The 55,584-nt window shown below is 41.1% G+C and overlaps 1 protein-coding gene across 1 annotated transcript; it reads right to left on the bottom strand.

The window, feature by feature from the left end:
- Positions 1–5,564: 5,564 nt before the first annotated feature.
- Positions 5,565–41,892, bottom strand: TAF4 (TATA-box binding protein associated factor 4; the record flags this gene model as incomplete). The annotated part of the gene is made up of 16 exons (XM_082292708.1): positions 5,565–7,111; positions 10,507–10,626; positions 10,708–10,764; positions 12,170–12,295; positions 12,940–13,070; positions 13,679–13,848; positions 14,458–14,572; positions 15,082–15,226; positions 15,429–15,683; positions 16,719–16,808; positions 17,495–17,617; positions 18,363–18,482; positions 20,114–20,233; positions 20,993–21,159; positions 38,538–39,626; positions 41,577–41,892. The coding sequence occupies 16 exons, from the start codon at positions 41,890–41,892 to the stop codon at positions 6,944–6,946; spliced, it is 3,312 nt and encodes a 1,103-aa protein (XP_082148834.1). The 3' UTR covers positions 5,565–6,943.
- Between the last annotated feature and the right edge of the window lie 13,692 nt (positions 41,893–55,584).

Here is a 55,584-nt window from a genome sequence, read left to right as displayed (position 1 = left end):
GGAGCGGGGACGGAGCGGGGAATGGAGCGCTCGGGAGCGGCGTAGCCGGGCTCAGAGCACCCTCTGCCGCCTGGCGAGGCGAGCCGCCCGCCCGTGCGGGCTCCCAGCCTTTCCCTGCGCCGGGAGAAACGGATACGGCTCCTTCCTAATCAAATAACAGCAATTACAGAGCGTTTCCCAGCTCAGGGTTTCCATGCCCTCCCTCAGCGGGAATTCAGCTGAGGCAGGGATGGGATGCAGTCGGTGTTAATCCCCTCTGACAGGTGAAGGCACGGGAAAACAAGGACCAGCTGCCTCCACGATTCTCACCTCTTTATATAACTTTTCCCAGGAGTCATTATTGCTTTCTCCCTCACCTCCAGGGCACGCAGAGCCCAGCGCTGACCTCTTTCCTCCCCCCACCCGGCTCCACACTGCCCCGGCTCTCTGCCATTAAAATCCTGCCGAGTTTAATGAACTACTTTGTCAACACTTTGATTCCTTTCTTTCTCTCAGCTTCTCACACTTTCTCACCCCACTCCCTTTCCAAATCCAGACACAAAATACAACCAGAGTGTTCACTGAATATAAGGGGGGAAAGACCCAGGAGCTTTCCTTGAAATTTTTCCTTAGCATCCCCATCCTCAGAGGGAGCATCTCCCTGCAGTTTCCATGTACAGGATGAAACATCCAAGAGGCTCCTTGCTGGACAACTGCAAAATGACTCCCTTTTACACCTTTAAGCAGCTTTGAGTGACACCCATACTCCCCAGTTCTGCAAAATCAGCTTTTGTCAGGATCGGGGATACAGGAGAGCTGGTGGGTCACAGAGTCAGCCCCACTGTGTACATCAAAAACGTGCATCTTTTATACATATAAAGCAGACTTCTATAAATAGCTATGTGTGCACATAGTTATACACAAATACATATAAAATATATATACAGACACATATTACCTGTGTATATATATATATATATATATATCTGCCCATAAGTTAGGTGGGCTGGGAGCAAGGGCAGCCCATGCCAGGAGGAGCCCAGGGGATCCCACACCTCCTGACCTTCCACTACACTTGCAAAGCAACTTCATAAACTCACAGAAGAATCCATCCAAGCCTACAAACCCTCCAAGACAGCAGATCCCATCTCAGGAGTGTGATGTTGGCACTGGGAGGATGAGCCCTCGCCTCCTCCAGGGCCACTGCTGACCACACTCACCCACCACACTCAACCTTCCCTGCTCCCTGCCTGCTTCCGTTGCCAAGGAGATGGGGGATGCTCACACAGACCTGCTTTGTGTTGTGTAGGTACCAGGTTTAGCTATTTTTAGGGTTTGTTGTTTTTTTTTTTTTAATTTATGGGCAGCCCCAGGCACATTCCCACAGGATGAGTGTGCTCAGAGCTTCCAGCTCACCCACCCTGCACTGCTTCACACCTCGGCTGTCCAGGTCTCTCATTCCCTCCTTCCCAGCCATCAGCTCCTGCCCTCACACTGCCCACGTGAGCTCCTGGGCATTTTTCCATCAGGGAACTTAGTTCTGGGGAGTTTTTCAGGGATCAAGCTGCAGGGACAAGAGGGACAGGCCCCCCCTGAGTTTTGGGAGGAGAGAGCTGGATGGGAATGGTGCCCATCTCCACTGGCACACTCAGCTCCACCAGCACAGCTCATTTAAGGCTGTGCTCTAAATTGAGACCTTGAAATGTCTGTATCAAGAATAAGCAAATACACACAAAATATATTCCCACCACTTGAGTAGGAGTAAGTAGGAAAAGTAGGAATTTGCACCACACAAGTAGAATAAAAAGGACAAACAAAAGCTACTATATGAAGGAAACCGCCCCCCCCCCCCCCGAACTTCAAATCGCACACCACTGCTGCGGATCAGCATGGAAAGTGAGAATATATATATATTTTTTTTAAGGAACTTAACTCTTATTTCTCAAATATAAATGATCAATCCCATCAATTCCACCTCAAGGTGAAGGGCCTTACCTACAACTTACCCAGATTTTACTCTTGTCCCTCTCAAAGTGGAGCAAAGGAGCTGAACAGTGGCACACTCAACATGACATGAGGATTTTCATTTTCACTGAAAGAGGCTGTGCCTAAACATCAGCATGTTGCTCTCCTGGGAAGTGAGATATATTGTTCTTCATATTCCAGTTTGCCATAGATGGGCAACACTCCAGCGTGTTTGCTCAAAATCAGAGCACCAAATGCATCACAGCAAACTAGAAAGCACTTGCAACTTTTTTTTTTTTTTCTGGCAACTTGATTTTGTTATTGGATTGAAAAAGTACCTAAGTTCTCAAGTTAAACCATGCAGTACTTTTACAGAGCAGTAAAAGCCAGATTTGTTATGCATTTATTCAGCACTTTCACAGCAGTGTGGTTACATATCACAGCCCAAACGCTGCTCGTGATGTTTGTACAAGTCCTCTGTTGACTTCGAACAGGGAAACTCCCAGGAGGAAACCAAACAGGGTGCAATCCAGCTGCTTCCAGAGAATAACAGTAAATAAGCTGAGCAGGAAAACAAAGGGAAAATAAACTGTTTCACAGGAAAGTTATTTCTGAAGGGGCTGAACAAAGTAAAATCAGGTAGTGGCTAACAAGGCCTCCCTGCAATGTGCCCAGATCTCCTGCTCGCCTGCCCACATCTGCAGCAGCATTGGGCAAGTTTCTCTCAGCTGACACAAGAAAACACGACTGAATTCCTAAAAGCAAGTTTCAAAGAATGTATTCCCTTTCTGTCACAGCTCTATGGCATCTAGTACCACCACCACAAAAAATGAAGGAGCTCTGGCTTGTCCCTGCTGGTCTCTGGTACAACCATTCCCAGGACTCCTGTGGGAGAGGGGAGAGTGCAGGGTTTGGCCACAGATTTGCAGGGGGAGGACAGATCTGAGCTATTAAAATGCAGTTTTAATCCCCCCAGTTTTCATCCTGTGGGATATCCTAACTCAGGGAGCTTTTGTGTTGGGCAAATAAAAGGCAGGTCAGCATGGCAGAGCAGCCCTTAACGTGCTGCCCTCCCTATTCATCCCTCCAACAAACATCTCCCAAATTCATCAGCCTGGCAACTTCCATAGACAGGGAAACATCACTTGCTAAAAAGCCTCCCCAAATACTGAGGAGCAAGCCTTACACATGGCACTTTTGCATGACATACCCAAAAACCTAAAGATTAGGATCAACCCACACTGCCTAAACCTTCTCCTCCTGGCACTTTACACCACATTTTAAGACATCACATTGGCCTGTCCTTGCCTAAAGCCCTGCTGTGCAAAAATCCTGGCACAAGCACACCCAAGCACAGGGCTCTGCACTCACCTGCGGAGGTGGATCCACAGTCCCACACTGCAGGGAAATGTCACCGCTGAAAGTGCCACTGCCCCAGCCCAGATGATACCCCTCCTCACTTACCCCAAAGGTCAAGACTCCTCTCTGCAGATGGACAAACAGCTGTAAAGCTAAGAAAATGGTTAAAATTATCACTGGAGTTGTTGTATCATTATTTGTAATTTAGACAATCTCAGAAATGTGGGGAAACTTCTTGGATCACAGGGAAGCCTCCAATAAAATCTTAATTACTGTGAAATTGGTGGTATTTATCACGCATGCCTCTCTCACTATGTATTAAAAGGTTTCCTGAAAACACATCTACTTAATTATAAACCTGTGAAATAAGAAAACCAAGCTGAATTCAGAGTGCCTTACTACATCCTACTTGTTCTGTTCAATTTTTCTGCTGGAAAAAGAATGGCATCAACAGTTCACGAACATTACAGCTATGCACTACCCAATCAGAGGTGTTAAAAAAAACAGAGACCTCAAGACTTCTGTAAAGCAGGGTAGAGAGCTCACTATGTCACAGACTTAAACACAAGAGAGAAGGAACCTGTCCCTGACATGGAGCTGAAGAAGTGTGACAAAATAAAAGTGCAGTAACCCCTCACCAGCTCGCACATAGAACGTCCCAGCTGCAGCAAACTTCAATTCTGGGGGTGCTTACAACAAAGGTGCATCAGTCTTGGTACAGAGACCCAAGGAAACGGGCAGTAAATTCTCTTCCATGCTCACCCTCACTCTGGTTGGGCTGCACAAGCCCTGGGGCCAGGAAAGAATCATAATTTCTCCCTCTACAGGTCACTAACACACAAGAGGAGTGGTGGTGTACGAGTGTATTGCGGTGTAAATGCCACCCCTCTTCAGCTGTGATTTTGCAATGTCAAATTTCTGAGCAGCATCAAAAAGTTACTGGTTTTATCATAAAAAAACCCACACCAACAACAAATGAACAAAAGTCTGCAACTGCTTCATCATGAGAACTCCTCACAAGTGCCAGTGTACTGACAATAATGTGCCCATTTCCCAGTCCAAAACTCCATGAATTTGAACTACTGGAGGGAGATGGGTGCTACCAGCTTTTCTGACTAACAGAACCAGAACATTTAAAAGCTGAGACAAATTACATGGAGTGAAGGGCTGCCTGTGCACTTAAAACCAACGTTACTTAAAACAAAACCAAGAGCTCTCCTCTTACAGGAGATCTCTCCCTCCTCCCTTGGCCTCTCTAGAATATTTCTAAGCCACTACTGAGCACAGAGAGCAAAGTACAGCACACAATGTAGTAACTTTAATTTTTCACACAGTTTCTTCCCCACTTACCTGCCACAGCTTTGCAGACACTGTGCCCAGTCACTGCCCATGGTGATTAACAATTACAACCAGCTCTCGCTACAATTAAAGGCATGCTCTGACAGTGTTTTGGCCAAAAGACCAAGATGTTTCTTGCCACTTAATAACATGACACAATTTAAAGACTCTTTGGAGTTTACAGACAATGAAAGTCTCGGGTCAGTGTCACACAGGGTGTCAGGTGAGTGCATCCCTTTAGGAGCTAATCCTCTTTTTCCAGAGACACTGATCTCCCACGGGCCTGCTGCCAGTGCCTGCTCCACAGCAGGGGCTTGGAGCAGCAGCCTGGGGACAGATTTGTCTGTATGCAAGGAATCATCATCAAATTAATGTATTAGCAGGATTAGGCCCTCAAAATTATTAGTTTAAGTGGCCCATGAGAGGAGGAATTAAAAGAAATACAACCCAAAAGCTAAATATTCAGTACAGAACATCAGAAATGCTTCTCAGATTTTCACACTGATAATCAAGTGTTCCTGATTATTTTCTTTTATAATTGTGCTCCAAATTGTGGTTTATGTCCTACCTTCTTCTGCAAACCATTGTAGTTGTATTTGAGGGATCAGGCTGCCCTCAAGGAAAGAGTGTTTTATTAAACCTTCACTAGACAAACACAAAATATTTCAGGTGTTTCAGACACCTTTCCTTGCTTAAAAACCAACCAAACCCACTGTCCACTGACGTCACTCCAAGACCCCTAAGACAACAATCAAATGTCAAGATACATGAAGTCACATACCTCCAAAATACTGACAAAACAAAACAAAATATAAAAACATCCCAAAGTGCATCTTTAGCAAACAGCATCCCCTCAGGTAGACTCAACTTTTACTGTACCAAGAAAAATAAATCCAAGTGGAGAAAAGATTCAGAGAGAAAAATACATTAGCAAATACAGATAAATTTGTTTTTAATAAAGGAGTTAATTTTCTTTCAATCCTATATAAAACAATAGCAATTAAAAACTTCATTTTTGAAAGTAAAATATTTACATATGAACAAGTAACTGTGCAAAATTTACATGAAAAAAAAAATGGAAAGACAGGATTTCCTAAAAGACAAAATAAAAGGGGTGTAACAGTTGTCAGGTGTTGATAAAAATACTGATCAGCATTCAGTTTACACGCAAGAGAGTTAAATTCTACCATGAGAGTTCACACAAAGAAAGCCAAAGTATTTACAGTCATAAAAGTACTATCAATAGACAATTTAATACAATAACCTCTGAAAATATAAAGAACCAATTAGTATATTTGTAATAAAAAAATAGGTACAAAGAAGGGACTTTGCTCTGGACATCTTTAAAGTAGGCCCACAGCTTGCATACAGTCTTTTAGCAAAATAATTATAGTTTACATAGCCATTTTTATGTTATGTGCCAAAAATTATGTACAATTACCGACAAAATACACCAACCATTTTTCAACACTTGATTCACACTGAGAAACAGTCTTTTGATGATTCCTCTCAACTTCTGATTTTATTTAATCTAAGCTTTCACTTTAGCTAAAAAACACAGTGCAAGTAAAATATATTTATGCTGAAAAGGTTTCTCTTTTTTTCCTTTTTTTCCTTTTTTAACTTTACAGCTTTACAAACTATAGCAAATAAAATGCATTTTTACAGATGCTGCTAAAACATTCAGAAGTAACCCTCCTTTATGGGATTTCAGGGCCTCTAATAAGCAATAATGTGATTAAAATTGAGGTTATGTTTAAAATTAACTGTATATCCCTCTAGATTTTGAGCATTTGGGGGAAAGATAAATATTCTTTAAAAATCAGTTTGCTTTGCTAACTGACTGTTTAACAAAAAAAAGCTAAATGAAATGAGGTCATCTGCTGTAGACATATGCCTATATAATGGATTTAGTTGAATAAAACTGAACTAAAATGAACAATTAATGTCGAAACTGCTACAGGGCTGACAAAGGGTAGCTAGTTATTTGCTAAACGATTCCATCAGTCTTTATATATGGCTTGTTTGGCAAGAAGGCCACTCAATCAAGAGATGAGTTAAAATTTAATTGTCCTTTTATAGTATCCACAGGCCTTGTAAGTATCCTCACTGTTACAGAAATGCATTTCTCTTATACTGAAGAGTTTATTTATAAACAGGAATATAAAACTGTTCCATGTAAAGAGGTGGTTGTTTTTCAAACAATATCCCATTCGCTTGTTACAAAAAGGCGTAATTTGCAAATATATTAAAAAATGTCCTCAGGCGTCTCTCCGTCAAAAATACCTTGATCTTTTCCATTTTACTTAAGGAATGCTTTGTATAGCAATAGTGAATGGCTTGTCTCTCGCTCATTTTCTAAACAAAATATGAGGTCCCTGAGGTTCACCCGCGTTATCCTTTGTCGCGTAAACTGTCTGGTTGTTCCAACTCCAGAGCTGCCTGGGACTGCTGCACTCGAACCAGATCCCTGGAAAGCAGAAGAACAGGTCAATCAGTCCAAGCCCAAAAGCATTTCAAAACTTTTCAGAGAAAACATGTGACCTAAAAACTGTACAGAGTCAGGAAGCTGTATGCTACCAGATTAGAGATTTCCTTTTCAATTCTTATTTATTAACAACAGTTGAACAATCAGAAGTTTTCATTGACATTCAATATAGACAAAAAAGCCCCAAAGCACTGCTTGTATTTTTAGGAAGGCACTAAGGACAGGCAATCCCAACAACCAAACCAAACAGAAGGGCCAGGATTCTTCACAATGGCAGGGATGCCGAGGGCAGCCCTGGAGCGGTGGATGACCTGGGGAGCAGTCCTGTTCCCGGGACTGTGAGGCCTTGAATCATGTCCTAGATCCCCCTGATTTCCATGGCAGGGTGCTCTCCCTGTGGTGACAACAGCTGTAACCAAGCTCAGCACTATATTTAGGAGAAGCTTTCTTAGACACAGTTACGCATTCTCTAATGACCTCGGAATACTTCTCCATCTCTCAGCATCACTCACTGGCAGTTTCCCGAAGTGGCACGATAAAGAAGCAGCATATTACTATATATGTCACTTAAAAAAAGAAGAAAAACGCCAAAACCAGAAGGAAACAAATGAGCGGCACGGAAGGGCGGGCGGGGAAGCAGCGGGACGAGGCCAGGGAGCAGCTGCAGCTCCGCGCAGTCCCCGGCAGATGGCGCGCGCAGACCGGAATCCAGGCTGCTCCCTCCGTTTTCAGCCGGGAATCTTTTGGGCAGCCCTCTGCTGCCGACAGGTTATTTACCTAATAATAAATTCTTTTGGGAACGGGTCATCTTTCTGTGGCTCAGCTACGGATTCACTCTCCCCTCCAATTTAATTTGCTAGAATAATGTTCTCCTTTCTTCTTTAAATGGAGCTTTGATACTTCATGACACCAAACACGCTCCAGTAGTGACAAAAGACTTACCCGCCTGTGAGTTTGGAGAATTTTCAAATATTTTTCTTAATAAAAACACTCCAGGACTTGAAAAAAGCCAAAATTTAGAGTGGTGTATGAGCCATGTGAATAAGCTGCTGAGGCTCCCACTAACATGCGTGAAAATAATGTATTTCATCAGTGAACATTACTGATGATCAAACCAACCTAAACTTGCACTGGAAATGATCACTCTGGGTTAGCAGAACTTTGTTCAGTGCAGATGAACTTGCTTCACCCACAGTGCTACCAGTGAAGTCAGATTTTTGATTCTCAAGCATTCTGTTGACCCAGCAAACACCAAATCACCAAAATCCTGTAGTTAGGGGCTGCTTAAAAGGCTGGATTTTCAAAAGGACATTTTAAGGCACTTGCACAATGTAGCCATCTAATTTTAATCAACTTCAGTGGAAATTAGAAGATACAGGAGAGTATTGGATGCTAACTAAATTTTATCATATACATGAATGCTAGAGAACAGAAAGAATGGTTGGAAGGGGGTTTATTCTTGGTTTTAAAATATTCTTTAGTGAAAGCTGAAGCCTGAGCTTTATTATGTAACCCGTAATACTTTTAATGCAAAGGTAAAATATCAGGAGTCCTCAAAGACACAGAATTATGTATGGAGTAAGTTAAGAAGCTTTTGGTAACTTTCAGTAAAATCACATGGACATAAAACTCTCAAACTGACAGCAACCTGTTTTGATGAATTTGGAAACAAAACAGTGCAATTACTACTTAGAAGTGACTTCACATGTAATTAAGAATCAGCATTTGTAGACATCAAAAGCCTCCATTTACAAATCTGTGTCTAAGTAATGACAAACCTTATTTTCCACACTTCTTGTAATATGCCTTAACCACAAACTGCATACAAATGGTGACAAGTGGAGCCCAATTTAAAAATGTCAAGTGACACAGCAGCAAAAGCACAGCTGTGAGTATCAGATCAAAGGCAGCTGGTTCTTAATTAAACAGACAAAAAGATTAGATTTCCAGGGAACCTGTAGTTAATTGGTTAACCAGTGATTAATCCAGGATAACTAAATTAGTCAGATTTAGATGAAATACAAACAAGTGTTCACAGGAGATGCACAATACATCCCATAACCTAAGTGACATTAACAGACCATTAAGGTGGCACAGCTGAGCATGCAGGAGTAAGCAATGCCAACATTAACTCTGCATGAGGTACTTCAGCATATTCCTCTGAGACAACTTCATTTGTGTACACATCTATCTTTGCAAAGTGCCCCATTCTGCAATTTTCATAATTTTAAACCACATCTATAAACCTTTAATAGAGTAATTTGTCAGCTTATATAAAAACAACTCTTATTCTCAGTAGCAGACATTTTAGTAAATTTCAAAACTTAAAATTACTTTAAAAGATCTCAAGAGGCTTGATTTTTTTTTATAAACAAAAATAACATTTACTAGTATTCAGATTTTTCTCTCTCATTTTACATCAAGCACATGTAAATTATTACTTCTAGCAATTCAGTATAAAACAAGGTGAACTCTTTGAGGCTTTTCTACAGTATAAATGCTTTAGCACTGAAAATTCAGAATGCTCAAGGAGTAATAAACAGAATTATTAAACTATTACTATGCTGTCACTTGCTATCAGGCATAAAACCCCACGGGGAAAAATCCTCAAATTATGAAGAGAGCTTTTGGTCCAATAAATGACAATATTCAAGAATATTTTGTTCCTTTTAAACATTAGAGAAATCCTACATTGAATGTCTCATGCAGAAAGCAATTTTATACCATTTCTTGTTTATTTACGTGTTTAAAAATACAGCAGATAGTCATCTGCCAGAATGTAAATTAATATTAAATGAATGAGACACTGAGCATTCTGACACTTCGTCTGCAGGGAAGTTCTTAAAAGACAGAGTCAACAGTAGAATATACAAGGATGCGCAAGAACATCCTGATCAAATGGAACTGGTCAAACTGATCTGCTGCAGAGACATGAAAACTAAGGCCAATCAACTGCTGAAGAAAGAAATTAGGCAAGCTCCTGTAACTTGAGGCTCCTGCTGTCAAATTTAGCAGTGATTCAATTCTACCACCCCACCTACCTCAGCAGCCTTACTCTGCACTCCAAGTTAGATTGGTTACATCCACATAAATCTCCTTCCAAAACTATGGAGGTCCAAAAAGCTGAGGCTTGAGATCAGAGATGGTTTTTCTAACATCTCTCCAGTTCCTCGAGTCAGGGAATGACAACTCAGATTCTATTCCCTATGCCACTACGCAGGTGCTAAAAATTGATCCTGGCCTTGGAGCGAGCAAATACGAACACAAAACACTTCTGGCTGCTCAGGGAGCTTCCACAAACTGGGGAAAAAGCTCTGAGCAGAAAGGTTTGCACAGAGGCTGAGGCAGCAAAACCAAAGGTGACAATTATACTGTACCTCTGTCCCTGATCCAGATCCTGGTGAATCTACTTTCCTTTTCTTTCTGGGACCGATGGCAGCTAACGCAGTCAGGTTGGCGTCCCTCTGTCTCATCTGTGCTAGCTCTTGCTGCTGCATCTGCGTATGCCAGAACAAGGATGGCTCATTATTTCTATTTCAATTTCCAAAATAAAAGTTCATGTTAATGTCAGCACTCACCTCCTTGGCCTTCTGTTTCAACCTAAGCTGTTCTGGATCTTCTTGTCGAGATCGAGACTGTGTTGATTAAGGATGAACATGAGGTGGTTGGAGGAAAAGAAAGAAAAATTAATTCAGTTACAAAAGCAGTTAAAGATTATATATGAAAGCTTTTCTTCAACTTCAGCAGCAAGTGGGGAATACCTACCACTCCCAGAGAGGGCAACAGTGGTAAACAACTTTTAGAAATTAAAATTTTTCCTTCTCTTAGTTTAATGTATCTATTTTTGAAAAGGCATCCCATTTTTCTGCTTTGTTAAAGACAGCAAAGAGTAGCCAGGCAATTATGCCTTTAATGCAACCATTACAAGACACAAATTACACAGACCTGTGAACTGAATTACACACTTTGCATATGAACAAAGGAATCAGACCTGTACTTCTCGGAACAATTCCTCCCCTTGCTGGGTAACCAGGCACCTACTCAGAGCAGATCTTTCTGCTACACCTACACACATAGGTCAGGCTGCAGTGTGAACAAAGTGCACCTGAGTGACCAAAGACCATTTACATCAGCAACTGCCCATTTCACCGGGCACCTGCAATTCCTTGTGCATGTCATACTTTCAGAATCACTAAATCGTTTTGACTAGAAAAGACCTTTAAGAACATCAAGTCCAGCTGTTTCCCCAGCACTGCCAAGACCACCACTAAACCATGTCCCCAAGTGCCATACCTACACAATACTTCCAAGGATGGTGACTCAACCACTGTGCAGGGCAGCCTGTTCCAGGGCTTGACAACCCTTTCAGTGATGAAATTGTTCTCAATATTCAATCTAAACCTCCCCTGATGCAACTTGAGGCCATTTCCTCTTGTCCTATCAAATCCTGAGTGCTGTTAATCCCTCACGTTCTTTAGGCCAACAACAAAATAAATTTGGGTTTTGACATTGTCAACTCATGCTGGATCACAAAACTAACAGAAAACATAGGTTGTCTTGTGAATTATTTCTAGGGTGCCCTTATCTAATCATATTCATTTGATATTCACTGAGTAAAACCACAGTTTAATATTCACATTCATGTTTATATCAACTGCTTCTTACTTATTGTATTCCTCCAATTTGCAAAAATCTTTCTGAATTTTATTTCTAGTTTCCAAAATACCTGTAACCTCTCTATTACATTTAAGAGTACCACCAAGCTACAAAATTCATCTTTTTTTGCCAATGCAAAATGCAAAAACTAAATTTCAAGACTCCCTTTAATTGGGAACATGCAATCAGAGTGGCAAAGAAGCTGTTTCCCATGCTTTACAATGAAAAGCAAAACTGAGCTCTAGTTAAGAACACATTCATCAAGTTCCATCTTTGAAGATTAGTCTTTCCCTTCACTGCAAGTGTTTTAGAATGAAAAGAAACTCTGCAGTTTTGATGTCAAAAATGACACTTTGCAAACACGTGTGAAAGCCAAGCACTTGCCTTTGCTGCGCGCATTAAAATTTCCCTTTCTTGTTCATCTTTACGCTGCTTTTCTATTTGATCAAGTTGTTCAAAGAACTTGAGCTGTGCCCGAACGTCACTTGCTTGTTCATATCTTTCATCATCCTGAAAATACAGCAAATATGTTTCTCATTACTCTCTTAAAAACAAAGCTGTTAACTTGTACTGTACTGGGGAAGAACACATACATTCAAAGCTCCAATGTTAACTTTGTCCTTTACAGACAAATAGCAGGAGTATATTTACACCAGTCAAACCAGCTAGAACTCTTAAAAGCATTTTGTTCTATTCCGTGAATCATCAGATTTTGACTTCTAAACTAGTATCATCACAGCTTTAACCTCTCAAACATATTTCACAGAGCTGCATGGTTTTTTTTAAATACTGCTCAGGCATTTGCATCTATTAGGAACACACATCTGTCAGATAGCAGTCCCTTGGGAATTCAACACAGTGCTTTTATCTGTCTGACTCTACAGTCACTCACACACTAAACATTTGACATAATAAATAAAGGGGAGGGCACAGCTTCTCTGCATTTGTTTTAAAACCATTTTGTATATGCAAGCTGAAAAGTTCTAGTCACCCATGTGTATTAATGTCTTAATGGAAGGTGAATCAGTCAAAGAGAATAAACAACCTGATTTCACAGAACAAAGAACACCTGAACTCCTGCATTACAGTCAACACCACAGCCTGCTGAATTTGTGCAATTTTGCCATTTGATTTGAGCAATTAAATGCAGTTACCTTGTAGGAAATATTCCTTTGTTGAGCAGTCTCTGATAGTTTTTCCACTAGGTTTTGTATTCTTTGTTGTGTAGCATGTGATACGTAGCTAACTACATCAGGATGGATTTCTGTTATTCCGTGCTTTTTACCTATAATCAGGACATAAGTGGGTTGTACAAAAACATTTTACAATACAGCTAAATGTGAGTATAACCTCAGTCGTAGAAATTTAAATGCCTTTTGGTAAATATCACTTTCAGGTTTTTCTCAGACTAGGATTAAACAGGAAATTACATACATACGAAAATTCCTATTAGTTTAACAAAACTGACAATCTATTAATAAATGCTGTGTACTACAGCCTAACAAAGAATTCAAGATTGCTTTTTGTTCCATCCTCAATTCTAAATTACTAAGTAAAGCTGATAAAAGTGCTTCTGGACTTACTTCATTGTTTGTGTCACGCTTGTTACACCTTATCAGTTTATACAGTCAGACTTTCAGCCAGGTTGAGTAGTTTTGATGTTGAATTGCCATCACTTTAGAAGGCAAATCTATGTTTGCTATTCCTTGACACTATTCTACTTTCACAAGACAAATGATTGCCCACAAGCATCTGAATATCCCAGAAAATATCAGAAGGTAATACTCCAGCAACTTTTAATTATTCAAACCAGTTTCCATGGAAAATGCCTCCAATGTAAACCTAAGAGTAGTGAAATTCGTTTTTACTGATGCTCAAGATAGAAGAACATACCTATTTCTAATATCCTTCTTTGTAAAGGTGCTGGGAAAAGGAAGGTTTCATCTTTACAGGACCTTGTTAATGTGCCCACGAGCTCAGAGTTTGTTGCCAATATCCGAGCACTTTCTTCTGACAGGTTGACTCCAGCCATTGATGCAACATCATTAATGTCATCATCATCCCTTAAAGGAAGGAAAATTTATTATAATCATATGATTTAGGGCTTATCTGCACACATTGCTACGATACCACAGCTGCATATAATGAATTCCACCATAAACCTGAATACTTAATTTTACATTTTATTTGCTATTGTGATATGGTAAAATACAACTCATTTGTTTGTAAATGAGACATTACTGCTTTGACTTCAAAGAGCACTAATTTTGTACTTCCTGTTTTTTCAAGATCCTTTCTTATGTAATATTTAAACAGCTTGAGGAACAAGAGACCAGACAAATCACTAACACAAAACAAAAATAATCTGCCCTCACCACTAAGACAGGCTGTACATGCGAGTAACTCAAGCACAGCTGGGAGAAGTGAAGGAATGAATTCCATTTGCTTGTCTGGGCAGGAATTGTTTATGAGGTTTAGTGCCAGCTAAATGCTAAAACCAGTCTGGCGTGAGTATGTCCAGTGCTGTTTGTTTAAGTCTTTAATGAAGAAGTAAACCTGCCCCCAGAAAATCCACCTCTAGGTTATTGTGAGTTTCCCCAGACAGATTCAGCACCAGAAAGGTCTGAGTTCAGCTGCCCAAGCAGCACAAGCACAAACATACAGTTCCTCACCTAAAAGAGCCTCCCCCAGGTTCTTTCAGTTTATTCTTCTGAGCAGCAGCTACTTGTGTCGAAACAGTGGCAATAGCTTTGTTTCCAGGTAATACTGCTGGTTTTACCACAGGTACTGCAAGAAGACAGACAGGATTTGTACTCCATCAATAGGAGTTCACATGTGCAAGCCAGTCACAGGTAGTTATGGCAACAGGTCTGGTACAAAAACTTGACCTCAATAGCTTCTGTCAGCATTTCACCCAGCTAAAAACAGGACCCTCCCACACAATTCCAGCACCCAAACCATTTCTCTGACTGTCAATGCTGCTCTGATAGATCTGTACCCCGAGCGACTACAGCACTAGACACTGGAAGATTTTAGCAGTAGTACAAACAAGGCACTTACGAACTGACATTCACAGAACCACAGAATGGTCTGGGTTGGAAGGGATCTTAAAGATCATCTCGTTCCAACCCCTCTGACACCTTTCACTATCCCAGGTTGCTCCAAGCCCCATCCAGGCTGGCCTTGAACACTTCCAGGAATGGGGTATCAACAAGTTCTCTGGCCAAGCAACCCCTAAACCACACTTCAGCTAATGCTGTCAAATATGGCATATGACAAGTATCTTGACCTCTTACCTGTCTGAAGCTGATTCAGTTGGATTTGAGGAGTAGTGAGCATAATACGACTGTGTGGTTGCCGCAATGCCACCATGGGTGTCTGTGTCAATGTTACTTGTGGAGGCCTTATCAATGCCCCTGCTTTTTGAGACTGCTGGATAACCTGCAAATAATAAGGAAAAAAAAGAACTGTAAATAATCCGAGAATCAGGTAGGAAGAACAAACCCTAACAGCACTTTAATCAAGATGCAATTTAAGTTTTACTTTTTTTCTCAGATCTTTGATTGAGCTAAACCAGCAATATAAGAAGTACTATCAAAAAACCTCCTGTGCAGTAACAAACGCTGCACTTCAGCTCACATACCAGTGGCGTGGACTGCCCTTGTTTACTGACACCAACTTGTGTGGGCTGAGTGAGGCTGATGACGGGTTGCTGGAGGGTACTGGTGACAGTGGCAGTGGCCTTGCCCGCCGTGCGCTGCACCGAGGAGCTCAGCAGCACGGCCGCCGCCGACGGGATCGTGGCTATCGTCGCCTGCGTCGTCGGCTGCTGCTGCTGGCTCTGCTGAATGAAAGCTGCAGAGTCTGGTGTTAACTGTCTCAAGGCAGGTAAACTCCTCTGAAAAGGGGAAAGGAAAGAGTTTTGTTGAGTTGTTTAATCCTGACTCACACAGTATTAACTGTAAAGAAGCAACATGTTTCAGTCCATTGCATCGGTCTGTGTGCACCTGAGGAAAGGTGACGGGTGAGCAATACCAACCTGCTCCTATTTACTAAGCAGGACAGAGGGACAATACCTTTTGGATATCATGGGCATCTAGGCTATGCAGCCTACCTGGAACCCCTGGTATGTATTTAACAACCCAAGCCCATGCTGCCTTCCTTGACCGTCGTCCTATGGCTTAAAAGTCGCACTGGAACACCAGGGAAGATTTCAGAATAGCTCAACAGAGAGCACAGTGTTTTAGTGGCTTCTTAAATTAGCTGTTTTCTTATGGCAACAATTTTTGTCCTCAGGAACAGCTCAAGGTTGAACAAGCATTTAAGAACCCAGAAATGTCAACACACACCTACAACTACATCCCTTAATCATACTTTAGCCAAGCAGTTATATTCTTACCATTTAATGCTGTAGTACTTTCACTGATTTTCAGATGGTAAATGTTTTACTATTTTGAGATGTCCAACTACTATAAAATTTATGACAAATGTCATTTATTATTGAGAGGTGACAAATTTCCTGCTTATCCAAACCAGTTAACAACACAGGCAAAAGACTTGCCAAAAGGTACAGTTTTCTGCATCACTGAATCCCTTGTTTTCTTTGTAAGACTAAAAAGAGAGCAATAAATCAATTCATAGGTTTGTGGTTTAAATCACAGAAAGAAAACTTTTCAGATCTCACAAAAGAGCTATGATGTGTCACCATGGTAGAAGTTACGTTACTGACTGTGCCAAAAAATCACAGTAACAAACTCTAGGAACTAAGACACAAAAAGTGTTTTTTAATGGAGCAAAAGCCTAACCAAGCACCATTTAAAACTTCCTTTAACATCATTTTGGAATTCCACCTATAATGGGAAAGGAGTGCTTGTATTCATTGCTGCTGATATATAAGCAGAGAGATTAAGAGAGGGTAGTGAAGATAAATTACCTTCAGGAAAGGCACAAGGTAAGGTTGAGGTGAAGAATTAAGTTCTCTGTACAGCCTACTGGTAAAGTCTTCTGGTTCAATTTTTCCATCCTTTAAAACAGAAAATCCAAATGAACAAACTTGTAGAAATTAACTTTTCAACACCAAAAAAAAAAATTAAGAGTTATTGGAAGTAAGTGGTTTTATCATCCCTCACTATTTTTAGTTAACAACTGCTTTATGGTAGTAACTAATTTTACCACAAATTTCAAGTAGCAAGACCTACAGACCTCTGGTTATTATGTGATAACATCTGGAATACACAGCTCTACCCTAACTTACAGGTTGCTAACAACTACTCTAAGCAATAGTAGTACTCATTCTATGAATATTAAATGCAAACTTTTATATTAGCACCAGGCAACAGTTTTTTGGAAAAACTTGTGATTTCCTACACTCAGTTAATGCACCAGCCGTAGGGTCTTCCCTAAAGTACATAATACATCTTTTTATTCATTGTTTTATCAAAATGTAGAATTTAAAGAGCTACTACTTGCATTACTCACACTTCAACTGAACTCATGTTCTCATGCATGAATATGAGCAGTCATGTCTCAGTTATAAACTTAATGGAAATTTATGCAACTATTTTAATTCAGAAGAGGCAAAGTTAATTTGATTTAGCTCAGATTTTATAAACTCCATCCTCTGAAGAAAAAAAAACCACAAAACCCCAGTTTTTGAGTCTGAATTTGTCCAGATGCTGTGTTTTACAACTTTTGATGAACTTTTCTTACCAGCAGGTTCTGTACTAATTCTTTCACGTTAGCCGCAGTCTCTGAGGACTGTTTTCCAGATGATGCCAGTTTTATTAATGTGGACAGAAAGTTTTTGCATTTCTTCACATTTTCCATAGTTTCCTTAGATGGAAGGGTAAAAGGAAAACAGTCAGAGAAAGGCAGACGAACTCTCCTTAACACATGATCTGACCATATACTCCGTGAAATAAAGTCCTTTAGCTCATCACTTCAGAGTAAGACTTAGAGATGCATGCCCCTCACCACTTAAAACATAAACAGACTTATTAATAGGAATTATTATTTTACTTTACATACACATATGTATTGTACATTTCTATTTTAAAATTTAAGAAATTATGATTCTTCATGAAGTTAGGAAACACCAAGTATTTCAAGAATGGCACACTGTGTATGGGAAAATGTGTTTTAGCAGGACAAAAAATAGTAAAGCTCTTGTGTCACAGTGCATAGTACATAGATTCTCCCTGTTTTATAATCCTGGAAACATGCAGCTTGAATGAATCAGCGCCACCTGCTTATCCCTTCTCATACTTATTCTACTGTACAGTGCTGAACAAGTCACTGTTCTACAAAATACATCTCATCTATTTTTTTAAAATAAGTGCTTTAATACTGTTACAGAAATAAAAACACTTTGACACTTACCAAAATTCAAGTGACCTGTATACACACCTTGTAAATTATATGGTTCTATTAAAGTTTACCTTTTCAAGGTCAACAGCACACAGAATTCCTGCATCTTTACTAACCATCTGTGTTTACCTGTATGTGTATATATGCACATCCATGCACACATGCACATGAGAGTGGACAAAAAGAGATGTTCCATTTATCAGTATCTTACTGTGGCAGCAGTGGAGGTGGCCGTTGTCCCTTGCACTGTTCTCTGAGGAGTTCCAGTTTGTACAGCTGTTGCTGTCCCCAACGCGGTTGTTTGTGCAGAACCACCCAGAACAATCTGAGGCTGCAGAGAATACAAACACAGGATTATTCTCCTTGGAACGTACTAGCAGCCTGTTTTCCTGAGCCATCAAACAGAAAAGGAGCCACAGGGCAGTAGAACACCTTTCACAGCTGCTATAAATAAGTCGCTCATGTGCGGTCTGGTGCAGTAGAAGGAAACGGCCACCAGATGGCACTAAAAACATTCGAAACGGAAATCGCAAAAGTTGATTAAAAATTGCGCGATTTTTGGTCACTAAATAAAGTCCCATAATCTCAGCCAATGGGGTTTCAAAATACAACCAAAACAAGTGCTGAATGCCTGTGAATTCAATTTATCTTTTTGCCTGTTTCATTACATGTCACTTCCAAAGGGAGGAATTTTTAAAAAAGGCACAACTGACACAAAAGCCCCGGTCTTACCAAGGTCTTTGTCATGAACAATGGGACAAAACATTTTTCTAGTTTTGTAGACAAATTGGTAATTTGAAGGAAGAATATCAACCCCAAAGAATCACCATTGTGAGCAAGATCTTCTCACATACACAGCTCATTCATGGGCTTCCAACAGTCTAATTATTAACAACCCAGTCTGAGAAACAAATTCCTACCAAGCTACAACTGACACTCAGAATGTTCACAGATCATTTGTAAACTTGCTCTTTATATAAAGATACACAAGAAGGAGGCTCCCCTGCTGCCAAGGCTAATTTTATTGGTATTTTCAGAGAAACTAAGGGAGACAAGGATTTCATTTGTCTCATTTTTTTTGAAATCAGGATAAATGAAGTCCATGGTGTGCTCATTACAGCACAAAATATGCAGATGGAATGATTTTTTATTTTTTTTCTGTCCTGTATAACAGCAGTGCAAATTCAGAAGACTCAGTTAGGTAAATTAACTCTCAGATCTAGAAAGATCACTGGGACAGGGAAAGGCTCTCTGAGGGGAAAAAGGTTAACTGGATGCATAGCAAAACCTGCATGTTTTAAATTAAAACTCTCTAATCCTGTCTACTCAAAGGATGAAGAAAGCACAATCAGACAGATTAGGCGACAGCAATCATATTGTATCACTGCTGCCTGGAAGCCATGTGGAGAATTTCACATTCCTGCCCTGTTTTTCAAACTCTCAGTATCTCAAAAAAAAATTTCCAAGCAAGCCCAGACTGACATCAGTCTATCCTTGAGTTATCAGACTCCAGAAGGACACAGACCAAAGCAGAGACTCATGTGAAAGGGAGAAGGCTTGGGGAAGAGAAGGCTGCCAGTGCAGTCATCTTTGCAATTGTAAATCTTGCTGCAGAATTCAGAGGGTTGCAGATTCATCACAGGAATAACACCACAGCCCCAAATCCAAAGGGAATTCTTGTCACTTTCTTAAGGCAGAAAGGATAAAGTATTTTATTTCAGCCAGCTATGTGATTATATAAACTACTAACAGGATACCTTTAAATAGAGATATGCATAGGTATAATATGAAATAATAACAATATACTTATAAAAAATTATACCTGTACATCCAAAATATACACTGAGACCTGCAGATGTTTTAGAAAGGCTAATCCAGAAGGTATTTCTTCCCTGCACTGAGCAATTGCATTTCCTGTGTGCCTGGCAGTCTCACACACACATTACTTCCCTACACACTTACTTGCACAACCGGGGGACGCTGTAGCGTTGTCGTGGGTTGCACTGTTGTTTGAGCCTGAGACACTTGCTTGATGATAGTAGTTGGTGTCACCTGTCGTGCAATAATGGGCGTTCCTGGAGCCTGGAGAAGAGGAAAAAAAACCACAGACACATCAGTGCCCATAGTTGAATACCATCTACTTTATCTAGTGTTCTGATTCTGCAGAGTTACCATTATCACAGATATCAAAGAATGCATCTGAACCACTAGAAAACTCTGAGAAGGATTTTCAGTCTCGAACCTGATGCAACTGTCAAAATCTCAGTGTACTTATATCCATATCCATTTTTTTTCCTTATATTTATTTTGGGGAGAAGAGTTGTACACATTAACCATATATGGTCTTCTTTATATCAAAGTCTTAAGCTTAATGAGATTCAGATATGTAAAAATATTTTTGATGAGTAACGGCCAAGCTGTAACAGAATTAGGAACAAAATGCAATGCCTATGCCATGTGGAAAGTAGATTTAGATTAGATATTTGGAAGAAATTCTTGGCTCTGAGGGTGATGAGGCCCCAGCACAGGTTGCCCAGAGAGGTGTGGACTCCCTATTCCTGGAAGTCTTCCAGGCCACGCTGGACAGGGCTTGGAGCAACCTGGTCTAGCGGAAGGTGGCCCTGCCCATGGCAGGAACTGGATGAGCTTTAAGATCCCTTCCAACACCTCTCCAACACAAACAATTCTGTGATTCTATGAATTTATAAAAAGTCTGTATATCCCCAGTTAGATCTACAGTTTCTTCAAATCACTAACATCACACCTCACTTTCTCGTGTATTCTTCACAGGGAACAAAAATAAATCCTACAGTTTTTCGCATCACAACTTCCTGGACTGACCTGCACTGTGGATATCTGCACTGGGGGTGCACTGGTAGGTGTAGCAGGACGAGGAGTCAGAGTGTTCTGAGGCTGAGACTGGGCATGTGCCTGTGCCTGCATCTGCGCCAAGGCTTGCTGGGGGATCATCAGCAGCTGCCCGTTCTCACTGCGCACGAGGACCATGCCTGCAAAACAGAGAGTGGTCACGGAACACACATCCTTTGCAAATATCAAAGAACATATTTTTCTGTTTGTTTTTTTTTAATCCAAGTTGGGTACATATGCAATTAATGTACCGCTGAAGGACTAGGCAGCTAACAAAAGGGGTTTAGAATAAAAGCAAAATACTCAGCTGCATTACAGCATTTTGTATAGAATAGCTTAATTTCAGAAATACTCTGTCTAAATGCTAAGTATGGTGTGCATCAGAATACAATGAGTTGTATCTGCTCCAACCACAAATATTCCATGTGACTAAAAGTTAAAATGAGCAATCCTGTGAAAATCCTACCTGCTCTTTACTAAGAAATTTGTTTTGTGAGATGCTACAAATACAAGAAAATCCTGCCGTTAGGCAAAATTCCTATTAGTTTGTCTTTAAGAAGGGAATAAAAATAATTAAACCTAGGCTTCACCATCAACAGCAACACAATTGTCTAAGTTCTAAATTAATTTCCCATAACCAATTTAGTAATGAAAGTGGCTATAAAATCATAATCTCTCTCATGTGCATCAGCAACAGACTGCACTGTGCCATGTTACACCCCAAATGAAAAATAAAACAGAGAGGGAAATGAGGAAGCCATTCCCTGCTCAGTCACTCAGATCAATACACTTAACCCCACTGGGTAGCTATAGGGAACCAGATTTTAACAGGCAGATTTTCAGATGAGACTCTCTCTTCCTTGAAGGCACAAACAAGATCTGGACAACATGAACTGTTTGCCAAGAGCTCCTTCACTCAGCATGCCTCACTCAGTCCCTGAGAGCCTCAGGACCTCATCAGTTCTGAAAAAGCCACCTAAGGAGACTGGGCACTCAAAATTAGTTGGCTTTTCTGAGCAACTACAGGAAGAACCTTCACCATGAAAATCAAGAGGCACTAGTGAAATCAGAAAGTTATTTCTAAAGTGTTGTTCAGTGAATCAAAAGCCCATACATACACCCCAACAATATCTGGAGATGTGGTCTATTGCATCTCAGAGCATGACTACTTCAAAAGAATCAAGCTTTTATTTGCTTTTTTATCCTAGAGAAGTGCTGAAATGTTTACAGACAATGCCTTAAACAGTTTTCTTGGACAGTTTTACAAGTAAACTGCAAAAATTCACATACGGGTTTCTATGAAAATGAGTTCAAAAGAAAAGCCTTAGTTGATTTGCCCCTAATTTTTTCCTTACGTTCTCTACATTAACTCTCTTTTAATGAAGCAGAGTCACACAGAGATGTTAAACTAGTTTACATCCAAAAGGTGACTTTCCATCACAACTTATTTAAAAGTGTTAAGGTGAGACCCACAAAGTGCTATGGACAAGTGTTATATCTGGAAACAAATATCCTCAAAGTGTTCCTCTGTAGGAAAGGAGGAGGGGGAGAAACTTATTTATTATCTTTCAGACTGTAGAAATAAATACTCTTTGTTTAGCTGTCAGGTCCAAAAAACTATTTTCCAAGCCATTCCAAAACGTAAGGTGTCTGCTTCTGTAACTTATGGACAAAGTATTTCCTTTAAAGGTACACACCACCACCACCACATCTTATGAGAACTTAAAGACCTGAAGAGTGAACACAGAGCTTGATCCTGTGGGCTGCTCACTAGAAACATCATTATTTTCTCACCGTCAGCCTCACACTGTGGGTAGGGGGCTACCGACAAAAGGCAGAGAAATTGAACATTTTAAAGACTAGAGAATGACCTGCTACTACATCAACCTCATTCCTGCACAAACAGACCCTGGCATCCTCTTCAGAGTGCAAACATAAAATCTTGGGAAATGAACTCACATTGCCCATTTTTGTCATCAGCTGAAGCAGCTAAATGCTGAATCAGGGGAAATCTTCAATATTAGTATAACTGAAATCATTGGTACAGTGGAAATCTGATTAGAGGAGCTATTTTCAAGTCAACATCAAATATTAAGGCTTGTTGAGTACTATTTAGTTTCTAGCAATTGAAAAGGCCCCATGCAATTACCAATGCCCACGCTCTCAGAAGTCCTTAAATACCACAGAATTATACTGACAGCCCATAACAAACTCTTCTTCCTAAAATTCACCAGTTTGAGGGTTTCCTAGGATATCCTAAAGTTAACGTACCACCCAAATTCTTTAAAGAGTTATATATTTTTTCCTTACAGAAGCAACATTAGAAATACTAAGCCTAGTTTTGGATGGGGGGGGGGGGGTGAGTTCAAACATCTTTCTCAGCGCAAAAGTGACTGAAGTTATTTGAAAGCACCAAGCCAAGGCACCTCACCTGCACATGAGAACTTTTACAACATCAGGCAGACGCTGTAAATATAGATACAGCCCAGAGCTCTGTGGTACCTGTTCCTGTCTCCAGCTCAACACACACATCAGGTTCAGCAATGTGTCTGCACCACACACCAAAACACCCCTTGCACAGCAGTACTGTCAACTTACTGCTTTGCTCCCCAAAATATGAATGAGGAGAAAGAAAAGAGGGGAAATAACCACAATGCGAAGGTTCAATACCCCTGAAGTGCAAGCACAACATCTGAACAACGAAATATTCTCCCTGAGCTACATGCAAAATTAGAACATGCCTACACATTAACATAGCACAACTGCTCAAACAGACAGTTGAAAAGCATATTAATGTGAGCTTTAGAAAACATATCAAGAAAGTTCAATTTTTGGCAGCAGACAGACAAAACAATCATTTGTAATTCAAACCCTGACTCTAAGCACTACCCTGTTAGATTTCTAACTATGGGAAGTCTGAAGTACTTGCTTTCAAGTATTGAAGTCATAATAAAAAAGTAACTCATACAAAGCCACATTTATATCTGTCCCTATTTAAATAGTTCTTTCATTCCCACTCAAATTTGATACATAGTTATTTTCAATTATATAGTTTCTAACATGTCATTAAATCAGGCTCTACCACTGATAAATTCCTGTACACATGGGCTACATACAAACATAAAGACAATTACTACCATCTGACTAGTCTTGCATAAACTTTAATCGCAGTATGATGATACGAGAAATTTTACCTGCTTGGAACGTTAGCTTGTTGGTGTATGGGTGATTTTGGAAAAGGCGTAAAAATTCAGAATGTGATGAACTTGAAAATTCTGTGCAGAAGTTCTCCAGTACTACAGGCAAGGAAGTTTTGACTGAACACAAAACACCCCTCCAGCCTTGCCTTGATGGGAATTCTTTAAAAAGGGAGATGGAGCTGCTCTCTGAGCTTCTCTCCCCCCAGCCCAATTACAGACTCTTTTCCAACCCAATTAGCTAAAAAACGAACTCACTAACCCAAAACTATACCCAAGTTGGCATTAAGTGGATTTTCAGTGAAGTTCAGAAGGGTTATTGGAGATAACTCAATTAAGAATTAAAAACAAAGTCCCATTTATCTCCTACTTCTAAACAAAGTCACTGTTGCACCGTAACACCCCCTTCTCTCCATCCATACATGAACATCAGTTAACAATTTGTGACAGTGGAGAAGAGGAAGGGCTGACAGCCGCATGTGTAGAAAAAGAAATTTCTTTCCAGAACTTATATTTTAAATATTGAAATACAGGTAAGTATCATAACCTCAAACCTCAATGCATAAGGCTGCAAATACTGAATGAACCAGGTCAGAAGTGACTACAGGCACTAGAAGACAGCTAGAATTGTGTAACTTATCTCACTGTTTCAATTCAATTCAGCAACATATATAAAGATGAAAAACATCTTTCTGTTTTATCCACCAGGTTTTTGTTCCTGGATTAATGGATTAATTACTATTTGAGACCAAACAGCTAATAAAGATCACTGGAAACATTCAATTAGAAAAAGGTGACAATAAAACTTGGCCATTTTAAGTATCTCTCTGCCTTCTTTTCCCTAGAAAGTCTGATCACGTGTACTCTAAAAATCATATTCACTATTAAAAATGCAAACAGTCAAGAATTCTTTCCAAGTCTCTCATTAAAAAACTAATTAAAATTAAAATTAATTACCATTTTTGTTAGAAGTTAGAGGCTTAAGAGAATCCTGAAAGACGCTCACATTTCAGTTTGAATTAAACAATTCAATCCAAATGAAGGATTAACAAAACTCAGTTGGCTGTTCCTGATACCAAAAAGACTTGTGTTCCTGACCAGCACACAATGGTCACCTCATGTTTGCTTGCTGTGGAGACCTTCCCAGACCACTCCCGTTTACAAGACTGTTTGGGATGGAAAATGCCATCATTATATGATGTAGCTGCGTGATTCTACAGTGTTGTCTTTGCCTCTTGCTTATTTGTATTCCCATTTGCTAATGACATTTCCATTTATAAAGTGTTGTGCTTTGGGGTTTTTTTTCTTTGTTGGTGTTTTTTCAATTAATAAAATGTGTAAAATCATGCGCTGGAATAAAAAGTGAAGAGCTCTGGCCATAGGACATATCAGAAAAACACAAACCAGACTTTTTTCCTAATGCTTCCCTCTTCCCTTTTTCTTTGAAACATGGCTTAACAAAGACTAGAGAAAAAATTTAACAGAACGATAAGGAAGATTAATAATATATTTTGTAGCTTTTGCAGACCACTCTGATTATCTGTGTAATTCCAAAGACATACAACTTTGTTGCTAGAGTACCCCTACATCCAAAAAATAAACCAAACCAAAACGGTTTCCTGTTTTGTTATCAGTTTTTACTGGTAAATCTTGATTAATAACATTTAGAGGAGCTGGACTTCCCAGTGAGGGAGATAAAACTATCTGCAGATACAGCAGGCACCTTCAGATCAGCGTTCTTAGGAAGTGCACAGTCCAGCAGTGTCCCCTCTGACAGCCACACCCAACAGGAGGCCACTCCAACAGCAGCATATCCCGGTGCCACCTCTCAGGATGCTGCTCCATGTCTCAGGGACTCCATCCATACCATAGGGGACACACTGAAGGACTCCATCTCCAGTCAGTAAGCACCTAAATGAGAGGACACAGCAAGGTGTGCCCACGCCTGTCACTGGCTTACCAGTGTGCAAGGACAAAACTCTTGCCTGTGAAACACAAACCCTGCACAGGATCCTATCCAATACCAAGTGACATCATGTCTCTTTCTGATGCAGACACTGAACAGAAGAACAGACGGTTCAAGCTTGCAGATTTTGCTTGTTACTCACAATATAGCTCATGGTTAATCCAGATCAAGTCAGAACTAAGAACCTAGACTTTTAGTAAGTTGGTTTTTTTTCTGAGACACGACAGAAGAATTAATGGATACAGTATCTTGAAAGTGCATGGAGAATATACTCTTCTAGTCTCCTGAAGAAGTTCTCTTCTAAATATAAAAAGGTAACTGAAAAACTTCCCAAGAAAAAACAACTGGGGTCAGGGAGAACTGTTAGGCAGCAAGGAATCAATAGACACACATGCTGGTGTTCAGAAAGAATGTCCAAGCCTGAAAGAATAACCAGAGAACTGATGCTTCTGGTGCAGAAAATCAAAGTCCTTACAAACACCTCTAGAAAAGAAGGTTATTGATCATACAGTCCACTGACGTCTGACAAATCTTCAAATCCTAACTAGATTTGCCAGGGAAGCTCACTAAGAGGTTATCTTCACGTCAAAGTCCTTTGGGCCTTAAGCTCTTGAGCACACACTCATTTGTGGCAAGATGCTGCAAACATTTGACATGGCAGAAAAATTTGACAGTAATCCTAAATGGGTTGTGCCATACTAGCAAGAGAAAGCTTTATGAAAGTATCCTTTTGGTATTGTCAGAAGAGATTCTGTTGCAACAAAACAGAAAGTAAACGTGTGTGTAAGGTTATGCAAGTTATCACACACACCACAAAAACCATCTAAAGCAAAGGGGATGAGTCCATGCTCTGTAAGTGATTGGATCATGTTACACAGGGACCTCAGAATGACAAAACCCTTATAAAAGGACAAAGTTTCTAATATTTTTCCGATACAAAAATGCCAGAATACCAGAGAGAGAGCTGGAGAAAAATACAGCTGCCTATACAAACTACAAGAAGAGCTTTCAGATCAAGTGATTTGTGTGACAGGGTCCCTTACTGCAGAAAAGGAAAAGATAACCTGGTACCGACACCAACTCTGTCCAACAATCCACCATTCCTCCTCTTACAGTAACTGATCCACCAGGACAAACTCCTACTCTACAGGAATGAAAGCCCAAGAAAAGCAGAAAGAACCTATTGAAGTCTACTAGACCACTGCAGCTCCACGAAAATCTGGGTAATTAAGGAAATCTTCCCTAAATGCAGACAATTTCTAGCAGATTTAAATTATTTACACACATTAAAGACTAGCATCTGTAACAAACCAGATGTGTAGCAGCTCATGAAGGACCATCTACACATCAACTCATGAGAAACAGGGATTACAAATCAAGATGAGTAGGACAGAACATGGATTAGATGTTATTGAAGACACACTACTTCGCACCTGAGGAAGAACATGCACCACTGCAGATATACTTAAGTTTAGGTGCTTAGAATCTCAGGAGACCTGTGCTGCATAAGTCCAGAAAAAATTTACTTGAACTTTCTTGCCAAAGCCTTTGACCTCATCAGCAATCCAAACTCTCAAGTTTCATCAACAAACGTTGCTGTTTCATGATTTGTATGAAGACACCTTAGCCCCACAAGGATAAAGCACAGTGCCTAAGGAGAAGTCTCCATAGTGCAGGAATCAGGAGGTATCAGCAAATGCCCCAGCTCAGAACAACCCCATGATTATGTGAGACTTCAGCTGCTCCACAAGTGGCTGCCCTGCACTGGCACGATGAGGTCAGGCTGTACAAACACAAGGTGGTAGTAGTAGATACGTTCCCTGCCAGGCAGTGACAGAGCTGTCCAGCACACTGGAGCAACCTGAGAGTCTGCACCAATTCCCTCATGCCTTGTTCAGAGTAACGGGCACCCCAAAGCCATGAGGCTGAGGTTCTGCACAGAGCTGTGCTGAGCACACAGGACACACTGTGCCCCATGAAAGAGACCTGTTAAATGCTCAGCACCTGCTGCACTGAAGGTGAGCTACAACTTACCATGAAAAAACATGGCACGACTGTCAGGTGTTGCTTCAGAGCATCTCTAACACAAAGTACTTGGAGTCTCTCCTGACAAGCACTAAATACTACACACAGTGAAGACTGGCATGGCACAGTTTTAGACAAGAACTACAAAAGCAAATTCCATTTCCTTTTCAACTCATGTCACTCTGGAGTAAAGTAGAATTCTACCCAGACACAGTGCCTACAAGTTTTGGTACAGCATTAGTTTACTGCAGCACTCCAGTGTTGGCTATCACTACTCTCCCCAACCGGCACATTCAGACTCCAACCAGCCATTATGGTCTCAGGAAAATAAATTCTTCAACAGCTGATTTATCATTGTTGCCAACACAGGTGAAAGATATGTTTGCAAATATCCTCAAGAATCCTCACCGCAGTGCACAGAAAGCGCATTTTGTACAGACCAAGTATGAAAGTTCATATTATGAAAAACTGCTTGGTTTTTCTTACAAGAGCCAGCAGACAAAAAACTCTGTTTCATTTTAAAAGCTTTTCCTTACTCTTACTATGCAAGAGTTCAGTTTCAAACAACCCAACTCAACTGTACTGTCTAAATGGTGAAGAAGTGAATCATTTGTAAAATATTGGTTCACAAACCTTTTAAGAATATAGTTAAAGGAATAACGTTGGAATGTTGGAAAGCCAAAAAGTCACTGCATTTAACAGTGATCCCATATGGAAAAAAATCTTACCTGTTCATTTGAAAAGGTGTGTAAGAATTGTTCTGGGAAATACATCATTTTATATAGCAACGATTGACAAATGCTTCAACAACAATGTGATATGAAACTATTTTGACTTCTCTGGAAAGCTATATTCCTTGAAAGTGTGTTAACATTCCTTTCTAGTCAAGCATACAAAGCCAAAACACCGGAGTGCTCTGTCAAATTGGAACCCAATCATCACACAAATCTGTCTGATGTCAAAACAGCTAAGAAAAACACTATCAAGAGCTAAACCAATTGCTTTAATTATTGATCTCCAAGCAATTCAGATTTAGCTCTGCCATTAATTTCAATATACTTAGACCAAACAACAAAGTGGTTATACCAAAATCAGATTTGGGTTTGAGAAAGGAAGACACAAAATAAAGTGTCACTAATTCTTTACATCAGTTATTTTGAATAGGAAGTTTTAAAACTCAACCTGTCTTCATTTGTGACAGTTTGTCTGTACCAAGGTGTGTCAACATTAGTTAGTGCTGTTCAAGCACTTGAAGAAATGGGAATGGCCGAGTTACTTTGCATTTATTACCACAGTCTGTACAGAAATACTTAATGAGGAGTAATGCTCTAAATCAACGTTTTCTTCCTTCAGAACACAACAGCCTAAAACAACTAAGCACATGAGAAGCCATAAAGGACACTTTTCTTTACTTTCTCCCCACTGTGAATACCCTACTCTAGGTGTACACTCTTTGTAATTTTAGCAGTGAGAAAACCCTTTGCTGATGCCACCTTTTCACCCGGAGCTGTGGAGACCCGAAATGGACAATTCCACCGACTGACAGCTCCCCCAGGCAGCCTCAGCAGAAACATTCCCTCCACATCCTCCTCTGTGAGTTCATGCCTCTCTCACTGCCCATACAGAATTACTCTGCTTTGAGAATATGCCAAACACTACGCCTGCAAGTTCAATACAAACCATCAACGGGGACATGATATTACATGCCATTTGGCTGATAGCAACATTTACTAAATTGCTCTGCTTTTGCAGTTAGTCTGAACACAGAATCAGAATTATTTTCACACCTGTAAGCTTGAATTTAGAAAGCCTTTCAACAAAATCAGGTTTCGTTTTGATTTTTACTAACCATCAAATGCACAGTCCTGAGTAATGACTAAGCTTAATGACTGGGTATGACTAACACTTATAAATACTTAGTGCCTTTTCTCCCCCTCCCCCATGGAGGGCAAGGAAAGAAAGAAAATCAAATAATACACTGGTAAAAAGGAAGAAAGAAAGGAACTAACAGGTTGAAGCTCAGTGCATGAACACTTGTATCTTCTTCCAATCCACCCTTAATACTACTGCAAACATGACTGCACATACGTCTGTTAAAAACTAATAACACCTCATGCTTGTCTTTTAACTTCTACAGAGTTTAGTCACTGTCAGCCTCCCTACTCCAGATCTCTTCTCCCACACTGATCCCTCCACAAACACTCTTCCAGTCCCCTCCATCGACTCTTTTGCCACAGGTGCTGCAACTCCTCAGTGCTACTCCTTGGAGCTGGCACTTCTGACTCATGCGAGTACAACTGGTCCCACTCGCCACACCACCACTTAGGCTGAAAGCACCTGATGTTATTACATTCGGAGAGAGGATCTAAATCTAACCCTCCCTTACAGAAATATTTGATTAATAAACTGAAGGAAGGTGTGCAGACAACTTAATACAGCCTTGCTGCCCCCCAAACCATCTCAGAAAGACTCGAGCATGGCACCACACCTCATTGCTTGGGTTTTGTTTATACTCTGCTATCTAGAGCACACATTTTTCAACTGCACTGGCTGTCAGCACAGTCTATCCAGCACGTGCTTTATTCTGCACAAAAGCACTGTGATAGCTTTTAACAGTTCAGCTACTCTGGAAGCATGTACTAATCAAGTTACAATCATAAGTTAGACCATTTTTACAAGAGAGGGTTCCTCAATTCAATACAAATCTTAGGACAGTCATGTCAGTCATGTAAAATAATATTACACACTGCTGTGAGTTTTATGCTATTCCTTGTCTTGGTACTGGTTATGTGTTACGAAAAAATACATTTTAGTAATGCATTTTAAGGGAAAAAGCATCAAAATTAAGAAATGCAGCACTCATAAGTTACAATTCAAATTTATAAACAGAGATCTACCATGGCAAAAAGTTACTTACTTTCATCAATATACTTTTCCAAATCCCACAAAAAGAGTTTGGTATCTGAGTTGGACCTTGCACTAAATTCTGTACAAATACTCAATAAAAGCACCATCCCTATTTAACCTATTTTATAACACATTCACGCATTTTGCTGAGAATCAACCTTTGATGTTCAAAGTGCAACTTTCTGATTACTGGTAATCTAAGTAGAGAAACTCATCTTTTTAAAAAGTTATTTTGAGTCTGACAACAGTTACAGACCCAAAGATCAGCTACATTTGTACAATGCCTTAAAGACAGCTCTACTGAGGCGTTCAGCGGGTGTACCAATTCCTTATAATTATCAGCTCTTTCTTGATTACTGATAATCTATACCATTATACAGCAACAATAATTAACGTTTTGTCCTCACAAAAAAATATCCTGTATTTTAAAAAAAACCTTAAAGGCATAAATAAGACCTCAAGGACAACTATTGTATTTTACATTAAATATTATGCTAAAGACAGCTGAAGAAAATTACTCCAAGACAGGAGGCTTTGTGGTAAAATACTGGCTCTCAGTTCCTTGAGACACCTGCACCTCCAGAAGACAACCAGCATTTCTGGGAGGAAATTCCCACAGATTAGAACTGGGATAAAAATTTCCAGGGTAAGCTGGGGTAAAACTGTCCTAGGAGGTTTAAAACAACCAAAAAACTCTATTCACATGTCCATGGCCTGAATGAAAAAAAAAAAGAAGGCCTCATCTAATCTGAAATATGGATGATCAGATAATCTTTATACCTGTTTAATTACAGCCTGGTCTGTGTACAGGTTGTATCAGCAATTTTGCTTCTCTTACGAGGAAGCAGATGCAAGAGGGCTGATACAACTATATGCACACAGGAACAGACCTGTAGCTGTGTAAGGAAAAAGCCCTTTGTCACCTATGAGCAACTCTCCCTAGAGTTTGGCCTTCCTTCACACAGAGCTTTAGGGTTCAAAATACACCTGAAATAACTGTCTATTAACCATGACTAAAATCTCCTCTCTATCATTGCCTTCAGTTGTGAGAAACAGTATTTTCAAAATTCTTTTCTTCATGCCACTACCTCTTCAGATCTTTTTTTCACAAGAGATTATGTGCCTAACATAAAGCTAAACTTGCTAACAGTCTTCCAACTAGCAAAAGCCCTGTTTTTTTACATGAAGCAATGACAAAAAATTCAAGAAGATTTAGGCAGACAAATAGAGTTATAAACATTCATAAAGTTTCAACACAAACAATAATCTTGGCAAGAGTAGCTATTTTCAGGTAAAAATGCTGATTTTTAATATTTCTGACAAAAAAATGCATATACTAACAAAAGATGTTTAATGTGTTAAGTGACTTCTATGTCCAGTTACTTCTGAGCAGACTCTGTATTTGATCACACAGTTTTTACATAAAGCAACCTTTCCACACACCAGTATGTTCTCTTTCCTTGAACCCAGATAGTTTTAATAGCCGTATTTCAACTGTGTTCTAGAACTACTTCATAATTCTTTTTAGAATTATATTTACATATCATTTTCCAAAACAGGGAAGACAAACAACAGTAAGAGTTCTCATACACCAAAACACTTCATTTGAAGAGTTTGTGATATAATTTGTGTCTTATCAGTGCACGAAACTGATGCATTTTCACCTCAGTTTGTTAACTTGGCTGCAGCATCCTGTGTTAGTAAGGGATTCAAGTTCTGGACAACGTTCAAATTTGTGGTCCTCAAACCAAGAAGGTTTCACATGCAACCTGCTAGATTTTCAGGGATGGAAAACACGTAACTTCTTGCGGAGTGCAAAACAGCTCAAAAGAAATAAATCACTTCTGGTCATTGACCAGATCTTTATCACAAGCTTAGGGATACCCAAAACCCCCATTTGAAAGATCACCATTTGAAGATCACACAGACATATCCATACATGCACTTCCAAAGGCTGTTGGGAACAGTATTTTTCATAACAGAACTGAACAATATGTAACCAGAGTTAATAGCTTTCATAGCTTAACAGAATTACAATTATATTCCCATTAGATCCCATCACTTAACGACATAGTCTTATCAGATGTGCACAACAAGATACTCTTTAACAGAACAAAAAAGCCCTATTGCACAGCTCTCTGAGCCTCAGGTTCTTTGGGGTACAAAGCCAAGCATGCAGGAGTCCTCAGTTATGGAAGTTGCAATGTGAACAAACACAACTTTCAGTCTGGTGACATATGGCAGATCTGATGTAGCAGATTCCAAATAAAGCAGAATGTTCCTTTTGCTGATGCATGATTTGAACATAAAATCCACCCCTCACCCAGAAGAGTTCTGCAGAAGAGATCCACAGTTATCTTCCACAAAGACAGATACTGCTTTACATGCCAAGTATAGGACTCCCAAGCTCTAATCCTGGCAAAATATTGATTCCTGCATGGCCTTGGGCATGTCAGAACTTCTCTAACTTGCTCTTTTCCCCAGCTCTAAAGCAGAGTTCATACTACTTTATTTACCAACCACACAGGCATGTTTCAAGAATTAAGTCTGTAAAATGCTTTGAAAGTAAAACATACTGTAAGTACTCTAAGAAGCCCCCATTGTCACGGTGCATTGCAGACATTATTTTTAACAAAATCGAGCCATGCCAACACAGTTAACAGGCATAATATTGGCAGCACATGGAACATACAGGGAAACTATAATGAGGATATGTTTGAACTCGCTTAGTAGTCAGTGAGAAATAGAAACAACCACATTCCACTACTTCATAGTATTTCTTCTGTTCCTTTCTGTATTCCTTATATTATGGAATTCTGATGACTTCCTTATCTATCTACATCCTAGTTACTTTGGGGACTTCTGGGGTACATGTTTCAAGTACAAGGCAACCCAAAGAATGAGGCATTCAGTACAAAAAAGTAACACAAATCGTTTGATTTGATTCTTCTCAGTTGCCACCCTTCTCCATTTTTATACACTCTCCTTTGCCCAACCACCCACCACCCCAACTCCCAACTGAAGGAAATAAAACTACTGCAGAAGTTATTTTTCAGTTACTCCAGCTTCAAAAAGTATGACTGCTCAAGTCAAAAGGACCCAAAACCATGCTTCAAACCATATGTTCAGGTAGTTTTCCCATTCTAAAGCCACCATAACCATGGCCTAAGTTCAAATCCTTCTTGGATAGTGAACACAAGTTAAAAAACAATCGGGTTCTACAAAAAAGCTCCCATTTAACACCAAATGAAGTTTTGAGCCTCTAAGGCAACAAAGAAAACCTTGAGCATGCATATTCATGTAGAACATCTTCCAGGATGTGCAGATGTACAGCACTGATGCTCTTTCAGGTATTCTTTGCTTCTGGAAAGCACCAGCAGTAAGTTTTAACCACTGGTAGACTTCAGAATGCTGGAATGTTCCACTATTAAAGGGGCCCCAGCAGTTTCTCAGTCTATAAAAGGCCCATCCTGTCCTCACCACAGAAGAGGCACATGAGATGCCCTCCAGAAAGCAAGCAATGAAGAAATTCATAGTCTCATCCCCTATCATCAGCTACTGGCAGATCCAACTGAGTTTTGTGAAAGTAATCAAAAAGGTTTTATTTTTAGATACAAGGCAAAACAATTCTGTTCTACAACAGCTGCAGAACTGCTCTACTGCTAGTGGGAAAACTGGTCATGACTGTAGAAGTTAAAAAAGAACCCATGAAGACAAGCCATCCTATTTGCTATCTTCAACAGGACTACATGTCACCAAAGTGTATTTAATCAGGAAAATACCAGTCTTTATGGCCAAGCCACCAAATTTTCATAAGTACTAACAGTCACTCAGAAGGTAAAAGAAAAGAGGGACAGAGGGAAGTGAAAGTTTCTAGATTTCAATTTCACCTAAGCTAGTAGAGAAAACTGTCCAGACCTACCTGCTCTATACTATTCTTACTGGATACCTTCAGCACTCATCAATCTGCTTCTTCGTCTAAGCACTCAGCTTAAAAACTTATTATGAGATGTTTGTGCATAAAGATAAAGCAGAAGAGAGTAGCAACACAAACTTGCAAAAAAGAGAAACCACATCTTTGAACCCCAAGTTGACAGTACTGCTAAGTATGCATAAACTCACAGATGCTGGGTTTGTACTACAGCACTGCTGGACAAGACGGGATTTTCAAAAATTGTTTCAAAGTACCCAAGTTTTGCCATTTAACAAGATAGTTCTACCCTGTGTCAGCAATGACTTCTAAACACTTTACACTCTTAGAATGCAAAAGATAAATTTTAGGGCATAACTCCAGTTATACTTTACTGAGCACCTCTAACAGAGGAAGACTGACTCACTGCTTTAATAAACCAACTGATTTTCTAGCTCTTACCATATAATTGTACGTAATACATTTCTCGTTACTGAAGTGCTCAGAAACAACAAACTTCATTCAATTTATTTCCAGTCAGTTTCACTAGTGTCACATCCTTAAGGAGGTATTATATAAACTTGTGTTCCCACCCCCTTACAGAATCATCTCACAATATTTCCATGTCTTTTCTAGGAAGGTATAAATAGGGTTATTTTGGGACCTTCATTACCCAAATCTGTCCAACTGGAGCACAAAGATCCAAACACAGGCTCCTGAAGAAAAGACTAAGCACAACAGTCTTCTCCTCAAAGATGTCAGAAGTGAAAGACCATCATTAATACACAGGTATTCTCAATAGTCCAGTTCCTTGGAGAAGAAATATACCAAAATCCAGTAAGGTCACAACAATTATGGCCCACTGGCTCTTCAAACATTCCAGTTTGGTCAGTCAAGGTTTGTTGCACAATTGTCTTAAGATACAAAGTATTATTCTAAAAGTAATCTGTTTTAAAGACCATTGATGGAGTTTATTTTCCATGCGCTCTTGAAGAAAACATTTGAAACCTTGAAAGGTTCCTAATTTTCAAGTCACAGCTTAGTAACTCCTGCTGACATTTTATATTCTGCTTTCCATACATGTGACACTGTAACTGTATTTTGGAGAGCTAGAAACAGTAATTCTGGATAAGAAAATAACTGTAAAACCTGTGCTGTCATGGTCAAACCTTCCATCAGAATTTTCTTTCTAAGTGTTTATAATTCTTGTTGTAAAAAGCTGTGTGTGCAGTGTATGATTTCAAACTATTTCAAGCGCTGTCTTAGAAACTCTTACTAGCACACACTACTGACTTTTAAAAACAAACTCGTGAATGCAAATTCGATGCATGCAGTAGGTGCACAGCACACAGGCACTGCAGCTTCACACTACCAAACTGCCTCCAAAACTCTGGCCTCTGATGCTGTCATTTAAAACACAATTTCAAAAGCACAGCCACATACACTCCTTTCACTATGAATGTGCCTGCACTCTGCTGAAGATCACAGCAGTTGCACGTGGCCAAACTTGCAGAGGTGCTTGGACCTTGCGCCTGAGAGATGTTTGTAAGAGCCCAGCATCCATCAGTTCTTAAGTGTTTTGAAAGAAATGGTTTATGCAAAGCATTTTCAAAGCTGGCTACTTTTACAAAGTATAAAAAAAAACAAACTAAAGCAATGTAAAAGAAAAATAATCAGTTCTACTAAAAAAAACCCTTTTCAATATTAAGTCTGTCTTATCATGCAAGAACTCAGTTTCCAAATTCTATATATCCAATCACATATACTTGCTTAAGTCATGCTTATTCTTTTGAAGTTATAAATATTTGTTTAAGTGTAGGACAGACAAAAAAGTGCTTAATAAAAATCCAAGTGCTTAGAACCTGTATTGTTTTACTTTGATCTATCAAGAACTCCAAAGGAACAATTTATGGTCCAATTTTGCTTAAGGACTGGCAATGCTGCTTCTAAGAGTAACACATTTCAGTATGCTGTGGCAGTCTGAAAACATCAGCTACATGAAAAAAGGTCCCACTGGACTCCACAGTAGTATTTTCCCCCATAATCAGGTTTATAATGCAGTATTAACAAAAAATGTAGGTATAAATGGCAATAGACTAAACTGGATCAATCCTTTGATACATTATGGCAATAAAGAAAAGAAGGCTTTTCCAACCTATCAATTTACAGGCTTCAATATCAAGCACTGGGATTTCAAGATCTGAGTTTTACTGCTATTTTTTAAATTAGCAACATGTCATTCAAATTACTCATATATGGAACAATCTTCAACAGCAAAAAAAAAAAAGAAAGAAAGAGGAATATTTATACCAGTTAGTACTTGGATACACAGAGTGTTTGATAGACTTCATCAAACTACATGGCATCACAGACCACAGATAGCACATTACACAAAAACACAGTGTTTAGTAACACAACACGTAATTCCTGATCTACTTTATGTGACAGGTGCATTGCTCTGAGGTTGGGCAGGAGTTCCAAGAGATGGGTTATTACTAAGACCGCTTGTATTTTACTAAGACCACCCACTAAAACCACCACTGATTTCAGCGTTACTAGCAAAATTTAATTAGCTGTTCTTTGCATACTGCCCTGAAAACAGTAACCAGTAAGAATCCAGCTATTGTATGTACTATTAGGAGGACAGGAAGCAATGTGTAGGTTCACACAAGTATTTGCAGCTGAAAGTCAAAGTGGATACAAGCAACAAGCCTGATTCAAAATAACAGCAAATATATAACATTAAATCCCCAAATCTAGGATATTTAAGGAGGGCAGAACAATTTTGAGCAAAGAAACACTTCTCATCCTGCTTTTCACTCACCTACTGAGTTCAGGACTAGATTCCTTGTCCAGAGATGCTCAGCACTAAGCATGAGACAAGCTACTACAAAAGCTGCAGCCCTAGACACAACAGGGTGAGGTAAGGACATAGGAAGTCTGCCTTTTGTATCAGAATGCCAGTGACTAAAAAGATGATCATAAGCTTCAAATCTGTGAGTTTTTAAGTCACACTTTGAAGGTATTTAAAGCAAAAGTAGGTAGTTTTCTTGTGTTGTATCTGCTGCTTCTCTGTTCATGAGAGCTCTGTGGTACTGGGGGCACGCAGGGACAGGAGGGAACCGAGCAGCACACAAAGGTTACAAACTCCTGACAAAACCGCCTGAAAAGTCAAAATGTCTTTTGTGCTAATGAAATAACAACATTTTATTGGATAATATTCCATTGTCACACTTTGGCAGTTTGCAGCTTCATCTACACTCACACTGGAACAAAGATACCAGGCAGAATTATTTTCAATTACTGCTGAAAAGACTTTCTGGTCACCCAAAATCAGACACTAAGTAGTGGGATGTTACTATGCTACTACTACTCAACACCAGACCATTCTCATTGTTACATGTAATGCCTTTTCCACAATTCAGAATTAAATGGCACAAAATCTTACTTGGATTCCTTCCTCCCTGCAAGAAATACACTTCCAAAATAAAACCCCTCAATCCTCTGACTTACCTGGTGGTAACTGAAAATTCTGAATGTTAGTTGGATTCTGAGGTGGCTGAGGCAAACGAGGTGCTAAAACTGTAGGAGTCAAAGTTGCTCTGATTCCACTCGTGGTTGGTGTTGGAGTCCTTGGCAGACTTTGTGCCACTGTATTGGCAGTGCCTTTAGCCATTCCTGTGGGGGTGCCAGGAGCTGCAGGAGGTATCCCACCAGGATTGGGAGCAACATTAGAGAGCCCAGCTTGCATAGTTTGCCCAATAATCATGTTACCCCCTGTAGTACTGGGCTGGCCACCAGTAGCCAGTGTCTGCTGTTGGGATACTGCCTGGACTATAGTTTTAGGAGACTCAGATTTGATGACCTGTGTGGCAGGAGCTGCTGGCACAGAGGAACCAGACTGGCTGTTCACAAGTGACGTCTGGAGGGAAACTCCAGATCCCACAGTGGCTGTGGCAACAGCAGGAAAACTCCCCACACTGATGGTTGAATTGATCACAGTATTGCTCCCATTCTGAGTGGCTGCACCAGCTGCAGCCACCGTGGGTCCTGCTGTGTGGATTGGGGGCCTCACAAGCGTTACCGTGGGCGCCCCGGTGCCAACACTTGGTGGTGGCTGCGAGGAGATCACTGTGGGCGAGGAGGAGGATGCAGAGGACACAGCAGTATTAAGGAAAGAAGTCTGGATGACAGTGTTAGAAGCTGAGGGCAAAACAGCATTAACAGCGTTTCCTTTCCCCACAGATCCAGGTCCATTGTTAACGAGAGGGGCAACAGCAGGTGCAGGAGCAGGGTTGGCAGTCACAGGAGTCCCAGAGAAAGCAGCACTTCCTGTGTGGTGAGAGTTCATCACCACGTTACTCCCATTCAAAGTCTGCACTGTCGTGGTCCCAATCTTGCCATTCCTGGTGGACAAGGCAGTTGCCATGGTGCTGATAACCACCGATTTGCCCTGACTGAGGGTCCCTGGAGCAGCAGTGACTTCAGATGCTCCTGCTGCTGCAGTGGTGGTGCTGGTGCTTGTTGTGGTGGCTCCATCCAGAGCTGAAGTCTGGGACCTGGTGTTATGATTAATAACACCCCCCTGCACTCCTCCTGCCCCTGCAAAACAACAGCAAGGTTAAAAAGAGCAAATGAGCAAGAAGAGAAGTCCAGAAAAGACAGAATGTTCTCCCTCATCACCAGGTCTTCTCCATCTCCCAAGCTGCCTGCCTGGAGCCAAGAAAACAGGACAGAATACAAACTGAACATGGCTTTGAAGATGTTATCTTAAAGCCTCCAATTTCCCACCAAAGAGTGGCAGATTCAGTATTAATTGTAACACCCCTGCTTTTGACATTACAGTAAGACAAAACAGGGAAAACAGATTTAATATGAACCAACGGAAGGGAGGAAGATCATCTAAGACCTCTTCCCTATTCTGGAGCCTGACGTCCCATTCAGCAACAGGACCGCAATGGCAGGGGGGGAAAATGGCCATGGAAGACACATTATTAAGACATGTTCCCTATACCCAGCACACATTACTCTCTAATCCTGTCGTCTCCTATACAGTAAGTCAGTCAGATCAGGAGGCTCAACAACAGCAAAATATGAAAAGTGAAAGGAAAGGAAAGAAAAACATTGGCCTGGCAAGATAAGAAGTACTGCAAAGCCTGGAGTCTGTTTTGAGAAGACCCCTCTTCTTTATTACAGAATTTGTTCCGATGGATCTGAAGTTCCCACTGCCAGAGAGAGTTAAAAATAAATAAATAAAAAGCAAAGCTGGTTTTCAGAAGGGACAAGATGATGTAGCTTCTTGTCCTGAATAATCCTCATGCCCCTTGATAAGGCCTGATGTTAGCACAAGTACAATCACACACAGTCCAGGTTCTGGCCCTAAGGAGACAGAAATGGGAAAAGAATAGTGACAGGCAGACACTGAGATGCACATTATAAGGGTCAAGGAGATCCTCCTAGAAGAGTTTCATCAATCATAACAGAGGGTCTGTAGTATCTTCTTACAATTCAGCAAGACGAAATAAAAAATAAAAAAGGGGGGAGGGGAGGAATTGCAGAGAGATTCTGGGGAGACATTTCTTTCAATCCCCCTGAAAAACAGCTTCCCTCCGTTCCCACGTAGTGAGCCCTCAGTCCCAGCCTTCACAATGCCCCCCTACAACCCTCACAACACGAAGGGGGCAATATTCCCAGGCAGCTCCGGGGGTGGGCGGGTGGGAGAAGGCGCTGTGCAAGGTGGGGTACTGTGGCCTGAATTCCCCCCCTTCCCGGGACCCGGCGTTGTGACAACCCCCCCTTGAGGGCAGAGGAGGAATGGGAGGTGTTGGATGCCCCCTCCAAGCCCCTGGAACAAGGGAGGGGGTGCGGGGGGAATATCAAGGCAGGCAGATATGGGGGGGAAGCATTTTGAGGGACTTCCTCCCCTTGAAATCCCCCCTCGCTTCCTCCTCTACAGGAAATAGGTGTCATGATTAATAACACCCCCTTCCACTTCAGCAACAGCGAAGGGGGAGGGGAAGGAGCATTTACACAGACAGCTAAGGCGGCATTATCAAGAGGGAATCCCCCCCATAACCTCCACCCCTGGAAAGGGAAGGGGAGCAGTCACAGGCGGCATGGGAGGCACAGCCATGACCAAGGGGGTGGGCTCTGCCTCCTTCAGTCCCCGAGATTAACAGAGCCCTTTTACACTCCAGCAACAAGGGCAGGAAAAGCAGAGGGGACCGGCAGAGTCACGGACGGGCACTGCCGGCTCCTTCTGCGGGGCGGCTGCCCCCACACATGATCCAACACCCTCGAGTAAGCACAGGCGAGGAGGGAAAATAAAGGGGAGGGAGCAGAGGCGCGGATACACACCGAGGGGGCATGATGAGGGGAGGCTCTCCCCCGTATGATCGATACCACCCTTTGCACTCCCGCTCCTGCCACAACGAGAAGGAGGAGAGAGGGAAAAGGGGGGAAAGCAGTGAGGGAAGGAGGCAGCGGGAGCTGGGGAGTGGGGGGAGGGGAGGGCCCCTCTCCCTCAGAGCCCCCCACCCCTGCCCACGTTACCTGCTTTTGTGATCTCTGGGGCACTCAGTCCCATCTTGCTGCCGCTGCTGCTCTCTGTTTGGGCATTAGCATTGCCTCCTACTACTACTCCTCCAGGGCTGGGGCTAGGGCTGCTGCTGCTACTGCTGCTGCTCACAACATGGTTCCCCAGCAGCCCCCCAGCGGCCCTCAGGGGCTCCTGCGCCTTGTGGTGCTGGTGGTGGTGGCCGGAGGCCGCCAGCTGGGACTCCAGGGAGCCCACCAGGTCGCTCACCACCTTCTCATCCACCTCCGTGTTCAGGAAAACCTCATCCAGCAGATCCGAGCCCGCCGCCATCTTTTTTTCGGAGGGTTCCTGTGAGCGGCTCCCTCCTCCCCCCCCTCCCCTCTCACAGCTCCCTCCTCCCCCCGCCCCGCTCACACTCGGCCCCCCCGCCCAACCGCGCACGCGCGAGCGCCCGGCCCGCACATCACCGGCCGGGCAGGGATTCCGCCCGCCGCTGATTGGCCGGCGCCCGCGCTATAAAAGGCCGTGCAAATGGCTGTAAACGTTTAGTTGGGAGTCGGGCGGCGGCGGCGGCTCCGCGGCGGCTGCGGGCGGACGGGCGGGCGGGGGCTGCGGCCCTCCGGTGTGACCGCGCCGCGGGTGCGGGGGGCTCGGGGGCCGCGCGGGGCGGCGGGTGCGGCCGCGGCCGCCGGCGGCTCTTTGTCTGCCTCGGCCCAAAATGGCTGCATGTTTTCCCTGCTGCTCCCTGCGTCCGGGTCTCCCCCGCCGGCGCGAGTCTGAAGGGCGCCCCGCACCTGTGCCAGCTGCGTGTAACTGATCCACCGGCGGGGCGGGCGGGGCACACGCCCAGCCCCGGGCGGGGGCAGCGGGCGAGGAGGAGCCCCCGCGCCTGCCTCCCTCCCTCCGCCGCTGGCGGGGCGAGCCGGGGGCTGCAGCCCCTCGGTGCGGCCGGGCCGCGGGGGCGGGGGGCGGGCGCGGTCTGACTCAGCACGGCCGGGGCCGGTCCCGGGAAAGCGCGCCCGGCCACGAGCCCAGCGCCGGGAAGGGAAAAGGAAGAGGAGAGAGAGGAGAGGCGGGGGGAAAAGAGAGGGAGACGGCAATTTTGAACGGTCCAGTCGCAGCTGCGAGCCGGAACGGCGGGGCGATCCCCGCCCGTGTGTCAGCCCGCGTTACACCCCCGCCGCCGCTTAACCCTTGGGGGAGAGCCGCGCTCCGCAGCGGCGCTCGGCGGGGACCGGAGCCCCCGGGGCCCGGGCCCGGCCCGCGGGGCTTGGCCGGGCGCTGGTTGCAGGTGGACATGATCATTTACAGGAGGCAGCTGCACTTTGACCTTGTTGTGCAACCATCATAAAGGAAGTAAATAACGTAAAAATACAACCTGCCTTTTAATAAATGCGCTCTTCTGCCAGGCGCTGTTTCCCCAGAAAACTGAATTACTGAAACAATATTACCAAATGTAATAGGAACAATATTATCAGATGGTACGATTTATCTTTCACAGAATAGAATCATAGAATCATCAAGGCTGAAAGAGACCTTTAAGATCAAGTCCAACTGCACTACCACTGTAACCCCTAAACCACTAAATTACATCACCCAGATCCAGATGCCTCTCGGACACCTCCGGGCTGGTGACTCCACCACCTCTCTGGGCAACCTATTCCAATGCCTGATTTAACTTAACTTTCAAGTTTTAACGGGTAGGGAGCTTAAAATAGCACCTCTTATATCAGTATTTTAAAATAAGCTTTGCTCTTATGTTTTGGGAATGGGCGGCATTAGAGTCTGGAACTCTGTTGTAGTGGGATGGGCTCAGCACCTGCTGGTTTATGATTCTGGGAACTTGACTGCCCTGAAAGCTGCTGTCTGGAGGCTGGTGGAGACCTGGAAGAACAAGAGCCGTGAGTTAGGGGATCACTTCAAATGCGTCCAAGTTTTTTCCACTTGGGGTTGCCCAGATGTGGGTGTCAACATTTCCCCCATCACATATTTGTGGTGATCATTTAACTTGTAGTACTCTAACATAAATTAAATTGATCTGCTTGACAGTCAACCCCAGGAGCAATGGGAACAGTGCTGATGTACTGTCCATATCTTACCCTGCCCCCAAATATGCAAACATACCTACAAGGGAGAAGCTGTTTGCCTAAAATTCACAGGGAAAACATAAAAACTGATAGGTATTTGTTCTGAACACACAGGCACCAAATAATAGTGTGTGTACCTTTAGATCAAAAATCCTAGAAATTCAGTTCATGGTGAGGGATATTACTGTTTTAGTTTCTATGTCCTCCTCTCACCTGCAGTAGACTTTGGCCAATAACTAAAAATTACAATGTTAAGCCTTTCCCAGGGCTCTGCTCGCTTACCCCCATGGCATCACTCTGCGGGACTGCCTCCATCCTCTGAGAAGTTTTATATTAATATTTTATTGTTGTACTCAAATGCTTTTCTCAGTCATCACTTGAAACTCAAGGGTGAGTAAGAAGCTGCCTTTTTCATCTGTATGAATTTTAACTCCCATTTAATAATTTTTTGACAAATTACAGTGCTGCAAAGTAGCTGTGATTTTACAGACATCACTGTAGGTCGTGTTGCCAGTTTCTTACAAGACAGGAATGCTGCTTCAAGCTGGGCAGTCCCAACCTCTTTGCTGCTGCCACATCGAGCACATTGCTAGTTTTAGCTATGGTGAAATTCTATAAGCAACATACCAAAGAACTCTCTGGAATAGAAGCCTGGTCACATTCCCTACCCAGCGGAAGAGTTAATCAGCTGCTCAAATGATTTATTAAGGGTGAAAAAGCTTGACTTAAGCTAAACCAGCCTAAAGGTGCAGAGTGGCTGAAAGACTTTCTTTGATGGCATTTAGCCAGCATACACTTCTGTGCTGGGCCACAGTGCCTGAGGAACAAGGGAGGAAGAGATGGAGGATGTTATCAAGTGGCAGCAGCAGTCAGCATAAAGGGGCAAAGCAGCCTGCATTCTTCCTCTGCTCACATTCTAGGACAGCTTGAATGTAGTTTACAGATGCCTACAAAACTAGAAATAAAAACCTCGAAATCTTCACGTCCTCATTCTAACACTCTCTTTAGTGTACCATATGGCACATCTACCATATTAGGTAAACAACTTTACAAAATTACAAGAGCAACTGAGATTCATTACAACTTGTGCATTATAAGTGTGTAGGATTCATTACTGAATAATTTATCTTTTCATACACTCTGTCTCTTGTTTGACATTGGAATTAAGTTTCTAGACTGAATTCTTCAGGACAGGGAGTCCAGCTCCTCTGTGCTGTACTGCTCTGTTTTAAATGATACAAAAAGAGCAACTTGCATAAGAATGCTAGTAATGGATCACAGGTAATTATTGATGTTGGAGTAGAAATAGTCAGACTCAATATACAGTGCTTGCTGTGGACTTCACCCATCAGCACCTATCAATTACATCAAAAGATCTTGAACATTACAGGCACATATGGGTTCTGTGTGTGTCAAAGAGCAGAAACTAGCAGGAGATATCCAGGAAAAATGGAGAAGTGTCAGTTCCTTTAACCTCCTTCCTTTAGTATATTATTATTTAAAATAGTCATTTTCCCCCCTAGATCTACAGTGTAGATCATGACACAGAGACTGTCTCAGGTCAAGGTAGTGCCATTCTCCTTCTGTTTGTTTTCTAAAAATGAAATTAGCCTAGAGCTCATTACAGAAATATCTGACAGAGGTAGAGATTGGGGTGAGAAGGGACAGAACAGAGAAGCCTACAGATGGTTTTAGTCTTAACTGACCCATCAGAAGACTGGAGGCCCATCAATAAATAGATGAAACACGTACCATTTTGACTGGTGATTTCTGGCTCTTCTTTCCTGCCCCTCTCTCTGCTCCTTACTCAGGATCATTTGAAATGCTGAAAGTTGGAATTTAACCAGTAATACCTTGATTTCAAAAGTTCAGTCAAACAAGATGACAAAATTCACACTTGTGTCAGTCTCCACTGGAAAGTGTTCAGCAAAACCCAAAATTTTGAGATCATTCATAAAGCTGCACTATCCTTGTAGCCAGTATCCCTCTATCCCTCCCTACCTTTCTGCCTTGTACCCCATTTCCTTTTTTTTTTTTTTTTTGGAGGAGCACAGGAGTTCAATGGAGAATTTGGTAAGTAGAGAGTGTTAGGAGCAAAGGAATGAAGTCCTGGTTGAAGATGATGCAGTTCTGTGCAGAAGTTCCCCATTGGTAACCTTGAAAGTCTGTGTGCTGATTCTTCTGCAAATGGGTGTCAGTTTCCACGAGCAAGAGTTCAGCAAAAGCAGTGAGACTTCATCTGCATCCCGAATACAAATGTTCGACAATCTATAGGAAAAACTTCCTGTTTAAGTATTTTACTTTGAGTTTAGGGGCAAATGCAGTTTTACTACAGACACACACAAATAAGTAAATAAAGAAACTTTAGTGCCCTTTGTTGACTACACTCTTGACTGTCTTCTCCCTGGAATCTCAAAATACTCTTGAAGTCTTGGTCTTCAACTCATCCCATGTACTTCAGTTGTCCTTAGCTGAATCCCTGAAGAAGTCTAATGCTCCTAATAGGGATTAATATTCATAATTAAGTGTGGGATGCTGCAAGAAAATGTCTTAACCCTTGCACTGTAAAATAAAAAGAGATAAACAGTACATTTGGAGAGCAACTGTGCAGTCCCTTTTTATTTTATGATAATCATACCTACCTACACCCGTATTTCCACTGAAGGACAGTATCTGTCCTCATGGGTACTGGACTGCTTCTGCCAGCCACCCTGTGACTGCAATTCAGTGTTCTGGACAGAAACCTTGCGTGATGCTGCCAGGGAAGAGAAATGGCAAAAGCACCCACTTACAAACATGTTTGTATCTGCATAACAGTTACTGCAACTCCAGAAGTAGAGCAGAAAAACAAACAGCTCTTCTTTTCATAAAATACATTTGATTGAATAAATACATTATGTGACAACTTAAGGGATAGCCTCTTTTAAAACCAAGGTATTTAACAATACCTAGGTTATTAATTGGGAAAGACATAGAAAATACCTGTTAGAGGCACACTACTTATGAGCTTGGTTTTCAAACTGAAAAGTTAGCTGAGCACACAACTGCCTTGACAATCTCCTAAGTGTTTATGGGACAGAAGACTGTGCCACTAGAACATGCTACATGCAATGCACACAGGAGTTATTTATGTGTGGCTCTCCTGAGGCATTCCAAAGTCCATGCAACTCAACATCTGGTGCCCAAAAGAAAACGCCCGGGGAATATACTGTGGGATAAAGGATTATTGTTTGAAACCCTTCAAGGCTTTAAAGTATACAAGAGCTGTAGAAAACTGGTTTTCCTTCCCAACTGCTCTTCATATAGCTCGTCATGCTTGTTACTGCCAAGATAGGAAGGATCAATATGCATCTGTATGGGAATTCCTAAGGAACTTTACTTGTAGGAGAAAATGCAAGTTTCTAACCACACACCCCAGCAGCTAACAGAGATTCCTAAAGCAAATTTTCTGAAGGGGATTTCTAGCAAATGTCCAGAATTCTGTCTGTGGAAGAAATAATCAACTGGCATGTCAACAAAGATTTGGGTTTTATCTGTTCTGAAAAATTTCTTGTACAAGCCTACATGATTCATGGGGAAAAGAAAAATATTATTAGAAGATTAGAGGTCCTTCTGGTCACTACAACCAGCTTCAGTAATTTCACATATTTTGAATTTAGCAAATTATTAGAACTGACTGGGCAAAATGAAAATGCTTTCCTCTCTAAGCAAATTAAAGGACTTTTGGAAAATTGAATCACTATTTCCAAGACAGAATATGTCAAGAAAATGTGCCTACTGATGGGTCTCATTACTGGAAATCCAATTTGCACATTTTACAGTCAGGATTTGTTAGAATATGTTTGAAATATTTCTTTTTAGCGAGAGGTGACTTTGGCAGGTTTTGCTTCAATTTTTCTGTGAGTCTTTGTGAGCAAAGTATGATCCTGCCAGGGATGTTTTATCAACAATATATCCTCAGACAACCTAAATGATACATCATACCATGGATATTCCAGTAATAGATTCCTGTCCTCTCTTGATTCAGAGTTGGACACATTTAACAATTGACCAGTTATGGCAATTGGTGTTATCCTCCTCCTTTATATGCTTCCCTCCACTCACTGCCTTCAAAAATTTGTAAATAAAAATAAGTGAAAGAACCAAAGATGAATCTTCATCTTGTTTGTTCTTGGTCAGTGCCAAGAACAGGTACAGCCAATGCCACATTTCAGTTGTTAAACAGCAGTTGCTGTAGATGAAAACATTTGTCCTATGGAATTTGATATCACAATGCCTAAGAGACAGTAACTTACAGGAGCAGAGCTGGACACACTCTTTATCTAAATCATTCAGTAGCCCCACGGTTCCTCTCTTTTAAGATAGAAGAGTTATTTCTAAAGAAGATTCCGTGTGTGCCTGAATACACACTTTTTAGCTCAACAATAATATCAAATGAAACTAACAGGCCATAAAGTTGGTAAAACTTTCAGCATATGTTCAATACATAGGGCAAAATCCAGATTCTTTTACATTTGAACTGGAAGAATAATCACATGTGCAAGCAGTCCTGAAAGTCATCTTCAGATGACAAAAATGGCTAAATCATTTTCCCTACTCCATCTCTAGTTCACAGTCTGTCAAATGCTCTTACCAAGCCTTAGGAGACAATAGAATTCCTGACTAACCCTAGTGACATTATAAAGAAACAGACTCAAAAGACACTGAACTGGAAAGCCAGTGTAGACAGAAGAGGTATGGAATCATCATCACTTACAGAAAAAAAATGAAAGCAGTCTAGTACAGGAGGTTTGTTTTGGTTGTAATGAAATGAGATTTTATCTAAACTTTTTGTGGATTTGGAATGCAAAAAGTATGTAAGGAAGATTTTGCCGAGTTTTTGTTTTGTTTTTTTAATGACTCCTCCATAATAACTGATTAAAATAAATCATGCCATAGCTTCCTTATGAGCTGCCTCAGACTTAATGAAAACACAGCTAGAAAGGTTATTAGACAAGTTTGGGTTTGTTTTTTTTCTGGATTCGCCAGCAGTCTAAATAGTTAGAGATATGATTCTAGACTATAGATTACTTTCTTATACTACCTAAAATATATTCTCACTATCAGAGACAGAGTTCTGGAATTGCCCCTATTCCTTTAATAAGCTTTTGCCCATTTTGGAAACTGCAAACAAATGAAATAACTAACTCAGTTAAATATGGACAGGTTCCCATAAGTTGCCTGAAGAAACTAGGGCATGTTTTGAAGCAAGTCAGACAAAGATTTTATCTCTTAAAAGACAAGATGGGCAAAACTTCCAACCCAAAGGAAATGACACACCCAGATGGAGGGCCAAGGGAGTTATGTTAAGTTTTTCCTTTCTGTCAGTTTTGTTTGTATGGGGTACCTTGCAGTACTCCTTCAATGCCACAGAAGTGTAACAAAATTGCTGTCACTATTCTTCAGACCAGTTCATGCTCCAAGTTAAACTCGCACAAACCTTTTGTCTTCAAAATGTCCTACTAGCAACTGTGTGTCCCAAACAGCCTTTGGAAGTTTGGCACAGGTGATGTCATAGGCAGAGTAAATGTTGAGGATGCTGCTGAGTAAAATGCAGAGTCCAAGATGAAGATGTGAGGTGTTCTGGAAAAAAATTAAACATATTAATCAGAATCAAGTGAGAAAATTGAAAAAGCAAGTCTCAGATTTTTTAGTTACTTTACAGAAAAAATGTGGTTTAAATATCAAAACCCTTGTCATACATGCAGTGATAGAAAAATGAGGTAAGAAGCACAAATAATGCAAAGGCTTTGGAACAGTAAATGTCAGAATTTTCATGTGTGTATGAAAAGTGTGTACACAAATACTACAATGGCAAGGAGAAGCATGAGTTGGAAGGAGATTAAATCCCAGTTTATTGTCATACAAAAATAAATTACTTTCTGAAACTGCACTAAAATCCTATTGCTATGAATTACTTTATCATTCTTGATCTCTTTAGCCTAAACCTGAATTAAAACCTATAAACTTTAAAATCCAAAGCCTCTTTAGTCTTATTTTTAAAAGGAAAATAAGGAAGATAAATGAAGAACACACTAGAAGATAAAACAATGACTAATAATTCATATCCTCAAAGACATTTCTGGAACATGGCTTTTAAAACAAGTCCAGGAACAATTCAAGCCATGAAAACTGCAGCAGATGTTGTGCAGGGAAAGAACAGCACACTGCCAAGGCTGGTAAAATGATCCCTTACCTCACTGAACAGAAAGAAGCTGAATCTACAACTCATTTGTAAAACAGGTAAGGAGAGGGAGACTGTTTGGCTGAAGAAGAGTCCACTGTAAAGAATTAATACAAATGAGGTCTCTGAACTAAAACATCTCATAAAGGACTCTTTCCTCTATGTCCTCAGCCCACTGATGTACGTTGTTGCCCTATGGTTTGATTTTCACAGCAGGAGCTGTGCAGCAGGGTCTTGGTTCAACCCCACTGAAGCCTCAGTGCCAAGGAAATAGTACTCAGTACTGATAGCTGGAATGTGTTCAATCATTTGGAGAGAAAGAAAAATTCAGAGAGGGAAGAAGGAGCCCTTAAAGAAACATTGCTGTCGAGCTTTCTGGAATTTTAGCCAAACCCAACTGGTGAAGGTAGATTTCTGTCCAGGGAATAGTGACATTTGCTGGTCTGCAGCATCCAAGGGTCTGCAGTATGTTTTGTACTCTCCAAAACATTTGATTTTGTTCAGAAAAGACTGGTCACAGAGTGATATATCAGGCTGTACTCCCATCTACTCCGTGGTCTCTCCACTGAGACACTGTCAAGTGTACCAAGTAGGTCAGTTGTGGCAGTCTGGTTGTAACTTGGGCTCTCTTCAGCCCAGAAGTGAATTTAGATCATTGGTGATCACTGCAGCTCTTGAACCTCTCGGAAAGCTGGGCAGGAGGCTCAATACACAGATTCTTATTCTCCCAGTTAAAGCATAAATGTAAACCTCTACAAAATCTTTCCCTGCAGACTAATCCTCTGCAGCTTTTCATCCCTATAAGACAATTTTTTGCTTCCTTTCTCCATTTATTACTTCCTTTTTTTTTTCACTGCAGTGTGTCTTCAATCCACTTTTTGCTCACTTCATGCCTGGAAGAACTTTATGAAATCCCACCTTCATCCCATGCCTTCACATCAGTGCATCTGTGAGGATACACTGAGGTTTGCCACACTTCAGTGCAACATTTTCCAAGGAAAAACAGCCTATGCAGCAAAAAACCCAGTCAGAAATTTCTCCTAATGGAATTTAATATCTTAGCCACTGTTCAGTGCTCCCCACTCTCCTAGATAGACAACTATATCGCTTTATGCCCTAATTACTTCTAAACTTAAGTCTGAATCCTCTTACTCTTTTCAACGGGAGATAGATGCATAAATGCCTTTTTTAGAATGTGTCTGACTTAAAAGTCTTCATCCTTCAACTTTTTTCACCAAACTGCAAACTTCAGCTTTGTCGACCTTTTTTGTATCACATACACTATCCATTTAACTGTCTTCATGAAAGGATCTCTTAAAATTATATCCAGCTTCCACATCTGTGAATAAATCACTACCTACTTAGCCAGGATAACTTCATCTTGCCATTCATGATCCAGAAAGCCTCAGTATAAAAGGAACCTGCACTTCCTTAACTGCTCCATTCCCCAATACTTCAGTGATGAAGTGAACTGCAAGAGCAGGCAGGATTTTGGGTTGTGTTCTCAGTCCTATGTCTAGTACTGAGTGTGGGTTTTAGTCTCATTTCGATAAGGTAGACACTGGTGGTGTGCATGTGGAAAGGCTGGAATAGCAGTTTGTGTTCCTTCTAAAAAAAGATGTTATCCATGTCCAAGATTCAGTTTTATAAAAACAAGAAATGTGTGTTCCCTCCTTACTCTGTTGCATCAAAAGTGACTTCTAACCTCGATAGATTCAGGCAATCAAGCACAACTTTTAAGTAGATTCATGGCGTATAAACAGCAAAGACTGGACAGGTCAGAACAGCACTGTTGGCTTATCCCCCCATTAAAGCAGATATATTGATATACCTTAAAAAACTGAAGAATTTGGAAGTCAGACTGGTAATTTGAATCTTCCACATGGAAGCGCTACACAAACAGAAAAATTCTCCAGCATGTTTTTGTAATTTTACCACTGGATTTTCACAAGTACAAAAGAAATTATCATTTTGCATTATAGCAAGGAACTGCATTTCCCTTTAGAAAGTGGTCGATTTTTCAGGGAAAAGAATAACAGACTACAGCATGAAAAGTGGGATTGAATGTATTCATGGAACAAGAAAATAAAAATGCATCATTCTAACATGAGTATATTTACAATAAAGCTGGTTAAAGTGTAGATTAAGAGCCTGTAAATTCTAGTAAGTAATAAAAAATGCTGCTTTTTTAATCTTTATAGGTAATTCCTTATCTCAGATACTGACACCATACATTATAAACACTGTGTATCTGTACAAAATAAGTTTGTTTTCAGCCAAACTCACGTGAGCATTTCTTCCTCTTATGTTTGTATTTCATACAGTTGAAGCATTCAAATAAACAGTGCCCAAAGTGTGGTTTACTTTCATGCTCACAAACTCTGTGGGTCTGAATAAGAAGTTTAATCTCTCTGTCATCTCCTCCTCACTGGTAAAATATATTTTGTCTTGACTGTGTAATGGATTGCTGAGAAGTGCAATGGAAAAATGCAAATTTATGCCAGTGCCACTGAGTACACAGTTGAGGCACTAATTAAGAGAGCCAACCCCCCATAAGCCTAAAACTATGACATTTTATAAAATATTTCATTTAAAACCAGGAGTTAAACTGACTTTAAATTTGATATATGGGGGCGGAATGAAAGATGTCAAAATTAAAATGCCTGAGGCACAGACTCAAAACTGAGAAAAAGAGAAAGAGAAAAAGGGGAGAGCAGACAGAACAGCATTACAGGTATTACAGTCTCTGTACTTATTTCTGAAATAAAAAAGAAAACACTTATTGTTTTGATGGATTTTTTTTTTCAGAAGAGAAACCCCTTTTCCTGAGATGTAAGACAAACTAATGTAAGGAAACACTATTTCCTCCATACATCATTGTATCTCCTTTTCTTAGACTGTGGGAAATTGAGAAAGTAATTGTACAAAGCCCACATTATCTAAATACAGGTTACTAAGTCTCCCATTTTTTCTACTTACTAATATTTCCATTTTTCATTATCCTTATTCCATTCTCCATCCCTCTCTCTTCCCTTTATTTTAGTTTCATTCATTGAATTTACATGCTTTATTCTACTTCATCAGCTTTTCTTTGTGTAGAATAAAAGCCCTTACAAGGATGGATCATTTTTTTCCTTCTCATCTTTCCAGAATCTTTTCTGTTTCTCCATCCTGTTCTAGTTCCTCCTTCATTCCTGGTCTCTTTTCTACTGCCCATTTCCCACACCTCTACAGAACTGTGTTCTGTACTTGGTGACTTTCCCCTCCTTCCCTGCAGCTACCATAATCTTATTTTGAAACTACTGCTCTAACATATCTTCCTCTAGGGCTCAAACATTTCTGCCTTCCTTTGTATCATTTATTTTGTTTGCCACACCCAAATTCAAACCTCTGTTCCATTTTCACTTCCTCCATTTTTCCATGATTGTTTCTTTTCTTTCCTCTTTTTTTGCCACCTACTGCCAACGCATCCCACTGTCCCCACGTGCAAGAGGTGATGCTTTCAGCAGCCAATGCCTGACTCCCTTCTTCCAGTAGCTGGAGCTTGTTACAGGTGTTCTGCCAACTGCTGGTCTGTCATTAACTCTGCCAGAACTCACCTGAGTCAATTCAGCTTACCTTTCTGTGGATGTGGCCATCATCCACTACACAAGTTCTCTCTCACCATCACACACCCCATAAATTGTCATCACTGCTGTAAGTCACAGATTTCTCTTTTACCTGCTATGAAATGTGCTTACATATATGGGTGGTGAACCTCCCAAATGCCTCTAGTTACCTTCCAGCTGCCACGGGTGTCTCCTGAGTTCTGGCAACACAGGTTTTCCTGTAAATGAATTAGCTATGCAGTTACATGGTCTGACTGTGCCCTACCTCCACTCTCCATAGAGCACAGTTACCTGTAGTCCAAATGACTGTTATGTGAATCCTGTGTCTGCTGTGCTCACGAGGCCCTCTCTGCCAGGTTTCTTCCTAGTGCTGTGATGAACTGCAGTCAGCTTCTTCATATGAAGCCAAATTCATATGAGGGATGCCCGGGATAGCACACTTGTCATGAATTTACACAGTGAAAGATGCTCTTTCCTTCCCCTTTCAACACTTAGTGGATGAAGTACTGTATTTTTTAGCAGAATAAATAATACTAACAGGCCACTTAAAATGTCAGGTATCATATTTCTTCTTGCTGATCACTTGTTATCTCTGACTGTTGTCAAACACAAGACATTGAGGAAATTCATTACAATAAGAGTATCTTCCAGAAACTGGCTGATTTATGGCCATGGTGATTATAACTAAAATTCTCTATGTTTGCATAGCTCTCCTTACCAGTGTATAGGTCATGCCATCTTGGTGTAGTTTTCTTTTTCCACACTGCTTTAATTAGCCTTCCTGCAGGCTCCACATCACTGTATTGGTACCTGTAACTGTCTCTTTCTTTCCTGGTATTCAAAAAAAAAAAAAAAAAAAACAAAACAAAAACAACAAAGTACTGGAACTACAGGTGCTTATGAACTGGTGACATTGTGGTTTGCCTAAAGAGAAAAATGAATTGAACTGCAAAACCTGAAGACCCATTTACTGTTTCTAAAGAATATTTTAAGAGTGGAAATAAGAAATACCAAGTTAAACATACTGTGGAGTTGGAGGATCTAAACCAAAAGAGGGAGTACTGTTTCTCTACCTTGGTTGCACTACTGACATAATTTTTTTCATTATAAATAATTTTTTGTAGCTGCCCCAAACTGAGCAGCCACATTTTTTCTATCTTTTCTATTATTTCTTTCCCTATTTTTTCTCCATTTGAACTTTTTCACATAGCTAAACTAGACACTCCTCGTACAGAGGAACTAGAGGACTTTTTTCATCAGGGAAGTTTCTAACCAGCAATTTGCCCGCTAAAGGGCACTGTTTACTGCAGTAAAAAAGGAATCTCTGCTTTCCTTCTGTAAGTTATACTTAAGGCTGAACTAAAAATCTAAAAGGGCTGACTTTAAGGACTGACTTTCTTATTCAAAATTACTGCTTTTCCAATTAATATTTTTATTTTCTTTATATTTTTAGGAACTCTATGCTAGAACAATTTAACAAGGAAAAGACCACGTACATGTGCCTGTACGAGTGGAAAGGAAGCATCTGCCCTGTTCAGGCAGGGAGAGCTGCTCCTCAGGCTGTATAAACAGCATGAAGAGTAACACCATAAAATACTTAAGGTCACAGGGCAGACAGCTTGGGGCATTGGGAGAACAGCTCTCCGAGCCATGGTGTGCAAGGACGCAGGGCGTCCTGACACGGGGATAAACCTGTGGACTGCGTTCTCCCGTGTCGCTGTTGTATCACAGATGGAAGACATGCAACCAAGGCATGGGCGCCTGCAGCTCCAGCGAACCTCCCTGCACTCAGACAATGGCTCCCGCTGTATTGTCCCCGGCTGCTGGGCTTGAATCTTATTCATTTGCGTCACACAAATTAGTGAGATCTGTGCACTCTGACCCGCTGCCCTGAATGTAACTGCCCTGCCTGATCCCCGTCCACCCTCTCGCTGGTGAGTGATTTCACCTCCTGTGGCCATGTCTGCCAGATGCTGCCGGTTGTCTCTCATTGACCCGCAGATGGCTGGGGAGCGGGGGAGCTCCCGGGAGACGCCGCACGGAGCGGTCCCATCCTCCAGCTGCGGCCTAGCACGGGGTGACCGCGCCGGGCTGACCCGCGCCG

This window comes from Coloeus monedula (genome assembly GCF_965178545.1).
Source record: "Coloeus monedula genome assembly, chromosome: 17".
Lineage (NCBI taxonomy): Eukaryota > Metazoa > Chordata > Aves > Passeriformes > Corvidae > Coloeus > Coloeus monedula.
Note: the sequence above shows the minus strand (reverse complement) of the source record. Positions and strands in the feature narration are given on the sequence as shown.